The sequence below is a fragment of the Anomaloglossus baeobatrachus genome, chromosome 12 (assembly GCF_048569485.1).
Source record: "Anomaloglossus baeobatrachus isolate aAnoBae1 chromosome 12, aAnoBae1.hap1, whole genome shotgun sequence".
NCBI classification, from domain to species: Eukaryota; Metazoa; Chordata; class Amphibia; order Anura; family Aromobatidae; genus Anomaloglossus; species Anomaloglossus baeobatrachus.
The window spans coordinates 127,442,898-127,514,598 of record NC_134364.1 but is presented as its reverse complement, the minus strand read 5'-3'; the positions used below and the strand labels follow the sequence as shown (position 1 = coordinate 127,514,598).

The 71,701-nt window shown below is 52.8% G+C and overlaps 2 protein-coding genes across 2 annotated transcripts; one reads left to right on the top strand and one right to left on the bottom strand.

Annotated features, from left to right (window-relative positions):
- Window positions 1-23,743: 23,743 nt before the first annotated feature.
- TMEM79 (transmembrane protein 79) lies at window positions 23,744-34,614 on the bottom strand. The gene is made up of 4 exons (XM_075330772.1): window positions 34,557-34,614; window positions 29,813-30,940; window positions 29,367-29,580; window positions 23,744-24,444 (listed from the first exon to the last, which is right to left on the bottom strand). Exons 2-4 carry the CDS (start codon window positions 30,831-30,833, stop codon window positions 24,276-24,278), a joined length of 1,404 nt encoding a protein of 467 aa, XP_075186887.1. The 5' UTR covers window positions 30,834-30,940; window positions 34,557-34,614; the 3' UTR covers window positions 23,744-24,275.
- An 11,919-nt stretch (window positions 34,615-46,533) lies between these two features.
- Window positions 46,534-62,546, top strand: SMG5 (SMG5 nonsense mediated mRNA decay factor). The gene is made up of 22 exons (XM_075330771.1): window positions 46,534-46,683; window positions 53,761-53,859; window positions 54,217-54,340; window positions 54,438-54,594; window positions 54,716-54,805; window positions 54,885-54,974; window positions 55,064-55,142; window positions 55,220-55,345; window positions 55,535-55,603; window positions 57,006-57,214; window positions 57,334-57,465; window positions 57,537-58,190; window positions 58,274-58,443; window positions 58,992-59,067; window positions 59,158-59,333; window positions 59,413-59,571; window positions 59,788-59,847; window positions 59,925-60,084; window positions 60,168-60,258; window positions 60,346-60,420; window positions 60,579-60,717; window positions 61,839-62,546. The coding sequence occupies exons 1-22, from the start codon at window positions 46,616-46,618 to the stop codon at window positions 61,920-61,922; spliced, it is 3,087 nt and encodes a 1,028-aa protein (XP_075186886.1). The 5' UTR covers window positions 46,534-46,615; the 3' UTR covers window positions 61,923-62,546.
- Window positions 62,547-71,701: the final 9,155 nt, after the last annotated feature.

Sequence of the window (71,701 nt, the reverse complement as noted above, 5' to 3'; positions counted from 1 at the left end):
CCATGCTGGATATGCTGGGGGATGGAGGAGATATTGTCACATGACGCTGATGTTCCTCACGGTAGGACACAGAAGAATAAGCAGAATCTGCGTCAGGTTGTTGTAGGTCTGCATGAATCTGTATAGAGTCTATGACGTGATGAGGGAGAGGAAGATCTGGAGACAGTGGCAGGTCAGAGACGGGATGGATGGATGGCACTGGTTCTAGCACTACGCCGTCCTCATGTCCACTGCTGAAAACATTGGCATGTGCCATCTGGGACTCATTGCTCCCTGTTCGTTCCACTACATTATTTGTGGAAATGGTGGAGTAGGAGGGCGACCATTTTTCCTTGGTTTTCGATGGTGACACTTCATCATTGCGGACATCTAGAAGACAAAAGTCATTGATCAGACTGATTCTCAAGTATTCTTGAAGGATTATTTAGAATTTGAAAGACAGCTACTTTCCTCCTAAAATAGCGCCACGCCTTGCCATAGGCTGTATCTGGTACTGCAGCTCAATACCTATGATGGGATATAATGGAAGGGGGACACAAGATGACCCCCTACTGAAGTCACACAATGATGGCCCAATGTTTTAGCTGTGGCCATTCATGGAAATCTTTTGTGTCTGTGATCACTGCTGGAAAAACTGGTCCAGCAACTTCTACCTCAGAGGCAGGAATCAGGACTGAGAGTCTCAGCGATTAACTGTTTATTGCCCTGAATCCATCCGTTTAGTGTCGATAGGTAGGATTCCATATACTCTGTACAGGAGCCCACGTTACTCCACCTACTGGCTGGCAGCGGGTAATGCAATCTGCTATTCATACCCCCCCTTCACCACTGCAATCCTGCAATTCATACCCCCCCCCGTTACCACTGCAATCCTGCAATTCATACCCCCCCTTTACCACTGCAATCCTGCTATTCATACCCTCCCTTTACCACTGCAATCCTGCTATTCATACCCCCCACGTTACCACTGCAATACTGCAATTCATACCCCCCCTTTACCACTGCAATCCTGCTATTCATACCCCCCCCCCGTTACCACTGCAATCCTGCAATTCATACCCCCCTTTACCACTGCAATCCTGCTATTCTTACCCCCCCCCCCCCGTTACCACTGCAATCCTGCAATTCATACCCCCCCCCTTTACCACTGCAATCCTGCTATTCATACCCCCCCCCGTTACCACTGCAATCCTGCAATTCATACCCCCCCTTTACCACTGCAATCCTGCTATTCATACCCCCCCCCCGTTACCACTGCAATCCTGCAATTCATACCCCCCTTTACCACTGCAATCCTGCTATTCATACCCCCCTTTACCACTGCAATCCTGCTATTCATACCCCCCCTTTACCACTGCAATCCTGCTATTCATACCCCCCCCCCCCCCCCCGTTACCACTGCAATCCTGCAATTCATACCCCCCCTTTACCACTGCAATCCTGCTATTCATACCGTCCTCCCTGCACCACTGCAATCCTGCTATTCATACCGTCCTCCCTGCACCACTGCAATCCTGCAATTCATACCCCCCTTTACCACTGCAATCCTGCAATTCATACCCCCCTTTACCACTGCAATCCTGCTATTCATACCCCCCCCCCCGTTACCACTGCAATCCTGCAATTCATTCCCCCCTTTACCACTGCAATCCTGCTATTCATACCCCCCTTTACCACTGCAATCCTGCAATTCATACCCGCCTTTACCACTGCAATCCTGCTATTCATACCCGCCTTTACCACTGCAATCCTGCTATTCATACCGTCCTCCCTGCACCACTGCAATCCTGCTATTCATACCGTCCTCCCTGCACCACTGCAATCCTGCAATTCATACCCCCCCCCCCCCCGTTACCACTGCAATTCTGCAATTCATACCCCCCTTTACCACTGCAATCCTGCTATTCATACCGTCCCCCTTGCACCACTGCAATCCTGCTATTCATACCCCCTTTACCACTGCAATCCTGCTATTCATACCCGCCTTTACCACTGCAATCCTGCTATTCATACCGTCCTCCCTGCACCACTGCAATCCTGCTATTCATACCGTCCCCCTGTACCACAGCAATCCTGCAATTCATACCCCCCCCCGTTACCACTGCAATTCTGCAATTCATACCCCCCTTTACCACTGCAATCCTGCTATTCATACCGTTCCCCTTGCACCACTGCAATCCTGCTATTCATACCCCCTTTACCACTGCAATCCTCCAATTCATACCCCCCTTTACCACTGCAATCCTGCAATTCATACCCCCCTTTACCACTGCAATCCTCCAATTCATACCCCCCTTTACCACTGCAATCCTGCTATTCATACCCCCCTTTACCACTGCAATCCTCCAATTCATACCCCCTTTACCACTGCAATCCTGCAATTCATACCCCCCTTTACCACTGCAATCCTGCAATTCATACCCCCCTTTACCACTGCAATCCTGCTATTCATACCCCCCCTTTACCACTGCAATCCTCCAATTCATACCCCCCTTTACCACTGCAATCCTGCTATTCATAACCCCCTTTACCACTGCAATCCTCCAATTCATACCCCCCTTTACCACTGCAATCCTGCAATTCATACCCCCCTTTACCACTGCAATCCTGCTATTCATACCCCCTTTACCACTGCAATCCTGCTATTCATACCCCCCTTTACCACTGCAATCCTGCTATTCATACCCCCCTTTACCACTGCAATCCTGCTATTCATAGCCCCCTTACACTGCAATCCTGCTATTCATACCCCCCTTTACCACTGCAATCCTGCTATTCATACCCCCCTTTACCACTGCAATCCTGCTATTCATACCCCCCTTTACCACTGCAATCCTGCTATTCATACCCCCCTTTACCACTGCAATCCTGCAATTCATACCCCCCTTTACCACTGCAATTCATACCCCCCTTTACCACTGAAATCCTGCAATTCATACCCCCCCCTTTACCACTGCAATCCTGCATTTCATAACCCCCTTTACCACTGCAATACTGCATTTCATAACCCCCTTTACCACTGCAATACTGCATTTCATAACCCCCTTTACCACTGCAATACTGCTATTCATACCGTCCCCCCTTTACCACTGCAATCCTGCTATTCATACCCCCCCTTTACCACTGCAGTCCTGCAATTCATACCCCCCTTTACCACTGCAGTCCTCCAATTCATACCTCCCTTTACCACTGCAGTCCTCCAATTCATACCTCCCTTTACCACTGCAATCCTACAATTCATAGCCCTCTTACCATGCATTCACATAATCCTATTGAACCCTGTCTCAGTAAAACCCACTCCTGAGCCTCCCACAGCCCGGCCTGTACGCCATCCTCTGTGAGGACCCACCACATACCACACCTGATAGGTGCGGCTCACAGCGGACACATGGCACCTCCTAGATTTATCCGGAGGTGAAGCAGTTTTATAGTGTTATATCTGCCCCAACCTGTCTGACTAATGAGTACAATATAATGGTATGCAACCGATCTCTGCAAATATTAGACCAAAAACTGGCCCGAGATACAGAGACAAAGTGGGGCCCAAATGTGTGACTGGTAAATCTGCGTCACTGTGCTGCCGAGAACCATCAGCTTTGTTCTCACATATAATATACATCACCCGATGGATCAGCGTTTTGCTCGTTTTTTGGGCAATTGCAGACAAGTTTACACCTACAAAGGTTCGCCTGTACTTTTATATTTGGAGGTTTCACACGCACGCCGCATGTTACGCACGACGCATGTTTCGCACGCCGCATGTTACGCACGCCGCATTTTAGATACGCCACATGGTGTGCACGCCGCATACTACGCACGCCACATGTTAGATACGCTGTGCTAAACATGCTGTATCTCACATACACGTCACGCATTGTATGTTACACGCGGTTTTCACTCATGTACAGCACACGTGTTTCTGATTCACCGTCTCCTGGCAGCAGCTCTGTGTTGTATCCAAGGGGGATTCCAGATGGATAAAGTTATCTAAAAGTGTAAAAACTAAAACACTGTTAGGCTATGTGCGCACGTGTGCGTAATTCATGCAGTTACGCTGCGTTCTGCAGCGCAGCGTAACTGCATGCGTCCTGCGTCCCCTGCACAGTCTATGTAGATTGTGCAGGGGCTGTGCGCACGTGGCGTCTTAGAGCGCAGCGCGTCGGCTGCTGCCTGGAGCGCGCGTTCTAAGAAGTGACATGTCACTTCTTCCGTGCGCTTTGCCGGCAGCCCCTGCTCTGTCTATGGCAGGAGCTGCATGCAGAGCGCACGTTCTCTGCCGGCACCATGCGCTTCAGAACGGAGCTTTTCAGCTGCTCTCTGAAGCGCACCTTTTAGGTGCGGTGCAGAGCGCACACGTGCGCATGTAGCCTTACAACCGGAGCAAAGGTAAAAAGATAGAATTATAAACTAAATCTTGATAATTGGAGCAGAAAACATTAATACCTGATATAGAAATAACTCTATACACTGGAGATGAGCACTACACAACAATGTACAATCAGTTGCTTTTATTTCAGGAATAATGTCATCTCCATTGATGAACATATAAAGGATTTATGTAAGGGGCGCACTATGCCACTAGGACAGGATAAGGGGCGCACTATGCCACTAGGACAGGATAAGGGGCGCACTATGCCACTAGGACAGGATAAGGGGCGCACTATGCCACTAGGACAGGATAAGGGGCGCACTATGCCACTAGGACAGGATAAGGGGCGCACTATGCCACTAGGACAGGATAAGGGGCGCACTATGCCACTAGGACAGGATAAGGGGCGCACTATGCCACTAGGACAGGATAAGGGGCGCACCATGCCACTAGGACAGGATAAGGGGCGCACCATGCCACTAGAGCAGGGTAAGGGGAGCACCATGCCACTAGGACAGGATAAGGGGCGCACTATGCCACTAGGACAGGATAAGGGGCGCACTATGCCACTAGGACAGGATAAGGGGCGCACCATGCCACTAGAGCAGGGTAAGGGGCGCACCGTGCCACTAGGACAGGATAAGGGGTGCACCATGCCACTAGGACAGGATAAGGGGCGCACCATGCCACTAGGACAGGATAAGGGGCGCACCATGCCACTAGAGCAGGGTAAGGGGGGCACCATGCCACTAGAGCAGGGTAAGGGGCGCACCGTGCCACTAGAGCAGGGTAAGGGGCGCACCACGCCACTAGAGCAGGGTAAGGGGTGCACCACGCCACTAGGACAGGATAAGGGGCGCACTATGCCACTAGGACAGGATAAGGGGCGCACTATGCCACTAGGACAGGATAAGGGGCGCACCATGCCACTAGGACAGGATAAGGGGCGCACCATGCCACTAGGACAGGATAAGGGGCGCACCATGCCACTAGGACAGGATAAGGGGCGCACCATGCCACTAGGACAGGATAAGGGGCGCACCATGCCACTAGGACAGGATAAGGGGCGCACCATGCCACTAGGACAGGATAAGGGGCGCACCATGCCACTAGGACAGGATAAGGGGCGCACCATGCCACTAGAGCAGGGTAAGGGGGCACCATGCCACTAGGACAGGATAAGGGGCGCACTATGCCAATAGAGCAGGGTAAGGGGTGCACCGTGCCACTAGGACAGGATAAGGGGTGCACCATGCCACTAGAACAGGGTAAGGGGCGCACCGTGCCACTAGAGCAGGGTAAGGGGAGCACCATGCCACTAGAGCAGGGTAAGGGGCGCACCGTGCCACTAGGACAGGATAAGGGGTGCATCATGCCACTAGGAAAGGATAAGGGGCGCACCATGCCACTAGGACAGGATAAGGGGCGCACCATGCCACTAGGACAGGATAAGGGGCGCACCATGCCACTAGGACAGGATAAGGGGCGCACCATGCCACTAGGACAGGATAAGGGGCGCACCATGCCACTAGAGCAGGGTAAGGGGCGCACTATGCCACTAGGACAGGATAAGGGGCGCACCATGCCACTAGAGCAGGGTAAGGGGCGCACCATGCCACTAGGACAGGATAAGGGGCGCACCATGCCACTAGAGCAGGGTAAGGGGAGCACCATGCCACTAGGACAGGATAAGGGGCGCACTATGCCACTAGGACAGGATAAGGGGCGCACTATGCCACTAGGACAGGATAAGGGGCGCACCATGCCACTAGAGCAGGGTAAGGGGCGCACCGTGCCACTAGGACAGGATAAGGGGTGCACCATGCCACTAGGACAGGATAAGGGGCGCACTATGCCACTAGGACAGGATAAGGGGCGCACCATGCCACTAGAGCAGGGTAAGGGGGCACCATGCCACTAGGACAGGATAAGGGGCGCACTATGCCAATAGAGCAGGGTAAGGGGTGCACCGTGCCACTAGGACAGGATAAGGGGTGCACCATGCCACTAGAACAGGGTAAGGGGCGCACCGTGCCACTAGAGCAGGGTAAGGGGAGCACCATGCCACTAGAGCAGGGTAAGGGGCGCACCGTGCCACTAGGACAGGATAAGGGGTGCATCATGCCACTAGGAAAGGATAAGGGGCGCACCATGCCACTAGGACAGGATAAGGGGCGCACCATGCCACTAGGACAGGATAAGGGGCGCACCATGCCACTAGGACAGGATAAGGGGCGCACCATGCCACTAGGACAGGATAAGGGGCGCACCATGCCACTAGAGCAGGGTAAGGGGTGCACCATGCCACTAGGAAAGGATAAGGGGCGCACTATGCCACTAGAGCAGGGTAAGGGGTGCACCGTGCCACTAGAACAGGGTAAGGGGCGCACTATGCCACTAGAGCAGGGTAAGGGGTGCACCGTGCCACTAGAACAGGGTAAGGGGCGCACCATGCCACTAGGACAGGGTAAGGGGAGCACCATGCCACTAGGACAGGGTAAGGGGAGCACCATGCCACTAGAGCAGGGTAAGGGGCGCACCATACCACTAGAGCAGGGTAAGGGGTGCACCATACCACTAGAGCAGGGTAAGGGGCGCACCATACCACTAGAGCAGGTTAAGGGGAGCACCGTGCCACTAGAGCAGGGTAAGGGGCGCGCCATGCCACTAGAACAGGGTAAGGGGCGCACCGTGCCACTAGAGCAGGGTAAGGGGAGCACCATGCCACTAGAGCAGGGTAAGGGGAGTACCATGCCACTAGAACAGGGTAAGGGGAGCACCATGCCACTAGAGCAGGGTAAGGGGAGCACCATGCCACTAGAGCAGGGTAAGGGGTGCACTGTGCCACTAGAGCAGGGTAAGGGGCGCACCATGCCACTAGAGCAGGGTAAGGGGAGCACCATGCCACTAGGACAGGGTAAGGGGAGCACCATGCCACTAGAGCAGGGTAAGGGGCGCACCATACCACTAGAGCAGGGTAAGGGGAGCACCGTGCCACTAGAGCAGGGTAAGGGGCGCACCATGCCACTAGAACAGGGTAAGGGGCGCACCATACCACTAGAACAGGGTAAGGGGAGCACCATGCCACCAGAACAGGGTAAGGGGAGCACCGTGCCACTAGAGCAGGGTAAGGGGTACACCATGCCACTAGAACAGGGTAAGGGGCGCACCATGCCACTAGAGCAGGGTAAGGGGCGCACCATGCCACTAGAGCAGGGTAAGGAGCGCACCATGCCACTAGAACAGGGTAAGGGGAGCACCATGCCACTAGAACGGGGTAAGGGGAGCACCGTGCCACTAGAACAGGGTAAGGGGAGCACCATGCCACTAGAGCAGGGTAAGGGGCGCACCATGCCACTAGAACAGGGTAAGGGGCGCACCATACCACTAGAGCAGGATAAGGGGCGCACTATGCCACTAGAGCAGGGTAAGGGGTGCACCGTGCCACTAGGACAGGATAAGGGGTGCATCATGCCACTAGAGCAGGGTAAGGGGCGCACCATGCCACTAGGACAGGATAAGGGGTGCACCATGCCACTAGAACAGGATAAGGGGTGCATCATGCCACTAGAGCAGGGTAAGGGGCGCACCATGCCACTAGGACAGGATAAGGGGTGCACCGTGCCACTAGGACAGGATAAGGGGTGCATCATGCCACTAGAGCAGGGTAAGGGGCGCACCATGCCACTAGGACAGGGTAAGGGGTGCACCATGCCACTAGAGCAGGGTAAGGGGTGCACCATACCACTAGAACAGGGTAAGGGGTGCACCATGCCACTAGAGCAGGGTAAGGGGCGCACCGTGCCACTAGAGCAGGGTAAGGGGCGCACCATGCCACTAGAGCAGGGTAAAAGGAGCACCGTGCCACTAGAACAGGGTAAGGGGTGCACCATGCCACTAGAACAGGGTAAGGGGCGCACCGTGCCACTAGAGCAGGGTAAAAGGAGCACCGTGCCACTAGAGCAGGGTAAGGGGTGCACCATGCCACTAGAACAGGGTAAGGGGCGCACCGTGCCACTAGAACAGGGTAAGGGGCGCACCGTGCCACTAGAACAGGGTAAAAGGAGCACCGTGCCACTAGAACAGGGTAAGGGGTGCACCATGCCACTAGAACAGGGTAAGGGGCGCACCGTGCCACTAGAGCAGGGTAAAAGGAGCACCGTGCCACTAGAGCAGGGTAAGGGGTGCACCGTGCCACTAGAGCAGGGTAAGGGGTGCACCATGCCACTAGAGCAGGGTAAGGGGGCACCATGCCACTAGAGCAGGGTAAGGGGGCACCATGCCACTAGAGCAGGGTAAAAGGAGCACCGTGCCACTAGAACAGGGTAAGGGGTGCACCGTGCCACTAGAACAGGGTAAGGGGCGCACAGTGCCACTAGAGCAGGGTAAGGGGTGCACCGTGCCACTAGAGCAGGGTAAGGGGTGCACCATGCCACTAGAACAGGGTAAGGGGGCACCATGCCACTAGAACAGGGTAAGGGGGCACCATGCCACTAGAGCAGGGTAAAAGGAGCACCGTGCCACTAGAACAGGGTAAGGGGTGCACCGTGCCACTAGAACAGGGTAAGGGGTGCACCGTGCCACTAGAGCAGGGTAAAAGGAGCACCATGCCACTAGAACAGGGTAAGGGGTGTACCATGCCACTAGAACAGGGTAAGGGGCGCACCGTGCCACTAGAGCAGGGTAAAAGGAGCACCATGCCACTAGAACAGGGTAAGGGGCGCACCGTGCCACTAGAGCAGGGTAAGGGGTGCACCGTGCCACTAGAGCAGGGTAAGGGGCGCACCATGCCACTAGAGCAGGGTAAAGGGCGCACCATGCCACTAGAACAGGGTAAGGGGGCACCATGCCACTAGAACAGGGTAAGGGGGCACCATGCCACTAGAGCAGGGTAAGGGGCGCACCATGCCACTAGAGCAGGGTAAAAGGAGCACCGTGCCACTAGAACAGGGTAAGGGGCGCACCGTGCCACTAGAGCAGGGTAAGGGGTGCACCGTGCCACTAGAGCAGGGTAAGGGGCGCACCATGCCACTAGAGCAGGGTAAGGGGCGCACCATGCCACTAGAGCAGGGTAAGGGGCGCACCGTGCCACTAGAGCAGGGTAAGGGGCGCACCATGCCACTAGAGCAGGGTAAGGGGCCCACCGTGCCACTAGAGCAGGGTAAGGGGCGCACCGTGCCACTAGAGCAGGGTAAGGGGTGCACCGTGCCACTAGAGCAGGGTAAGGGGCGCACCGTGCCACTAGAGCAGGGTAAGGGGCGCACCGTGCCACTAGAGCAGGGTAAGGGGGGCACCGTGCCACTAGAGCAGGGTAAGGGGGGCACCATGCCACTAGAGCAGAGTAAGGGGTGCACCATGCCACTAGAGCAGGGTAAGGGGTACACCATGCCACTAGGACAGGGTAAGGGGAGCACCGTGCCACTAGAACAGGGTAAGGGGGGCACCGTGCCACTAGAACAGGGTAAGGGGAGCACCGTGCCACTAGGTCAGGGTAAGGGGAGCACCATGCCACTAGGTCAGGGTAAGGGGAGCACCATGCCACTAGGACAGTGTAAGGGGCACACCATGCCACTAGAACAGGGTAAGGGGGGCACCATGCCACTAGAACAGGGTAAGGGGCGCACCGTGCCACTAGAACAGGGTAAGGGGTGCACCGTGCCACTAGAGCAGGGTAAGGGGGGCACCATGCCACTAGAACAGGGTAAGGGGAGCACCATGCCACTAGAGCAGGGTAAGGGGGGCACCATGCCACTAGAGCAGGGTAAGGGGAGCATCTTGCCACTAGAACAGGGTTTTACAGAAGATCCAAAGTTTATCATGATAAAACCACAGGACATCACTAGTCTCTCACACGGCTCTGGGGGAATTTTGCTCCACTCTTCTTCCAGTCTCTTCCACAGTTCTTTGACTATTGTGGGTTTCTTGGTCAGCAAGGATTTTCCAGAGGTTTTCTCTTGGGTTTAGATCAGGCCTCTGGGCTGTGGCCATTACATTGTTTCTAGGATCTGCTTTCCCCGTTTTGCGGTGTGACAGGGGGCATCGTCCTGCATGAAAATTGCTGCTCATTGAGTGATGAACACAATTAAGGAGCCTCATGTTGTGAAGAAGGTTCTGATCCACACTTGCATTCACTCTGCTATGTAGATGTATGAGACGTCCAACTCCTGCCACAGAAAACATTCCCCAAACCATGACCCTTCCTCCACCGCCTGTCACCGACTTTTTAACACACTTTGGGTTCAGTCTTTCCCCAATGTGTCGATGAACATAATGTTTCCCATCAGAGCCAAATAAATTGCACTTGCTTTCATCAGTAAAATGACCTATGGACGACATCTCCTCTATCCACACAACATGCTCCTCACCAAAGGTGAGTCTAGCCTTGTGATTCTTTATGCTAATGAGGGGTTTGGTCACTGCAGAGTGGGCTTTCAGTCCAAATGCTCTTACACGTCGTGACACTGTATGATGAGACAGATCCTTATCCTGTTCAGTGCTGAACTGCCGAGCAATTCCAGCTGCAGTGTGAGACGATTACCCATGGAGATTCTCCGCATTATCCCGTCCTCTCTTGCATTTGTCTTTCGAAGGCGACCAGCCTTCTTGGGGACTTGAAAGAGTTTATGATGTTGTAAAAAAGCAATATTCTCGAAATCACAGACTTAGAACAACCAACTCCTCTTGCTATGGCTGATAGGGTCACCCCTTTGGCCTTCATCTGCACAACCTGCTGCCGGAGGGTTTTAGTCACTTTGGAACAGCAAAGTCAGTGCAAACTGGAAAGTTAGGCTGCCAATTACATAGGGATTGTCAGATAATGAAGAAAATTAGCGCCAGGTGCAGATTAACACCAATAACCTGCAGGGATCTGAAAGTGTTCTCTAATTGTGATCTGTGTCTTTTTCATTTATCTCATTTACATTTTTATTATTTGCTTTACAATAAATTCAATTTATGAAATAAGTGGAAAATCCTGCGAGTTTCCTCATGTGAGGAGATAATCACATAGAACGACACAACGACCGCAACATTTAGGAAATTGTGTTGTTCTCTAAATTTCATCTCCAGTATACAATCAATTACTATAATACTGCCCCTATGTACCAGAATATAACTACTATAATACTGCTCCTATGTACAAGAATATAACTACTATAATACTGCCCCTATGTACAAGAATATAACTACTATAATACTGCTCCTATGTACAAGAATATAACTACTATAATACTGCCCCCTATGTACAGGAATATAACTACTATAATACTGCCCCTATGTACAAGAATATAACTACTATAATACTGCCCCTATGTACAAGAATATAACTACTATAATACTGCCCCTATGTACCAGAATATAACTACTATAATACTGCTCCTATGTACAAGAATATAACTACTATAATACTGCCCCTATGTACTAGAATATAACTACTATAATACTGCCCCCTATATACAAGAATATAACTACTATAATACTGCCCCTATGTACAAGAATATAACTACTATAATACTGCTCCTATGTACAAGAATATAACTACTATAATACTGCCCCTATGTACAAGAATATAACTACTATAATACTGCTCCTATGTACAAGAATATAACTACTATAATACTGCACCCTATGTACAAGAATATAACTACTAGAATACTGCCCCCTATGTACAAGAATATAACTACTATAATACTGCCCCTATGTACAAGAATATAACTACTATAATACTGCCCCTATGTACAAGAATATAACTACTATAATACTGCTCCTATGTACAAGAATATAACTACTATAATACTGCCCCTATGTACAAGAATATAACTACTAGAATACTGCCCCCTATGTACAAGAATATAACTACTATAATACTGCCCCTATGTACAAGAATATAACTACTATAATACTGCCCCCTATGTACAAGAATATAACTACTATAATACTGCTCCTATGTACAAGAATATAACTACTATAATACTGCCCCTATGTACAAGAATATAACTACTATAATACTGCTCCTATGTACAAGAATATAACTACTATAATACTGCCCCCTATGTACAGGAATATAACTACTATAATACTGCCCCTATGTACAAGAATATAACTACTATAATACTGCCCCTATGTACAAGAATATAACTACTATAATACTGCCCCTATGTACCAGAATATAACTACTATAATACTGCTCCTATGTACAAGAATATAACTACTATAATACTGCCCCTATGTACTAGAATATAACTACTATAATACTGCCCCCTATATACAAGAATATAACTACTATAATACTGCCCCTATGTACAAGAATATAACTACTATAATACTGCTCCTATGTACAAGAATATAACTACTATAATACTGCCCCTATGTACAAGAATATAACTACTATAATACTGCTCCTATGTACAAGAATATAACTACTATAATACTGCACCCTATGTACAAGAATATAACTACTAGAATACTGCCCCCTATGTACAAGAATATAACTACTATAATACTGCCCCTATGTACAAGAATATAACTACTATAATACTGCCCCTATGTACAAGAATATAACTACTATAATACTGCTCCTATGTACAAGAATATAACTACTATAATACTGCCCCTATGTACAAGAATATAACTACTAGAATACTGCCCCCTATGTACAAGAATATAACTACTATAATACTGCCCCTATGTACAAGAATATAACTACTATAATACTGCCCCCTATGTACAAGAATATAACTACTATAATACTGCTCCTATGTACAAGAATATAACTACTATAATACTGCCCCCTATGTACAAGAATATAACTGCTATAATACTGCTCCTATGTACAATAATATAACTACTATAATACTGCCCCTATATACAGGAATATAACTACTATAATACTGCTCCTATGTACAAGAATATAACTACTATAATACTGCCCCCTATGTACAAGAATATAACTACTATAATACTGCCCCTATGTACAAGAATATAACTACTATAATACTGCTCCTATGTACAAGAATATAACTACTATAATACTGCTCCTATGTACAAGAATATAACTACTATAATACTGCTCCTATGTACAGGAATATAACTACTATAATACTGCTCCTATATACAATAATATAACTACTATAATACTGCTCCTATGTACAGGAATATAACTGCTATAATACTGCTCCTATGTAAAATAATATAACTACTATAATACTGCTCCTATGTAGAAGAATATAACTGCTATAATACTGCTCCTATGTACAAGAATATAACTACTAAAATACTGCTCCTATGTACAAGAATATAACTACTATAATACTGCTCCTATGTACAAGAATATAACTACTATAATACTACTCCTATATACAAGAATATAACTACTATAATACTGCCCCTATGTACAAGAATATAACTACTATAATACTGCTCCTATGTACAAGAATATAACTGCTATAATACTGCTCCTATGTACAAGAATATAACTACTATAATACTGCTCCTATGTACAAGAATATAACTACTATAATACTGCTCCTATGTACAAGAATATAACTACTATAATACTACTCCTATATACAAGAATATAACTACTATAATACTGCCCCTATGTACAAGAATATAACTACTATAATACTGCTCCTATGTACAAGAATATAACTACTATAATACTGCCCCTATGTACAAGAATATAACTATAATACTGCCCCCTATGTACAAGAATATAACTACTATAATACTGCCCCCTATGTACAAGAATATAACTACTATAATACTGCCCCCTATGTACAAGAATATAACTACTATAATACTGCTCCTATATACAATAATATAACTACTATAATACTGCTCCTATGTACAGGAATATAACTACTATAATACTGCCCCTATGTACAAGAATATAACTACTATAATACTGCCCCTATGTAGTAGAATATAACTACTATAATACTGCTCCCATATACAGGAATATAACTACTATAATACTGCCCCTATGTACAAGAATATAACTACTATAATACTGCCCCCTATGTACAAGAATATAACTACTATAATACTGCCCCCTATGTACAAGAATATAACTACTATAATACTGCCCCCTATGTACAAGAATATAACTACTATAATACTGCTCCTATATACAATAATATAACTACTATAATACTGCTCCTATGTACAGGAATATAACTACTATAATACTGCCCCTATGTACAAGAATATAACTACTATAATACTGCCCCTATGTACTAGAATATAACTACTATAATACTGCTCCCATATACAGGAATATAACTACTATAATACTGCCCCCTATATACAGGAATATAACTACTATAATACTGCCCCTATGTACAGGAATATAACTAATATAATACTGCTCCTATGTATAAGAATATAACTACTATAATACTGCACCCTATGTACAAGAATATAACTACTATAATACTGCACCCTATGTACAAGAATATAACTACTATAATACTGCCCCTATGTACAAGAATATAACTACTATACTACTGCCCCCTATGTACAAGAATATAACTATTATAATACTGCCCCCTATGTACAAGAATATAACTACTATAATACTGCCCCCTATGTACAAGAATATAACTATTATAATACTGCCCCCTATGTACAAGAATATAACTACTATAATACTGCCCCTATGTACAAGAATATAACTACTATAATACTGCACCCTATGTACAAGAATATAACTACTATAATACTGCACTCTCAAATGGAGATGGGGGGGGGGGAATCAGTACAATTGTTCACTCTCATAACCCTGAGGGTGCATGACAACAGTTAACACTAAGCTCCCATTCCACTGATGAACACAGTAAACCCTCCTCCGCCGCCCCCTGTACTGTAAAGGTGCCGCCACTTACCGTAACTGCTGCTGCTACGGGATCTGCGCTCACATTTCCCAAAGGGGAATCTCTGGAAAGTCCTTCTGAGAATACACTGCTTTCTCCTGCTGGGAGTCCGCTCTGCAGCCATCACTGAGCTATCAGGTCGCTCTGCTGTCGTCTCTTCCTGGATTACCAACTGGAAGGTGGAGTCACATGGCTGTGACAGCTGACAGGAACTACAACACCTGATTACCTGCTCTATTATTACAGAGAACAAGGTGTGGAGGAGACAGTGAGGGAGAGGCCGAGATCTGGGGTCCTGAAGAAGGAGATAGAAAAAACAGAGGAAGAGAGAAGCGGCACAGAGACAGCCCGAATCGCAGAAACATGGAGAATTGGGGCCATAAGTCAATAATGAGACACAGTATAAGGAGTGAAAGACAGCACAATATTGTAAGAGACTAGGCGGTGCAAAGTTAGAGAAAGAGTTAACGAGGATGACCGACAAAGACAGGGAAAATTATACATCCAGAAACTAGAAAAGAGAAGCACAGAAGAGGAAGGAAGAGACAGCGGAGAGCAGAGGAAATCAGAGTGAGCCACTCACTGTAAGTCTAAAAGGTGGCTTACATAGAGCAGAGGGGCAAATAGACCCCTGGTGAAACCTGCACCCCTGCCCTATAGTTAAAATTACCTCCAAATCATTATTATTTGAAGAATAAGGGTATAGACCAACCATGGCATGAAATAAAACGACACAGACCAAAGCAAAAGGAACATCATGAAAACCCAAATGCGTCAACAACTGACTACATAGCACAAGAGAAGACAAGAGCCTAATAATCTACATAAAATGTAGTACCGGAAGTGCATGGATGAACATTGCACAATCAGAAATAGTCTGGGGTGGTTGTGGGGCCCATAGCGGTCCCATCGGCAGTGATAGTTTATTGGTTGAATACTTGATGTGTATTCACATTCAGTGAAGAAGTGAGAACAACTTCTTACTTTCATATGAATTGTCAGCACCCCTTTACTAAAACGCCACCTCACTTCAAACGAACCTTACAGAAATGACAAGACAAGGGAATCTGGGGAAAATCAGGCAAATAATAAGATTTACAATATGGCAAATATAGAGAAATGTACATTCATGGCTGCTAAATAATCCCTGATAAACACACAGAAGACCATAGGATGAGCCAACCATAAATATTATGTGTGTGGAAATCCTGGTTTGTCAAGATTCAACATGTAAAAATCCATATTGTCATTGGTATCTGGAGCTCATACACACAACATGACCTTGTGAGGCATTCACCAGTCTTAAAGGGGTTTTGTCATGTTGCACCTTTAAGAGCGCCCCACATCTCTGCCTCGTGGCTTCCTTGTTTCCACCGCCAGTGTGATCCTGAAGATTCATTCCCTAAGTTTATTAAATCTTTTGTCTCGACATTTATGACAAACGTTCAATTGGAAGACAAAAACCTGGGTATATGGATAAGCCCTAGATGCAAACAGTCCCTAGTCCAGTGGGACTGTCCAAATGTCCTGTAAAGTCAGATGTCCCGCTGTCCCAACAAGTTAGGGATGTGTCCCTTCTGGCACTCACTCTCTCCATGTGATGTCTTCATCGCGCTTTCTCCTCGGAGGGTCCTATCGATATCTCTTCTCTGTTTACACTTACATTAATTAAGTAGATAATTCTCTTCTTTTCTTCTTTTACATAGTTACATAGTTACATGGAGTGAAAAAAGCCCCCGGTCCATCTAGTTCACCCTTCCTCCACCAATTCTACATTTTGTCATTAAATCACTTATAACCAACAATGTTGTATAGTGAGGAAATCATCCGCCCTGATATAAAGCTGTTATAGTATCTGCCATTACTACCTCTTGTGGTAGTGTATTCCACAGTCTGACTGCTCGAACTGTAAAGAACCCTTTCCTGTTTAGCTGCTGGAATCGCTTTTCTTCCACTCGCAGTGAGTGCCCCCTGGTCCTTAGTATTGTCTTTGGAAGAAATGAGTCATGTGACAGTCCTTTATATTGACCACACATGTATTTATACATATAGATGAGATCTCCTCTGAGACGTCTTTTCCAACCTCTCATCATACGGGCGGCCTCTAATCCTTGTAATAATCTAGTTGCCGCCTTTGAACTGACTCTACCGTCTGAATGTCCTTCTCCTGTTCTGTAGTCCCGAGGTTACTTCCATTTAATGTTGTCACGCTCCCCAGATCCGCCTGTCACTCACCGCTCCGGTCCCCGGTCCTTCCGCCCGCGGCTGTCCCTCTCACTCCCCCTCCTGTGCGTCCTCCGTGCCTCCCGTCCGCCGGCCACGGCGTCCCACTGCAACCCAGGACTCTCTGCCTGGCTCCCCTGCATCTCCTTCACCTTCTTGCACTGGTCTCTGGCACTCAGGCCTCGCGCATGCACATTAGGGCGCGCACGCTCACTCACCTCTTCTTAAAGGGCCAGCGTCCCGGGAACAGGATATGGGTGATTTCAGGTACAGGGTATATAAGACTTCCTTTTTCATGAGGGCGGTGCCTGTTCAACGTGTTCCCATAGCTAGGTGTTCAGGTCCCTCTGTGCCTTGTCTCCAGACTAACACGGTCTCTTCCGCAGAGCCCGTCTGCCGCCCTGACCTCGTCTAGATTGCTGATTTCCCAGGAGTTGCCCCGGTGACTGTCTGCTGAGGACCCCGCCATCTTTCGTCAGCCTGAACCCGTCACAGATCCTGAATTTCACCTGGATACTTCAGCCTGCACGTCCCGCTGGATCCGGACCCTGTCTGCTTTTACTACTCGGTACCTGAACCCGGTTCCAGTCTTCCGTCCTGCCTCCGGTTCCCTTCGGACTAATACTCATCTCCTGTGCAGACCTCTGAAGGACCCGTACTCTGTACCCCTAGTGTTCCGGCTACCGTGCATGTAGGCCCTCTGGTGGGGTGATCGGACAGTCCCTGTATAGGGGTTAGCTCTGGGTTGCCTCTCTGGGGGAGTCCGGTGCACGGACCCGTGAATCCAACTCTAGGACGTTACAAATGTATACGCAGCTATAGGATTACTCCGTCCTAGGTGCATTACTTTGCATTTATCAACATTTAATCTCATTTGACAAGTATCTGCCCATTTTGACATCTTATCCAGATCTTTTTGTAATATTGTGCTAGCAAGGTCAGTTTTTAATATTCTACATAGTTTAGCTGGTGTCACACTAAACGACAGCGACAACGACGTCGCTGTTACGTCACCATTTTCGGTGACGTAACAGCGACCTTGTAAGTCGCTCTTATGATCGCTGCTTAGCTGTCAAACACAGCAGAAGCAGCGATCATAAGGTCGCTGTGCTACATGTTCAGAGAGCAGGGAGCCGCGCTTAGCGCTGGCTCCTTGCTCTCCTGCAGCACACATCGGGTTAATTACCCGATGCGTACTGCAGCCACATGTCACAGTGCAGGAGCCGGCGCTGGCAGCAAGAGCGGAGGCTGGTAACCAGCGTAAACATCGGGTAACCAGGGAAAGGTCTTCCCTTGGTTACCCGATGTTTACGCTGGTTACAGCTTACCGCAGCTGCCAGTGCCGGCTCCTGATCGCTTCATTTCGTCGCTCTCTCGCTGTCACACACAGCTTTGTGTGTGTCACAGCGGGAGAGTGACGACCAAAAAATGAAGCTGGACATTCAGCAACGACCGGCGACCTCACAGCAGGGGCCAGGTCGTTGCTGGATGTCACACACAGCAACAGCGACGGGACGTCGCTGCAACGTCACAGAAAATGGTGACGTAGCAGCGACGTCGTTGTCGTCGTCGTTATGTGTGACACCAGCTTTTGGTGTCATCAGGAAAGACTGACCATTTATTAATGACCTTGTGGATGGGATTGATAGTAAAGAGATTAAAAAAAATTGGTCCTAGCACAGATCCCTACGGTTCCCACTGCTCACAGTACAGATCCCTGCGGCCCCCACTGCTCCCAGTACAGAGCCCTGCGGTCCCCACTGCTCCCAGTACAGAGCCCTGCGGTCCCCACTGCTCCCAGTACAGAGCCCTGCGGTCCCCACTGCTCCCAGTACAGATCCCTGCGCTCCCCACTGCTCCCAGTACAGATCCCTGCGGTCCCCACTGCTCCCAGTACAGATCCCTGCTGTCCCCACTGCTCCCAGTACAGATCCCTGCTGTCCCCACTGCTCCCAGTACAGATCCCTGCGCTCCCCACTGCTCCCAGTACAGATCCCTGCGGTCCCCACTGCTCCCAGTACAGATCCCTGCTGTCCCCACTGCTCCCAGTACAGATCCCTGCTGTCCCCACTGCTCCCAGTACAGATCCCTGCGCTCCCCACTGCTCACAGTACAGATCCCTGCGGCCCCCACTGCTCCCGGTACAGAGCCCTGCGGTCCCCACTGCTCCCAGTACAGAGCCCTGCGGTCCCCACTGCTCCCAGTACAGATCCCTGCGCTCCCCACTGCTCACAGTACAGATCCCTGCGGCCCCCACTGCTCCCAGTACAGAGCCCTGCGGTCCCCACTGCTCCCAGTACAGAGCCCTGCGGTCCCCACTGCTCCCAGTACAGAGCCCTGCGGTCCCCACTGCTCCCAGTACAGAGCCCTGCGGTCCCCACTGCTTCCAGTACAGAGCCCTGCTGTCCCCACTGCTTCCAGTACAGACCCCTGCGGTCCCCACTGCTCCCAGTACAGAGCCCTGCGGTCCCCACTGCTCCCAGTACAGAGCCCTGCGGTCCCCACTGCTTCCAGTACAGAGCCCTGCGGCCCCCACTGCTTCCAGTACAGAGCCCTGCTGTCCCCACTGCTTCCAGTACAGAGCCCTGCGGTCCCCACTGCCGACTATAGCCCATTTAGAGAATGTACCATTTATGACTACTCTTTGTTTCCTATCTTTTAGCCAATTCCTTACCCAGTTGCATATAGTGTCCCCCAGTCCTTGCTTCTGGAGCTTTAGTATCAGGCTATTGTGTGGTACAGGATCAAATGCCTTTGAAAAGTCCAAATAAATCCCATCAGCTGCATTATCAATATCCAGATTTGTACTTACTCCCTCATAGAACCCCACAGGTTGGTTAGACACGACTTATCTTTCATGAATCCATGCTGTCAGTTATATTATTTTCTGCAATATATTTTTGCATGTCATCCCTTAAAATGCCCTCAAAATCTTTGCATACTACTGATGTCAGGCTTACTGGACGGTAGTTAGCTGGATCCACCCTCTTTCCTTTCTTAAATATGGGTACCACATCAGCAATCCTCCAATCCTGGAGGCACCAAACCTGTCACAAGCGAGTCTAAAAAGATGAGATACAGCGGCCTGTTGATTACAGAGCTCAATTCCCTCAATATTCGTGGATGAATGCCATCTGGCCCGGGGGATTTGTCAATGTTTAATTTACTCAGTCACAGGCGTACTTCATCTTGTGTTAAATTAATTATATCGGGTGGTGAACTTTGATTTTTGACTTGTTGAATGATCGCTGGAACAGTCAGTTCCTTGGTGAACACTGATGAGAAGTGCCTGTTTAATATCTCAGTCTTTGCTTTGTCCTCTATAATTAACTTATTATATTTTGACTCTGTCTCTACGGTAATCAAACCCAAAACCTGTACCACAGCAGGCAGCAGCAGCTACTAAAGCTCTGAGCCACAGTTTGCGCTTGACAGAAAAGAGGCAAACTTTCTATACTTGAATCTGTGGTGCAGGCTCTGAAGCCAAAAGCAGATTATCCTGATCTGTGCTACACAACACAAGAACCAAAACCACACAGTTTGGCAGAATCTAATAATCAGAGACTGGTATTGTGTCGTGTAGTGTGAACAGCAGTATTAATACATAGACCCCCTCACAGCACTTCAGTATGGATCACTGTTTGCCAATGGTATTATCACTGATCTGATAATTAGTAACCGGTCCTAACGAGTTGGCTATTGTACATTCCCTGCCTGTATACAATCGATCAGCAGGTTAATGAACAAACCTGAACCTCCTATTTACTTTGGAATTAGACTGGGTTCAGACGGAGTTTACCCGACAAGGGAATTAACAAGACAAAGAATGTCGTGATTGTAAGACGAGGCGAGGCTTTCTGTATATTATCCGATACAACAATATAACGGCAATTACCTGAGCTTCTTGATTCAAATCCAAAATTTCATTAGTGGAATACAAAATTAATTTTTTATATTTTGACCCTAAAAATATTAAATTCACTTAAAACAAACTCGTGCTCCCTCCTCGATGCACAGATATGCACAATCAGCCACGGCAATGCATTAAATAAAAGAATCACTGCTCCTCCTGGTGGCCATTCACACTACTGCACTATAGTAACTGGATACACAAAGTAGGGGCCAAAATGCTGGCGTAAGGAGACTTATAGGCCATGCAATGCTATTCTGGGAAATTATATATGTAACTCATCTCTTACAACAGAAAGACTTTTGTTGGGGTTGCAATCCTAAAAATCAACAACAACCCTTTACGGAGACGCATACTCCATTCGCAAACACCTCAACCACCAGGAACATGTCTTACTTGGCAGGATGAGGCCTCCGACTGGGGTCTAAGAGGCAACATCTCTCCTTATGGAGAAAGCCAAGCTGGCGTAAGGAGACTGATTGGCCATGCAATGTTCCTCTGGGAAATTAAGTATGCATATTGTCTCTTCAGAAAGGAAGAAGGTTGGAATTGTAGCGCCATCTATCTGAAGAATCAATTCTAAAAACCAAAACATCCGATTCATCAAGATCGGCGTGATTCACTGAGGAGCGTCAGATGAGTGGTGCGCACAAACACTGCAGCTCATCGGGAATTCTACAAGCGGCAGTCACCACACACACTTTCCACTCACTGTGTCAGCTGGGAAATAATGGCCTGGTTAGGCGGTGTTCTCAGTGATGTCACCGCTGATCTCTGGTGATGGATAGGAGGTGTTCTCAGTGATGTCACCGCTGATCTCTGGTGATGGATAGGAGGTGTTCTCAGTGATGTCACCGCTGATCTCTGGTGATGGATAGGAGGTGTTCTCAGTGATGTCACCGCTGATCTCTGGTGATGGATAGGCGGTGTTCTCAGTGATGTCACCGCTGATCTCTGGTGATGGATAGGAGGTGTTCTCAGTGATGTCACTGCTGATCTCTAGTGATGGATAGGAGGTGTTCTCAGTGATGTCACTGCTGATCTCTAGTGATGGATAGGAGGTGTTCTCAGTGATGTCACCGCTGATCTCTGATGATGGATAGGCGGTGTTCTCAGTGATGTCACCGCTGATCTCTGGTGATGGATAGGAGGTGTTCTCAGTGATGTCACCGCTGATCTCTGGTGATGGATAGGAGGTGTTCTCAGTGATGTCACTGCTGATCTCTAGTGATGGATAGGCGGTGTTCTCAGTGATGTCACTGCTGATCTCTGGTGATGGATAGGAGGTGTTCTCAGTGATGTCACTGCTGATCTCTGGTGATGGATAGGAGGTGTTCTCAGTGATGTCACCGCTGATCTCTGGTGATGGATAGGAGGTGTTCTCAGTGATGTCACCGCTGATCTCTGATGATGGATAAGCGTCGCTCTCAGTGATGTCACTGCTGATCTCTGGTGATGGATAGGCGGTGTTCTCAGTGATGTCACCGCTGATCTCTGGTGATGGATAGGAGGTGTTCTCAGTGATGTCACCGCTGATCTCTGGTGATGGATAGGAGGTGTTCTCAGTGATGTCACTGCTGATCTCTGATGATGGATAGGAGGTGTTCTCAGTGATGTCACCGCTGATCTCTGGTGATGGATAGGAGGTGTTCTCAGTGATGTCACCGCTGATCTCTGGTGATGGATAGGAGGTGTTCTCAGTGATGTCACCGCTGATCTCTGGTGATGGATAGGCGGTGTTCTCAGTGATGTCACCGCTGATCTCTGGTGATGGATAGGAGGTGTTCTCAGTGATGTCACCGCTGATCTCTGGTGATGGATAGGAGGTGTTCTCAGTGATGTCACTTCTGATCTCTGGTGATGGATAGGAGGTGTTCTCAGTGATGTCACTGCTGATCTCTGGTGATGGATAGGAGGTGTTCTCAGTGATGTCACCTCTGATCTCTGGTGATGGATAGGAGGTGTTCTCAGTGATGTCACTGCTGATCTCTGGTGATGGATAGGAGGTGTTCTCAGTGATGTCACTGCTGATCTCTGGTGATGGATAGGAGGTGTTCTCAGTGATGTCACCTCTGATCTCTGGTGATGGATAGGAGGTGTTCTCAGTGATGTCACCGCTGATCTCTGGTGATGGATAGGATGTGTTCTCAGTGATGTCACTGCTGATCTCTAGTGATGAATAGGCGGTGTTCTCAGTGATATCACCTCTGATCTCTAGTGATGGATAGGCGGTGTTCTCAGTGATGTCACTGCTGATCTCTGGTGATGGATAGGAGGTGTTCTCAGTGATGTCACCGCTGATCTCTGGTGATGTCACTAATGAACTCTTCCATTTCCAGTTTATTGGTTAATAATAACACTCAGCCATGATGAATATTACAATACTTTTTATTTACAACTGATCAGAAGGCTCCTAATAAATAGAGATGAACAGAATTTTATCTTCATTTATAGAAAATTAAAGATATCTGCTACAGAAAGTAATAAAACCCACCACAAACCTTGCATTTAAAAGTATCAAGACCCCCACAGCACAGAGTGGGAGGCAGAACCCCCATTCACTGCAGGGACAGTGTTAAATGCTGTTGTGACCGGTTATTTATTATCCTTCACACAATGCCATCGCTTGATTGTGTGAATGAGCTGATGTCGGCACAGACCAGGTAGCTCTAGATGACGGTGCATTTTGCTTTTTTCTAGTCATTAGATGGAGCCATTTTGCTTTGTTGGAAGACTGTGGGTGTTTATAGGCAGTGACTAAGAAAACTTTCCAAATATCCCTAAACCTGCATTAATGTTCTTTAGTCATAATGTTACTGTCCCCAACTCTACTCGCCCTGTGCGGTGAGGAAGCCGCAGAGATGACTGTGGCTGCCATGGAGTGGTCCTCGGGGGTCTGCCATCAATGCTGGGGTACAACTCTGCTTCCCAGAAAGACCATTTTTTCTGGCTCCACGACAAACATGAAGTAGAGATTGCAGATCATCATGCTGAGCAGCGGCAGGAACGTCAGGCCGTAACCAAAACCGCGGAAGGATCGCCCGACGGCGAAGGAGAGCCAGTAAATAAGCCTGTAACGGGGAAAAAGGTGAAAGATTAAGCTTCACTGCGCACACACACAGGCGTCATTTTGACAAAAGAAAAAAAGTTTGTAGCAACAATGTAGCAAAAACCATGCAGATGTGAAGAAAACACAAAGTCATCACATTAGAGGCCCAGGATCAGGACAACGGATCCACGGGAAATAAATATATCATGTAAAAAGATGAACGCGTCCCAAAGAAGAAACCGATCAGTCCATATTTTACTCCACCAAGGTCATACAGCGACATCTCAACTACAAAGTCTATCAATAGTGCCCAGAACAGGGTATTTATGGTCCAAAATCCCCTGACCACCAATCATTACTGATGCCTCCAAGAACTGTATCTATTAGACCATACCAACGTAAACCTCAATACAAGAAACACCCCATTAAGATGTCCCCAAAAGGCAAAAAAAGTCATCAATTCTACCATGCCAAAGTGTAAAGATGTCGTCAATGTAGCGCCACCAGCTCCCGACATGGTATGCTCTAATAAAGAGATGCAAATCTTGTCTTGGATACATCGGTGTATAAGGTGGGCTTTATTTTTATGAAGGTGACTGATGGGAACAGTGTTTTGCAATTCAATGGCTGCTATCCGCATAGAGCGGTGGAGTCCTGACCCTGGGTGAGAAGGATAGTCTCTGAGGACTTAGTGCCTGACGGACATTTCTGAAACGAGGATACCCGAAATGTGATCTTCATACATTTAGATCTAGGGCTCTAGATTTACAATAAACCGATCTACTGGGCGACTACCAAAGAAAGAAGGAGGAGGATTCCTTTTGTCTCCTATAATTTCATGAGTGGATGAATAACGGCCGCGGCTAGGAGGAAACCGGGCCCCGCGCGGCTAGGAGGAAACCGGGCCCCGCGCGGCTAGGAGGAAACCGGGCCCCGCGCGGCTAGGAGGAAACCGGGCCCCGCGCGGCTAGGAGGAAACCGGGCCCCGCGCGGCTAGGAGGAAACCGGGCCCCGCGCGGCTAGGAGGAAACCGGGCCCCGCGCGGCTAGGAGGAAACCGGGCCCCGCGCGGCTAGGAGGAAACCGGGCCCCGCGCGGCTAGGAGGAAACCGGGCCCCGCGCGGCTAGGAGGAAACCGGGCCCCGCGCGGCTAGGAGGAAACCGGGCCCCGCGCGGCTAGGAGGAAACCGGGCCCCGCGCGGCTAGGAGGAAACCGGGCCCCGCGCGGCTAGGAGGAAACCGGGCCCCGCGCGGCTAGGAGGAAACCGGGCCCCGCGCGGCTAGGAGGAAACCGGGCCCCGCGCGGCTAGGAGGAAACCGGGCCCCGCGCGGCTAGGAGGAAACCGGGCCCCGCGCGGCTAGGAGGAAACCGGGCCCCGCGCGGCTAGGAGGAAACCGGGCCCCGCGCGGCTAGGAGGAAACCGGGCCCCGCGCGGCTAGGAGGAAACCGGGCCCCGCGCGGCTAGGAGGAAACCGGGCCCACACAGCAAGGAAACCCTCGCCATTGCTCTCTAAAGGACAGCCGGGGATCGAGGACGCGGCTCTATTCTTAACCTTTTCACGACACATGATGTACTGGGTTATATCAAGGATTGTGTCAGGTTAATCCCCGCCGGCAGCTGACGTGCGGCTATCAGGCACGAGTGGATCTGCTCTGCACTCGTGCCTGTTAACTCCTTACATCTTGTCTAAGTGTGAGTGAGATGAAACCACGCGCCGCAGTAAGCATTCACTTACCAGCTCCATTGGAAGTCACGTGATGTGATCACGTGGATCTGATGGTTGCTATGGTAGCACAGGGTCATGTGATGACTCCTGTAGCCATCATGAGTCACTTCCTCTTACGCCCAGCAGAGCACCGTCTGTGAGAGGAGAGCAGCCTTTCTGCAGATCAGAGCTGTAATCTACAGAAAGGAACAAGCGATCAGACTGCTGATCCTCAGTCCCCTAGGGTAACTAGTAAAATAAAAAAAAAAATATAAAAAAAAGTTTTAAAAAGTTAAAAAACCTAAAAGTTCAAAATCACCCCCCGTTGAAAATTAAAGGGTTATAAAAAAAAATTTAAAAAAAAAAATACACATTTGGTATCACCGGGTTCAGAAATGCCTGATCTATCAAAATATAAAGTCAATTAATCTGATCGGTAAACGGCGCAGCGGCAAAAAATTGCAAACGTCAAAATTACATTTTGGTCGCCACATATTTTGCGCAAAATGCAATAACATGCGATCGAAACGTAGCATCTGCTCAAAAATGGTACCAATAAAAACGTCAGTTCAAGACGCAAAAACTAGCCACAACTGAGCCTCATATCCCAAAAAACCAGAATGCTGCAGGTCGTGGAAATGGCACAAAAAGTGCTCAATTTTTGTAACCCCGGATAGGGGAAAGTATCATTTGAATTGTTTGTATTGTATTGCTGAAAAATCAATAAAATATGTGAAACTAAAAAATAGTGCATTATTTTTTGGACAAACTTGTGAATATTTTTAACCCCTTAGATAACAGTAAACCTATACATATTTGGTGTCTATGAACTCGTACCGACCTGAGCCATCACACCGACACATCAGGTTTACCATATAGAGGACACTGTGAATAAAATATCCCAAAAACAAAATCGGGTAGTCGCACTTTTTTTTGCAATTTTCCCACACTTGGAATGTTTTGCCATTTTCCAGTACACTATATGGTAAAACCGATGGTTACATTCAAAAGTACAACTTGTCCCGCAAAAAAACAAGCCCTGATATGGCAAGATTGATGGAAAAATTAAAAAAAAAAATAAAGTTATGGCTCTCTGAAGAAGGGGAGGAAAAAAAAAAAAAAAAAAAAAAAAAAAAAAGATGGAAAATCACTCGATGGTGAAGAAATTAAGGATCTTTTGGCTAGGTCTGATGTAGGTTCTTCTAAAAAGGACACAGACTACCTTTAGTCAGCCCAGTAGACTTCATCTTTTGAAAGAAAAAAGAAAAAAAAAAAAAGCTGTGCTGGATCCTTGTACTGGATAGTCTTTATCCAAATAGGTTAAATATTGAGTATGGCCGGGGAGGGTTTGTCTCTTGGGCTAGGTTCTCTTTGGTTATTGGCTGGTAATGGTCTTATTGAGGTTTGTTTTTTGTTTTTTTTTTATATTATGCCCCTAATGTGTTTTTTTATTCTTTTCGCAGTAGTTTGGGAACAGTGACCGAAGAACGGAGACGTTTTGATATGTTAGTGATCCCTTGGAGGCGTCAGTAATGATTGGTGGTCAGGTGTGATTTTGGACCGTAAATACGCTGTTCTCTGCACTATCTGTTACACTTGATAAAGACTTTGTAGTTGAAGCGTTGCTGTGCAGTATGGCCTGGATGGAGTAAAATATGGACGATATCTTCACCCATCGGGACGCGGCCATCTCTTTACAAGGCATCATTTACATCACACAATGGACTGAAAAGCTGGGCTATATGTGCAAGAGCAGCAAAACAGCGCATTGACAGCATTAATTATATAGCAGCAATGACCTGGAAACCTAAACTTGAGAACGGCAGAATGTGACTGCATCTTTGCAGCAGGTTATCACCCATAGAAAGGAATGAGGGCAAAGGATAGCCACTGAAAGGGGAGGGGGGGGGGGGGGGATATCCCAAAAAACCCCATGTTGGGCAGCATAAACGCTGCAGTGCTTTTGAAGCATTACTTGTTCTTAGCAGCTAAGTCACCTGGATATTGTCAGTGATTTTTTTCTCTTTTTAGTAGCCAAAACACCAGTTTTTTTCCACCTCCCCATAGTTTCTAAGCGTTATTTACAGTGTTTTGGTTGAAAAAGAAAAAAAATTGTCACAATGCTTCAAAAGACCCATTTTTCAACATACGGGGAGAGCAGGGGGTGCAGCCAATCCAGGATCTCATAACATGGCCAAAACAGTCCAGTCCAAAGAGCTGCTCCTGTCTTATCTCCCTGTGGCCATTATGAGGGGTTTATTTAGTAAACACCAGGGTCTTTGGAGATCCGGCGGTTTGTCCCCATTGAGTGATCCGCTGACGTGTACACGATCTGGTAATCTGCAGCGAGCGCGATCACAAATGCCCATTTGCCAAGGTTCGGTAGGACTCAGCAGACAGTGACCGGAGCCCCTGTCAGTCATATAGTCAGAGCAGGTGCGGAGCGCGGGATCAACCGACGTTCTGCTGGAAACCTTTACATTTTCACACTTTAACAGTCACGGCTGCGGGTGGTCGTCTGATCAGGAGGATGCGATTAATATATTAATAGTGGTGCTAGAATAATATCTAACCCCTTACTGACATCTCAAGTGCTGGTGTGTGTATAGAGGGGGCTCACGGGGCGATCTCACCCCATACCCAGTGTGTATTACCGCCAAGAGCTGACAGTCGCGGGGGGGCTCCAAACTCTCCACTCTTCTATGTATGGCGCTGCTGGGGGGGTCTTCCGGTATTAATGTGGAAAAAGGAGGGGGCAATTTGAACTTTATTTTTTAATTTTTTCCTACACATTACGGTGGATGTCGTGAAGGCATCAATACATTAGTGAAACCCTAACCCATTCGTGTAACTCTGCCCTGTAGACCCCTCCTGATCACAGCTGTTTGCCCGCTCACGCAGCCGTGACTGTTACAAAGTCTGAAAATTTTTATTTTTCCGCCAGAGCGTCAGCTGACCCCGCGCTCAGCGCCTGCTCTAAATACGGACCTGACGAAGGTTCCGAATTGTGTCTGATGCATGAAGTGACTTTTTTGCGATTACTTGAGCGGAGGTCCGGCCAGCCCCGGGCGGAGGTCCGGCCAGCCCCGGGCGGAGGTCCGGCCAGCCCCGGGCGGAGGTCAGGTCCGGGCCAGCCCTGGGCGGAGGTCAGGTCCGGGCCAGCCCCGGGCGGAGGTCCAGGCCAGGAACAATCGAGTACAGCAGTCCCAAAAAAGAGGTAAGGAGGGAAAGGACTTACTGGGATAGAGCGAAGAGACAGGTGAGGAGCGGGATGAACTTCAGCTGCTGCTGGGGCAGGTAGGTGGCCAGAACCGAGAGGTTGAAGAAGAACAAGACGAAGAGGAAGGTGCCCTGCTTCACAAACCGCCTGTGTATTGTAACTTCTCGCTCCTGAGGCTTAAACGGATCATAGGAAGAAGTGCAGAGACGCGAGATCCCGTGGATCATAACACCTGGGGAGAGAAGACAAAAATTAAGAGGAAAAAGGGTTTGGCATGTTAACATCTACCCGATCCTTCTGGTCTAACATGGCATAGGCTGTGGCCAAAGGTAGCTTATTCCTATCTAGATAGTAACAACATATGCACGCTCCTCAACACAGAGCGTGAACATGTATGGACAGTGATGTCATAGACAGCAATGGTATAAGATGAGCTGGAGGAGATTATTTTAGAGCATCCTTACCCAGAATGATGGGGAATGAGGCGAAGGTCGAGCACCGTAAAGTGTACACGAGTCTGGACGGCACATCTGGTATGAGCGGAGCATCGAAGGGAAGCCAAGCGTACGCCGCATAGAGCAAGGCTGGGAACATAACCATGGAGAGGATGAAGGAGCCCACGATTTTCAGGCAGGGCAGGTGACACATACAGAGCTCGGGATACTCTGGCTCTCTCTCCACAGACCTCCGGGTCAGACGAATTAAAGGCTGGCTCTCAGGATCTCCTTTTTCCACATCCATATTGTCACACGTATCCATGTGGACATTCTTCTTCTGATCCTCAAAAGGAGGGTGTTCAACAAAGAAAGCAGCTCTGATGACCACCTGCGAGGCATTATCCTCCTCTTCCTTCCCCTTGTGGTCGTCACTGGGGTCGTACAAGCCGGCATTGCTCAGCCTCGTAATGCTCTCCGGTGCCCGCTTGTCATTGGGATAGGGCAGGGTAACTTGGGCATCTTCATACTTTGTGCCCACAAAGTCGTCCTCAGAGGAGTTTGTGCGTCTTGAAGTCTCCGAGCCACTTCTGCTTCTCAGGGACTTTTCATCCACACTTGTGACCTCGTCCTTGTCATCAGGGGCCGGCTCCGCACCGTTCTCACACATGTTCATGTAGTTCTCCACACATTCCTTGCACAGACACGTCGGATTGCTCTGTTTTCGGCAGCGTTTGGGTGATGAGGGCAGAGTTTGGTCAAAGTAGTTGGGAGGAGGGTCGTTATGCTCTTGAGGTTGACCGTCCTGAGCAGCGTCCTCGCCACCTTTATCAGCGTCCTCGCCACCTTTATCATCATCTTCTGTAACTTCACACTTTACAAGGTTGGTGGTCTCGGTGTCTTCCGACGTGTTCCTCAGGACGTCCAGCTCATAGAAGCCGACGCTCCGGACCTTTTTCTCTGGAGTCTTTTGCAAAGCGAGAAAGTCAACGGTATCAATCCCCTTCTCTATGGGGTCCGGATTTGGGATAACAGTCTGAGTTTCTGCCATTTTTATTATTTATTGTTTGCTGAAGTCATTACACATCTGAGAGGTCAGAGATAATTCACTAACTCTGATTAGACCCAATTTTCAATGACTTCTCCACAGCAGCTGGACTGGAATAAAACAAGAGGAATAATCAGAACTTCATAAATGACAGGCACCAACACACAGCACATCACCACGTACCATCGCAAGTCACCACAGATATCCGCACGGGCATTAATGAGAGTCCATTGCATGACACTCGGCTGCCGCTCTGCTGGAGTGTAAGCCGAGTGTCACACGACTGCCATGCCACTGTGGTCCGACCCTGGGATCACAGCACAGCCGCGGAGGACAGGGCGGGCGCTGCGAGGGAAACGGAGGGCGTAATCTCCCTATCTCCTCCATTGTAAACCGATGCCATTCTCGTACTGCACTCGCACTGCACCGGAGTAATGAGAGAGCAATACAATGTTTCTCGCACCCACAGACTTGTATGGGAGTAAGAAAATAAATCGGATTCCACCCGCAGCATGCTGCCATTGTCTTCTTGGTCCGATTAGGACTGAGAAAAAAAAAATTGCTCATGAGAGCGGCTCCATAGAGAAACATGGGCGCGGGTGGAGTGCAATGCTTTATTGCATTCCACTCACTATTTTTTTTCACCATGTATGCTCAGCCTTATCAAACCACCAGCAGCTATAGAGGCTACAATACTGTACAAGAATATAACTACTATAATACTGCCCCCATGTACAAGAATATAACTACTATAATACTGCCCCCATGTACAAGAATATAACTACTATAATACTGCCCCTATGTACAAGAATATAACTACTATAATACTGCCGCTATGTACAAGAATATAACTACTATAATACTGACTCTATGTACAAGAATATAACTACTATAATACTGCCCCCTATGTACAAGAATATAACTACTATAATACTGCCCCTATATACAAGAATATAACTACTATAATACTGCCCCCTATGTACAAGAATATAACTACTATAATACTGACCCTATGTACAAGAATATAACTACTATAATACTGCCCCCTATGTACAAGAATATAACTACTATAATACTGCCCCTATATAAAAGAATATAACTACTATAATACTGCCCCTATGTACAAGAATATAACTACTATAATACTGCCCCTATGTACAAGAATATAACTACTATAATACTGCCCCCTATGTACAAGAATATAACTACTATAATACTGCCCCTATGTACAAGAATATAACTACTATAATACTGCCCCTATGTACAAGAATATAACTACTATAATACTGCCCCTATGTACAAGAATATAACTACTATAATACTGCCGCTATGTACAAGAATATAACTACTATAATACTGCCCCTATATACAAGAATATAACTACTATAATACTGACCCTATGTACAAGAATATAACTACTATAATACTGCCCCCTATGTACAAGAATATAACTACTATAATACTGCCCCATATGTACAAGAATATAACTACTATAATACTGCCCCTATGTACAAGAATATAACTACTATAATACTGCCCCCTATGTACAAGAATATAACTACTATAATACTGCCCCTATGTACAAGAATATAACTACTATAATACTGCCCCCATGTACAAGAATATAACTACTATAATACTGCCCCCATGTACAATATAACTACTATAATACTGCCCCCTATATACAAGAATATAACTACTATAATACTGCCCCCATGTACAAGAATATAACTACTATAATACTGCCCCCATGTACAAGAATATAACTACTATAATACTGCCCCTATGTACAAGAATATAACTACTATAATACTGCCCCTATGTACAAGAATATAACTACTATAATACTGCCCCCTATGTACAAGAATATAACTACTATAATACTGCCCCCATGTACAAGAATATAACTACTATAATACTGCCCCCATGTACAAGAATATAACTACTATAATACTGCCCCCATGTACAAGAATATAACTACTATAATACTGCCCCCATGTACAAGAATATAACTACTATAATACTGCCCCCATGTACAAGAATATAACTACTATAATACTGCCCCCATTTACAAGAATATAACTACTATAATACTGCTCCTATGTACAAGAATATAACTACTATAATACTGCCCCCATGTACAAGAATATAACTACTATAATACTGCCCCCATGTACAAGAATATAACTACTATAATACTGCCCCTATGTACAAGAATATAACTACTATAATACTGCCCCTATGTACAAGAATATAACTACTATAATACTGCCCCCATGTACAAGAATATAACTACTATAATACTGCCCCTATGTACAAGAATATAACTACTATAATACTGCCCTTATGTACAAGAATATAACTACTATAATACTGCCCCCATGTACAAGAATATAACTACTATAATACTGCCCCCATGTACAATATAACTACTATAATACTGCCCCCTATATACAAGAATATAACTACTATAATACTGCCCCCATGTACAAGAATATAACTACTATAATACTGCCCCCATGTACAAGAATATAACTACTATAATACTGCCCCTATGTACAAGAATATAACTACTATAATACTGCCTCTATGTACAAGAATATAACTACTATTATACTGTTCCTATATACAAGAATATAACTACTATAATACTGCCCCTATGTACAAGAATATAACTACTATAAAACTGCCCCCTATGTACAAGAAAATAACTACTATAATACTGCTCCTATGCATGAGTATATAACTACTATAATACTGCTCCTATATACAAGAATATAACTACTATAATACTACCCCCTATGTACAAGAATAAAATTACTATAATACTGCTCCTATGTACAAGAAAATAACTACTATAATACTGCTCCTATGTACAAGAAAATAACTACTATAATACTGCTCCTATGCATGAGTATATAACTACTATAATACTGCTCCTATGCATGAGTATATAACTACTATAATACTGCTCCTATGCATGAGTATATAACTACTATAATACTGCTCCTATGCATGAGTATATAACTGCTACATAGCTTACGTGTATACGCTTTCCTCCCTAACTCGTATCCTCGTACTTATATGTAATTATCTTGATGTTACAAGCCTAATTAAGAGCTGGAAATTGCCGCCTGTCATAGGGATAGCATCTGGCTTCTCGTACCGGTCTGAGTCAGACAGAAGCAGAGCTAGTCTCCTTCCTGCTGCAATCTGAACTGAGGAAAGGCATCATTATGCCGCAGAAAACCACCACACCTTAATACCGAGACCGGGCAGCATTAATTAAAGATTTCCTGTCAATCTTAATGTGAGGATGTGGGGTAAGTGGGGGCTGCACAGGGGACCCTCCACAAACCCCACACCTGTTGATTGATTGATACATCAGTAGGACTTTACATTTAGTCTGGCACTGTTATAGGAGACCACCTTTTTTGGGGAACAATGTCCTGCTGTAATTGAGAAGTATTAGTTAATGCTAATATTTGCAGCTCATTATTAGCAAAAACATTAAGTGAGTGAGGTCTGAAGACACAGCACAGGTGACTGCGGTACTGGTGTGACCAGAGGCTTACCACACTGGGGAAAAAACACTATAAGATCAACCGACTATCAATAATCAGACTGTGGACGTAGCCCCCTCACCGTCACAGGTGGTGAGATCGAGGCCGTCACCTGCGCGGTGAACGCTTGCATTTCACAGATATATAGTTTCAGGTGACATACCTCATACTCCGCAGTCGCCAGCCAGGTCCTCCTCCGATATCCCAACACTTCCGCCTTAAGGCCTGTTTACCTGGCAGAGGTGTGTGCAAAGGGGGACGGGCCATTCGTTTTAACCCTTCCTTACCTGCAGGAGTGTAGACATCTAATCATGGACTCGCTGACTGTCCTAATTGTGAGGTGTGATACAAGCAGTCATCCTGGAGTGCAGCAAAAGGCAGCAGCGATCGGAGTACCCAATACCGAGTGTTTACTTACCCCAAATTCTGTGATGTATAGACTCGGCCAGGACCACCCCACCTGAACTCAGACCAGCCATAGCAAAACATCCCTACCTGACATCACAAACAACCCAAACTGGCTGGACACAAAAGCTCATACAAGTGCAGCCGCCTCCCCCCAGAGACAATGGCAAAAGCAAACAAGTGCCATCAATGAGGGGAGGTCCCCTGCTGAGGAGCCAGTAACCCCCAGATCTCACCTGCCCTCATGTCTTGCTGAAAGTCTTGATCCATTGTTTGAGGATTGTCCCAGATGATGGCAGTAACATTATCATCCGCGGTGACAGGAGCAGCTTTATCAGAGGTAGTTGTATGTGGTGATCTAATCATACGGTATAAGGTAGAGCGGTGTCAGTGCCACAAGCGGGAACCTGCAGGGGTTAATGATCAAACCTGGAGCTATCACTCAAGACGCTCACTATGTACTTATATTATACGATTCCTGCGCAACCAGCGGCGTCAGGGGCCGCACTGCAACCAGCGGCGTCAGGGGCCGCACCGCAAACAGCGGCGTCAGGGGGCCGCACCGCAACCAGCGGCGTCAGGGGGCAGCACCGCAACCAGCGGCGTCAGGGGGCCGCACCGCAACCAGCGGCGTCAGGGGACCGCACCGCAACCAGGGGCGTCAGGGGACCGCACCGCAACCAGCGGCGTCAGGGGCCGCACCGCAACCAGCGGCATCAGGGGGCCCCACCACAACCAGCGGCGTCAGGGGGCGACACAGCAACCAGCGGCGTCAGGGGGCCGCACCGCAACCAGCGGCGTCAGGGGGCAGCACCGCAACCAGCGGCGTCAGGGGGCCGCACCGCAACCAGCGGCGTCAGGGGGCCCCACCGCAACCAGCGGCGTCAGGGGGCGACACAGCAACCAGCGGCGTCAGGGGGCCGCACCGCAACCAGCGGCGTCAGGTGGCCGCACCGCAACCAGCAGCGTCAGGGGGCGACACAGCAACCAGCGGCGTCAGGGGGCCCCACCACAACCAGCGGCGTCAGGGGGCGACACAGCAACCAGCGGCGTCAGGGGGCCGCACCGCAACCAGCGGCGTCAGGTGGCCGCACCGCAACCAGCAGCGTCAGGGGGCGACACAGCAACCAGCGGCGTCAGGGGGCCCCACCACAACCAGCGGCGTCAGGGGCCGCACCGCAAACAGCGGCGTCAGGGGGCCGCACCGCAACCAGCGGCGTCAGGTGGCCGCACCGCAACCAGCAGCGTCAGGGGGCGACACAGCAAACAGCGGCGACAGGGGGCCACACCGCAACCAACGGCGTCAGGGGGCCGCATCGCAAACAGCGGCGACAGGGGGCCACACCGCAACCAGCGGCGTCAGGGGGCCGCATCGCAAACAGCAGCGACAAGGGGCTGCACCACAACATAGGGGAGCAAGAAAAGATGGGACCGAGTAACAGAACTCACTACCCCAGGAACAATATACTCCCCCCGATACACATTCTACCCCCACACTAAACTCTGCCCAATGGTAGACATTATATACTGCAAGGTACACGTTGTAACCCTACACTATACACCGCCCCAGTACACATTATACCTCTGCATTATAACCCCCCCTGCACACATGGCCCCCCACACTATACCACCCCACTGTACACGTTCTACCATAGCGGTACACCACCTGGTACATATTCAGCCTCCCCACTATATAACCCGGTACACTTATACCCCGGCACTATACACACACCCACAGCAAACACCCCCTGCTACATGTTATTCTCCTGCACTATACACCCTCTGGTACACATTATACCACCCCAGTAAATGTTACATCCCACACTATACTCCCAGGTACAATATATTATACACACACACACATCCGTCAGAACACATTATACCCCTGCACAATATACGTTCCCCCGGTACACATTCTACCCCTGATCTATACACCACACACACACAAATACACCCCCCTGGTACATGTTCAACTCCTGCATAAACGCCACTTTATACATATTACACCCCCACACTATACAACCCGGTACACTGTATACCCCTGCACTAAACATCCCCGATACATGATATACCACTGCACTATATGTTGCAGACAAGGGCCACTGCCGCTTCTGGGGCCGCTGAGATCCAGGTTCGTTGCTGCGGCTCACGTGGTGACCAGACCCGGGCTGGCACGGCCGTCCTCACAACCGTAGGAAAGGAGTATTTACAGGGGGTTGATGTGTCTGTGACGCCACCTGTGGGTTGCGGTGAGGTATTGGTAGCACTGCCGCTGCCTGGTGATGGGGCCCCCGAGGCTGATGGAGCGGGGCAGCAATATGGGATCCCCTCCACAGGTAGGAGAGGAGTAGTCCCGGGGCCCAAGTACGCGGGAGTAATGGCTGCTGGAGGTGGCGTGTCGGTTTGGACCGGGGATCAATGGTGTACTCAAGTTCAAAGAATCACACACAAGTCCAGTGGTAAACCAAGTTGCCGGTGACCGGTCGCCTTTGGTGGGTGTATTCAGGTCCCACACCCGGGTGTAGCAAACAGGGGTCCCTTCCTCCTGCACTCAGTGTTTGTGTCTTCGCTCGGACAACTCCGCTTGGAACGGGGAAGTCCACTCCCGGTACTGTGTATGTTTGGGAGTTGTGGCCCACGAAACCTGACCCTTGGGATCTCTGTGGTTTCTGATGGACACCCTATCCCCCGCGTTGGGCTTCAGTTTTGCTCTCTGGGCTTCTGTGGAACAAGGCCTGAAACCTTGTCCCAGGCTGGTCAATTAACAAGGGGGCATGCAACCTTCCTCGTCCTAGGGTCCAGGTACCCCGACTGTGCACGGCCTCCGGACCGGATTCCCGCTGTCAGCACCGGCAGACTACAATCCTGCCCCGGTCCACTTAAGGTCTTCCGCAACCGGATCTCCGTCGCCTATGGTCCTGCTTGCCGTCTGCCACCTAGTCCGGTAGTCCAGGGGCCCCTACCCCTAACTACACTGTCAAACGGTCAACTCTCCACTTCAACTGTCAGTGCTTGACTACAGTGTCCACTGTTCTACTGTGTTCCCGCCCCTGATACCTCAGGACGTTCTCATCCGCCTGATCCCGCCCACTGGTGTGTCCCTATTGTCATGAGGGGGTGGCTAGGCTTTAATGGCTGTGTATTGTACCAGGGTGTGGGTTTTTGTGTTGGAATCAAGGACCGTGGACTACTTCTGTGACTACCTGGTTTTGCCAGGGCGTCACACTATACAACCCCAGATCAAGTTATACCCTCGCACTACACCTCCAATACATGTTACATCCCTGCACTACACCCCTAGGTACCCTTACACTATACCACTCGCTGGTACACGTTATACATCCCCAGTACATGTTCCACTCACGCACTATATACTACTTGGTACATATTACACCCCAGCACCCAACATCCTCTGCTACACATTATACCCCCACACTATACACCTCCTGGTTCATGTTATACTCCCGCAATATACACCCCCCGGTACGCATTATAGCCCCTAAACTATACCCCTGGTACACATTAAAACCTGCACTATACACCACCTGGTACACATTACACCACCATAACCCATCACTATGCCCTACTGTACACATACCATCACACTATACACCTCATAGTACATGTTACACCCCTGAAATATACACCCTACAGTACACATACTACCCCCCAGTAAAGACCCCCCCCATATGTCCCCACACTATACCTGCAGTACATGTTATACCACACGCTATACACCCCTGGTAAACGCTATAGCCCCGCACTATACCCTAAATACTCGTTATATCCCCACACTATAAATCCCCTTGCTCCCCCATACACCACCTGGTACACATTACACAAGCACACTGCACAACTCTGTATACTATACAACACAGACATTACACCCCCCCGCTACACATCATACACTGCACTATAGATCCCCCAGGTGCACACTACTCCCCCGCACTATACACCCCCAGATTCACATTATACCTCCACACTATACACCCCAAGGTGTACATTATACCTCTGCACTATACACACCCCCAGGTGCACATTATACCTCCGCACTATACACCCCCAGGTGCACATTATACCTCCGCAAAATACCCCTGGTATACTTTATGCCCCCGCACTATACGCCCCAGGTATACGTTATACCCCTGGACAATATAAGTTATACCACCCCACTATCCACACTCACATTCCACCCCTGCACTGTACACACTCCGGTACAGCTTATGTTATACCTTGTGGTATACATTATATCCCCACACTACAGCACACAGTACACCCACTCCTCAGTACACGTTACACCCGCACTATACCCACACTCTTCAGTACACGTTACACCCTGCACTACACTGTGTGCAGAATTATTAGGCAAATTAGTATTTTGCTCACATGATACTTGTTATACATGTCGTCCTACTCCAAGCTGTATACGCTGAGAGCCAACTACCAACTAAGTAAATCAGGTGATGTGCCTCTCTGTAATGAGGAGGGGTGCGGTGTAATGACATCAACACCCCATATAAGGTGTGCTTAATTATTAGGCAACTTTCTTTCCTTTGGCAAAATGGGTCAGAAGAGAGATTTGACGGGCTCTGAAAAGTCCAAAATTGTGAGATGTCTTGCAGAGGTCTTGAAATTGCCAAATGTTTGAAGCGTGATCACCGAACAATCAAGCGTTTCATGGCAAATAGCCAACAGGGTCGCAAGAAGCGTGTTGGGCAAAAAAAGGCGCAAAATAACTGCCCATGAATTGAGGAAAATCAAGCGTGAAGCTGCCAAGATGCCATTTGCCACCAGTTTGGCCATATTTCAGAGCTGCAACGTTACTGGAGTATCAAAAAGCACAAGGTGTGCCATACTCAGGGACATGGCCAAGGTAAGGAAGGCTGAAAACCACCACCTCTGACCAAGAAACATGAGATAAAAGGTCAAGACTGGGCCAAGAAAGATCTTAAGACTGATTTTCAAAGGTTTTATGGACTGATGAAATGAGAGTGACTCTTGATGGGCAGATGGATGGGCCGGAGGCTGGATCAGTAAAGGGCAGAGAGCTCCACTCCGACGCCAGCAAGGTGGAGGTGGGGTCTGATATGGGCTGGGATCATCAAAGATTAACTTGTGGGACTTTTCGGGTTGAGGATGGAGTAAAGCACAACTCCCAGACCTACTGCCAGTTTCTGGAAGACAACTTCTTCAAGCAGTGCTACAGGAAGAAGTCGGTATCGTTCCAGAAAAACATGATTTTCATACATGACAATGCTCCATCACATGCATCCAACTACTCCACAGCATGGCTGGCCAGTGAAGGTCTAAAAGATCAAAAAATAATGACATGGCCTCCTTTTTTACCTGATCTGAACCCCATAGAGAACCTGTGGTCCCTAATACAACGTGAGATCTACAGGGAGGGAAAACAGTAGACCTCTGGGAGCAGTGTCTGGAGGCTGTGGTGGCTGCTGCACGCAATGTAAACAGATCAAGCAGTGACAGAATCTATGGATGGTGGCTGCTGAGTGTCATCAGAAAGAAAGGTGGTTATATTGGGCACTCATTTTTTCCTTTCGTCACGACAGCACCCACGAGAGAGGGATCCGCCCCCTTCAGGACAGGAAACCTACAGATAAAAAGGGGCGGTCCCCCTCCCTCATCAGTTGGTTTCCTGTCCTGCTGGGATCGGAACCTACAGTGCCTGGGTCCTGTTGAGTCCGTGCGGTCTCCAAGGGAACGGCGGAGCTCTGGATCTGGAAGCACGGTCGGTGGAGCTCCCCTCGTGGACTCCGTCCTCCGGTGCACCTCGTCCTCTTTCTCCTGGTCCGGCTTTGCCTCCGGGGATATGACGCCTGCTTCAGGGTGTGCTTCTACCGGATCGATGTGCGCGGCGGGGGGGGCCCTGCCGCGTCGACAGTGCACGCTTCCCTGCTGCAGTGACCCGGAAGTATGCAGGAGCGCTTCCGGGGGAGCGGCCGGGAAGGTTCCTAGTGAAGCCCGTGGTCCCCTCCATCCTGGCCGGACGCTGCGGTGCTGGTGAGTCTGTGGCGGTCGGGCCGGAGCCTCTCCCTGACGCGTGCCTGCGTCTTCGCCGCTGCACGGCGTGTGCACGTGGGGGGGGTGTCCTGGGCCTGCCGCGTCCGCGGTCTGTCTCAGCGTCGGTGGCCCGAAAGCTGTGCTCCTGCGGTTCAGGGGGGGCTCGGCTGTCGATCTCTGCCAGCCCTTCTGTCCGGGGTTGCTCCCCTTCTAGGTCAGTCCCTCTGCCGGCAGCGTCCCTCCTGCTGTGCTGTGGCCGGCGTCCTGGTGGTGTCTGCCCTGGGGTGTGAGCCGGGGTGCCCTCTTGGTCTGTGCTCGGTGGCCTCTGTGCCTCCTGCCTCTGAGCTCCTGGGCCCCTGTGGCCTCCTGGCCCCTATGACCTCCTGGCCTCGGTGGAACCTGGCCCCTGTGGCCTCCTGACCTCTGTGGCCTCCTGGCCCCTGTATCCTCCTGGCCTATGTGGACTTCTGGCCTTGTGGCCTCCTGCCCTCTGTGGCCTCCTGTGTCCTCTGTGGTCGTCTGTGGTCTCCTGGCCCCGGTGGCCTCCTGGCCCCTGTGTCCGCCGGGCCTCTGTGTCCTCCGGGGTCTCTGTGTCCTCCTGACCTCTGTGGCCTCCGGGCCTGTGTGGCCTCCAGGACTCTTGGATTCTGTGGCTCCGGGCCTCTTGGCTTCTGTGGCCTCTGGGCTTCTGTGGCCTCGGGCCTCCTGGCTTCTGTGGCCTCCGGGCCTCCTGGCTTCTGTGGCCTCCGGGCCTCCTGGCTTCTGTGGCCTCCTGGCTTTTGTGGCCTCGGGGCCTCCTGGCTTCTGTGGCCCTTATGCCTGTTGGCCTCGGTGCCGGTTGGCCTCCTGTGCCGGTTTGGCCTCCTGTGCCGGTTTGGCCTTCTGTGCCGGTTTGGCCTCTGTGCCGGTTTGGCCTCTGCGCCTGTGTGGGCCTCTGCGCCTGTTTGGGCCTCTGCGCCTGTTTGGGCCTCTGTGTCTGTGTGGGCCTCTGCGCCTGTGTGGGCCTCTGCGCCTGTGTGGGCCTCTGCGCCTGTGTGGGCCTCTGCGTCTGTGTGGGCCTCTGCGTCTGTGTGGCCTCTGGGCCTCCGGGCTTCTGTGCTTCGGGGCCTCGGTCTTCGGTGCCTCCGGGTCTCGTGCTCCTTGACTTCGTGCTTCCTGGCCTCGTGCTCCGGCCCTCGTGATTCTTGGCCTCGTACTTCCTGTCCTCGTGCCTCTGTCCCTCTTGGCCTTGGGCCTCTGTGCCTCCTGGCCTTGGGCCTCTGTGCCTCCTGGCCTCTGTACCTCCTGGCCTCGGGCCTCTGTACCTCCTGGCCTCTGTACCTCCTGGCCTCGGGTTTCTCTGCCTTCTGGCCTCGGGTTTCTCTGCCTCCTGGCCTCGGTGCCTTGTGCTTCCTGGCCGCATGCCTCTGTTGCCTCCTGGCCTCTGTGCTTCCTTGCCTCCTGGCCTCCGGCCTTCCCGGTCTCTGGGCCCCCTGGCCTTTGTGGCTTGTGGGCCTCTGTGGCTTCCTGGCCTCTGGCCCTCCCGGCCTTGGGCCCCGGGGCCCCGTGCCTCTGTGCATCCTGGCCTCCTGCTTCTGGGCCTCCTGGCCTCGGGCCTCTGTGTCTCCTGCCCTCTATGTCTACTGGCCTCCTGCCCTCTGTGCCTCTTGGCCTCTGTGTCTCTTGGCCTCTGTGCCTCTGTGTCTCCTGCCTCGGGGCCTCTTGGCCTCTGTGCCTCTGTGTTTCTGTGCCTCTGGGCTTCTGTGCCTCTGGGCTTCTGTGCATCTGAGCTTCTGTGCCTCTGGACTTCTGTGCCTCTGGGCTTCTGTGCCTCTGGGCTTGTGGCCTCTGGGCTTGTGGCCTCTGGCCCTCTGTGTCTCTGGCCCTCTGTGCCTCTTGGCCTCTGTGCCTCTTGGCCTCTGTGCCTCTTGGCCTCTGTGCCTCTTGGCATCTGTGTCTCTTGGCCTCTGTGCCTTGGTGGCCTTTGGACCGCAGGGGCCTGTGTTCTGGCTTACGCCTCTGCCGCCTTGCGCCGGCCCTGACGCCTCGGGCTTCGTGCTTCGCTTCTGGTGTTCCTTTCTGCTCCCTTCCAGCCCTGCCGTCCCTGGTTCTCCCTCCTGGTGGCGCGCTTATTCGGGGCCCCTGGGTTCTTCCGTCCCGGCCAGCCCTCCTGTCGCGGAGTCCCTTCCTCCCCCCCCCGCGTCGTAGGACTCCCCTTGCTGGTGTGTTTTTGTCGGGGCGTTGCTGATGCTGCACTCGACCTTGTGGTCGGCTGTGGTTGCTCTTCCTGGCCTCTCTTCCTACCTCCTCGTCTGCTGTATTCCGTTGTCCTCTGTTCTGCCATTCTCCTGTCGGGTGGGGTTTTGGGTCTCTCGGTCGGTCCCCTCCGGGTGACAGTTTCTGCCCTGGGTGCCCTGTTTACATCCCGTCTTGCGGGTTCTGTGGGGTTATGCGCTTCCTTCCGACTGGGGGCCACTGCCAGCCAGTCCGTCTACCGGCTCTCCTCCCGGGGGTCTTGCTCTGGGGTTGGGCGCCCTCCCCTTTGCGCTCTTCTTGCCCCTCTCTGTCGTGTGCTCTTTCTCCCTTCCTTCCTTTCGCGTCCTTGCTTGGGGGGTGGCGCTGTCCCCTCCCCCCCCCGGGTCACTCGGCGGCCCCTTGGCGGCTGGATGCGTCTTTTGTTTTTTGTCTTTCAGGGTTCCGGCTGTGCTCCTCTGGTGTCGTGCCGTCCTTTGCCCCGGTGGCTGTGGGCTTCGGTTTCCCTCGCGTCGGTGGTGCAGCCTGTTCTCCTGTCCTCCCCGGTGACGGATCGTCTCCTGCGAGGTGGCCTCCTACTTGGTGGCTGTGGCGGATGTCTCAACGGTTTGGTAGGACAGTGACCTGGTCTTCTCCTTCCGCTTTCCGGGCTCTGCCGGCTGACCTTTGGTTCTTCCACTGGCCTTCCGTTTGGCAGCTTGGCTCTTCCCGTGGTTGTCCCGCCCTCAGTGTGTCTTCTCTCTAAGTCTCTCGTGGGTGCTGTCGTGACGAAAGGAAAAGACTATATTACTTACCGGTAATGGGATTTTCCTGAGTCGACGACAGCACCCTTTACACCCCTGCCCTTTCTTTGTTTGTTTTTTCTCACGCTTCGGATGTCCTGGGCTTCATCTGTGTTATTTACTAATTCTTTGGCGGTTCCTCTCCCGGTCTCTGCAACCAACTGACGAGGGAGGGGGACCGCCCCTTTTTATCTGTAGGTTTCCTGTCCTGAAGGGGGCGGATCCCTCTCTCGTGGGTGCTGTCGTCGACTCAGGAAAATCCCATTACCGGTAAGTAATATAGTCTTTTAGGGTTTTGTTTTTGCATGTCAGAAATGTTTATTTCTGCATTTTGTGCAGTTATATTGGATTACCTGGTGAAAATAAACAAGTGAGATGGGAATAGATTTGGTTTTTATTAAGTTGCCTAATAATTCTGCACAGTAATAGTCACCTGCAAAACAGATCCTCCTAAGACAGACAAATCTGAAAACCGCTCCAACTGCCAAAAATATTAAGCTTTGATATTTGAGTCTTTTGGGTTGATTGAGAACATAGTTGTTGATCAATGATAAAAAAAATCCTCTAAAAAAACAACTTGCCTAATAATTCTGCACACAGTGTATATACACACACTCCTCTGTACACGTTACACCCCGCACTATACACGCTCCTCTGTACACGTTACACCCCGCACTATACACACGCTCCTCTGTACACGTTACACCCCGCACTACACACGCTCCTCTGTACACGTTACACCCCGCACTATACACGCTCCTCTGTACACGTTACACCCCGCACTATACGCGCTCCTCTGTACACGTTACACCCCGCACTATACACACGCTCCTCTGTACACGTTACACCCCGCACTATACACGCTCCTCTGTACACGTTACACCCCGCACTATACACGCTCCTCTGTACACGTTACACCCCGCACTACACACGCTCCTCTGTACACGTTACACCCCGCACTACACACGCTCCTCTGTACACGTTACACCCCGCACTACACACGCTCCTCTGTACACGTTACACCCCGCACTATACACACGCTCCTCTGTACACGTTACACCCCGCACTATACACACGCTCCTCTGTACACGTTACACCCCGCACTATACACACTCCTCTGTACACGTTACACCCCGCACTATACACACGCTCCTCTGTACACGTTACACCCCGCACTATACACACTCCTCTGTACACGTTACACCCCGCACTATACACACGCTCCTCTGTACACGTTACACCCCGCACTATACACACTCCTCTGTACACGTTACACCCAGCACTATACACACTCCTCTGTACACGTTACACCCCGCACTATACACACACTCCTCTGTACACGTTACACCCCGCACTATACACACGCTCCTCTGTACACGTTACACCCCGCACTATACACGCTCCTCTGTACACGTTACACCCCGCGCTATACACGCTCCTCTGTACACGTTACACCCCGCACTATACACACTCCTCTGTACACGTTACACCCCGCGCTATACACACGCTCCTCTGTACACGTTACACCCCGCACTACACACGCTCCTCTGTACACGTTACACCCCGCGCTATACACGCTCCTCTGTACACGTTACACCCCGCGCTATACACGCTCCTCTGTACACGTTACACCCCGCACTATACACACGCTCCTCTGTACACGTTACACCCCGCACTACACACGCTCCTCTGTACACGTTACACCCCGCACTACACACGCTCCTCTGTACACGTTACACCCCGCACTACACACGCTCCTCTGTACACGTTACACCCCGCGCTATACACGCTCCTCTGTACACGTTACACCCCGCGCTATACACGCTCCTCTGTACACGTTACACCCCGCGCTATACACGCTCCTCTGTACACGTTACACCCCGCGCTATACACGCTCCTCTGTACACGTTACACCCCGCGCTATACACACGCTCCTCTGTACACGTTACACCCCGCGCTATACACACGCTCCTCTGTACACGTTACACCCCGCACTACACACGCTCCTCTGTACACGTTACACCCCGCACTACACACGCTCCTCTGTACACGTTACACCCCGCACTATACACGCTCCTCTGTACACGTTACACCCCGCGCTATACACACGCTCCTCTGTACACGTTACACCCCGCGCTATACACGCTCCTCTGTACACGTTACACCCCGCACTATACACGCTCCTCTGTACACGTTACACCCCGCACTACACACGCTCCTCTGTACACGTTACACCCCGCACTACACACGCTCCTCTGTGCACGTTACACCCCGCACTACACACGCTCCTCTGTACACGTTACACCCCGCACTGCACGCGCTCCTCTGTGCACGCGCTCCTCTGTGCACGCGCTCCTCTGTGCACGCGCTCCTCTGTGCACGCGCTCCTCTGTGCACGCGCTCCTCTGTGCACGTTACACCCTGCACTATGCACACGCTCCTCTGTGCACGCGCTCCTCTGTGCACGCGCTCCTCTGTGCACGCGCTCCTCTGTGCACGCGCTCCTCTGTGCACGTTACACCCTGCACTATGCACGCGCTCCTCTGTGCACGCGCTCCTCTGTGCACGCGCTCCTCTGTGCACACTGCACGGACTCCCCCCCGCGCCGATTCTCTCGGAGGTAAATCTGCTTAACACGATTCCCGCGCGCTGCCGCTGACGTCATTCCCGTTAGCTCCGCCCCGTTGGTGCCGCCCTCTCTCGCCTGTCGCCTTGCTCTCGCGATGATTTGCCGGTGACAGACAGATATGGTGGACGCGGTGTCTCCGTACAGACTGCAATCATGAGCCAGGGAGCCGCCGACAGCAGCGAGCCCGAGGCCAAGGTGCTGCACACCAAGCGGCTGTACAGGTGAGGGGCCGGAGAGGGGGCACATGGGAGAAGGCGTATAGAAGGGGTGGGACATCGGGGGACGGTGGGACATAGGGGGAGACAAGTGGGTTGAAGGTGTACAGAAGGGGATGATGCTGGGAGGGGGGCGTATAGGTGGGAGATGCGTGGAGGGAAACGGCGTACAGGAGAGGGGCATACAGGAGGGGCAGACGGCATACAGGAGGGGGGGACGCGGGGGGAGACGGCGTACAGGAGGGGGGGACGCGGGGAGAGACGGCGTACAGGAGGGGGGGACGCGGGGAGAGACGGCGTACAGGAGGGGGGGGGACGCGGGGAGAGACGGCGTACAGGAGGGGGGGGGACGCGGGGAGAGACGGCGTACAGGAGGGGGGGGGACGCGGGGAGAGACGGCGTACAGGAGGGGGGGGGACGCGGGGAGAGACGGCGTACAGGAGGGGGGGGGGACGCGGGGAGAGACGGCGTACAGGAGGGGGGGGGACGCGGGGAGAGACGGCGTACAGGAGGGGGGGGGACGCGGGGAGAGACGGCGTACAGGAGGGGGGGGACGCGGGGAGAGACGGCGTACAGGAGGGGGGGGACGCGGGGAGAGGTGGCGTACAGGAGGGGGGTCGCGGGGAGAGGCGGCGTACAGGAGGGGGGTCGCGGGGAGAGGCGGCGTACAGGAGGGGGGTCGCGGGGAGAGGCGGCGTACAGGAGGGGGGTCGCGGGGAGAGGCGGCGTACAGGGGGGGGACGCGGGGGGAGATGGCGTACAGGAGGGGGGTCGCGGGGAGAGACGGCGTACAGGAGGGGGGGGACGCGGGGAGAGACGGCGTACAGGAGGGGGGGACGCGGGGAGAGACGGCGTACAGGAGGGGGGGACGCGGGGAGAGACGGCATACAGGAGGGGGGGGACACGGGGAGAGGCGGCGTACAGGAGGGGGGGGACGCGGGGAGAGGCGGCGTACAGGAGGGGGGGACGCGGGGAGAGGCGGCGTACAGGAGGGGGGACGCGGGGGGAGACGGCGTACAGGATGGGGGGACGTGGGGAGAGGCGGCGTACAGGAGGGGGGACGCGGGGAGAGACGGCGTACAGGAGGGGGGATATGGCTGGGGAGAATTATTATAGTAGGAGCCAGGGCTGTGGAGTCGGTAAGCCAAACCTGCAACTCCGACTCCTCAATTTCCCTTGCATCGACTCTTGACTCCCACATATGTTGCTTATATTGAAGTGAAAAATGTATTGTACAATGTGAACATCAGACATTTAATCATTTTTATGATACAATAATCAAGATATTTGTTTAGAACATAAAATATATTTATTGGATACAACTTTAGATCACAAAAAACTAATAAATTGTAAATATGTAATACACTATGGAAGTGGCAAAAAATCAGTTTTCAACAAAAACCATAGTAAATAACATTTGTGCAGTCTATGAATTTGTTGTAAGAAATAGAATTGCCTCCATCAGATCGTCCTTCACAGATGACCTCAAATCTGACCTCATAATGTTAATAAGGCTGGAGAACAACCTCTCTACAGTAACTTGGGTTGGAGCAAAGCCGTAACCACATGGGAGCATCTCTAACAATTTCCGGGTATAAAGGAATGGCCTCCTGCACAATCAGTTTTGATGAACAGTTGAATTTTTCTATTTGGGAGCAAGTGAAGAATTTTGCTGAAATCGGGTCAATCTGCTGCTCTGCTGCTATAGGAGATGAAGTGAAATCTTTTTCCTTGCGGCAACGCTCTGCCTGCTCCATGTCATCCAAATACTTGTCAAAGTTAAACTCCTCATCTGATGAGGATGAAGATATGGCAGCAGTAGCACTGTCAGCACCCAAGTCCCCTTGCGCCTGGCAGTCCTGTAGCTGCTCTTCCTAAGGCCTAAAACACACTTCCGCAAAAAAAACGTGCGTGTGACACGGTCCGTTTTTCGGGTCCGTGTTCCGTTTTTTTGGGGCGTTTCTCCGGTATGTATGGCATCCGTGTGATGGCGTATGCGAGCTGTGTGTACGTCTAAAATGTCCGTGTTTGTGTGTAAAATGCCCGTGTATGTGTACGTGGAATGTCCGTGTGAAATGTCCGTTTGTGTGTTGCACAATGTCGTTGATACATGTCGGCTGACAGCAGACAGAGTTGTGCGATGAGAATGAACTCGGGTGAACTTCACCCGACTTCATTGTCATGCTGCGGCTCTGTCTGTGTGCCGCGTACTGATTAGCGGTCACCTGTGAAGGATTCACCAGTGACCGTTAATCCCCCGAGTGACTGAAGTGAGCAGCCCTCTCTCATACTTACCGCTCCCCGATCACCAGCGCGGCGAGGAACAGCTGTGCAGAGAATACGCGGCAACAATTACTCTGAAAAAGCCGGCCGCTCATTAATCAATCTCGTATTCCCTGCTTTCCCCACCCACCGGCGCCTATGATTGGTTGCAGTCAGACACGCCCCCCACACTGAGTGACAGCTGTCTCACTGCACCCAATCACAGCAGTCGGTGGGCGTGTCTATACTGTGCAGTAAAATAAATAAATAATTAAAAGAAACTGCGTGCGGTCCCCCCCCATTTTAATACCAGCCAGATAAAGCCATACGGCTGAAGGCTGGTATTCTCAGAATGGGGAGCGCCACGTTATGGGGAGCCCCCCAGCCTAACAATATCAGTCAGCAGCCGCCCAGAATTGCCGCATACATTAGATGCGACAGTTCTGGGACTGTACCCGGCTCTTCCCGATTTACCCTGGTGCGTTGGCAAATCGGGGTAATAAGGAGTTAATGGCAGCCCATAGCTGCCAATAAGTCCTAGATTAATCATGTCAGGCGTCTATGAGACACCCTCCATGATTAATCTGTAAATTACAGTAAATAAACACACACACCCGAAAAATCCTTTATTAGAAATAAAAAACACAACCATATACCCTGGTTCACCACTTTAATAAGCCCGAAAAAGCCCTCCATGTCCTGCGTACTCCAGGATGGTCCAGCGTCGCATCCAGCTCTGCTGCATGGAGGTGACCGGAGCTGCAGAAGACACCGCCGCTCCTGTCACTTCCACGCAGCTAATGAAGGCAATAGCGCGATCTGCTATATTCAGCGTTGGCCGCGAGTAACCTCAGTGACAGCTCAGCTGATCACGCTATTGCCTTCATTAGCTGCGTGGAGATGACAGGAGCGGCGGTGTCTTCTGCAGCTCCGGTCACCTCCATGCAGCAGAGCTGGATGCGACGCTGGACCATCCTGGAGTACGCCGGACATGGAGGGCTTTTTCGGGCTTATTAAAGTGGTGAACCAGGGTATATGTTTGTGTTTTTTATTTCTAATAAATGATTTTTTCAGGTGTGTGTGTGTGTGTGTGTGTGTGTGTGTGTGTATTTACTGTCACTTACAGATTAATCATGGAAGGTATCTCGGGGAGACACCTGACATGATTAATCTAGGATTTAGTGGCAGCTATGGGCTGCCAATAACTCCTTATTACCCCGATTTGCCAACGCACCAGGGTAAATCGCGAAGAGCCGGGTACAGTCCCAGAACTGTCGCATATAATGTATGCGGCAATTCCGGGCGGCTGCTGACTGATATTGTTAGGCTGGGGGGCTCCCCATAACGTGGAGCTCCCCATCCTGAGAATACCAGCCTGCAGCCGTATGGCTTTATCTGGCTGGTATTAAAATGGGGGGGACCGCACGTCGTTTTTTTTTAATTATTTATTTATTTTGCTGCACAGTATAGACACGCCCACCGGCTGCTGTGATTGGGTGCAGTGAGACAGCTGTCACTCAGCGTGGGGGGCGTGTCTGACTGCAACCAATCACAGGCGTCTGTTGGTGGGGAAAGCAGGGAATACGAGATTGATTAATGAGCGGCCGGCTTTTTCAAAGTAATTGTTGCCGCGTATTCTCTGCACAGCTGTTCCTCGCCGCGCTGGTGATTGGGGAGCGGTATGAGCCGGGGGAAGAAAAAAACCGAGCGCCAATGTAAGTATGATTGAGAACAGCAGAAAAAAAGGTAAGTATACTGAATTTAATTAAAAAAAAAAAATAAGATCGCTAGTGTAAAAACGCACACGCACGAAACGTGCTGAACACGGACATACTCCGTGTGCGGTACGTGCAGGCACGGACCCATAGACTATAGCGGGTCCGTGCCTGCGTGCTGCCGGCCAAAAATGGACATGTTGTCCGTGTAGAAAAGCACACACACGTACTTACCACACGGACACACGTTCCGTGTGATTTTACGTGTGTGTGTGCGCCATCTACCATTGAATAACATGGGTCTCCTTGTGTACGTGTCTCCGGTACGTGCAAATACGTACCACACACGTACAAATTAACGGATGTGTGTTGCGGGTCTAACTGCTACCTTAGACAGAGCTTCTTTTCCTTTAGTAAGCTGTTGATCATCAAGCAGTAGACGATGACTTGGGTCCACATTAACAGCTGCCAGAAGACTTTTATTTTCCAATAGCTGCGTCTCTCTCTGTTTCATTGAAACAGAAATGCCATCTGCGATTAAACCTCCTCTCTGGGACAGGCAAAATAGCACGTTCTTTTACTCCCTTATGAAAATGCCAGGAGTTAAATCCTCAGCTTGTAATTTTTTTAGTCACGGTAAATGGGTGATTAAGCAATTCCTTCAATTCAGCCACCTGTGTCCATTAACCTTCATTTAGGGTTACCTGAGAGTTCGCCATATCTATAAGAAGTTTTAGTTCACGCAATCGCTCAATCGATAAATAAGTGCTGCCCCATCGAGTGGCTTGATCAACAATTGCCCCTTTCCCAGCACGTCTCTTCAAGATGGAATCAATTTTAGGGGTTCTAGCCGCACTAACCAAATTCCTCTCTTTTCCAATTAGATTTCCAGCATGTCCCTCTTGCAGACTATCTCTTAGGCCTCTTTCACACGTCCGTGTCTCCGGTACGTGTTTGGTCTGTTTCCTCACGTACCAGAGACACGGGCACGCGTAGACCCATTGAAATCAATGGGTCTGCGCTCACATGCGCGTTCTGCCATGGACCGTGTGTACGTGTAGAGCATACGTGTGCTCCACACATAGACATGTCCATTTTTCTCCGGCATCACGGGTGTCACACAGAACCCAAACGGATCACACGGAGGTGATCCGTGTGACACTCACTGGAGAAAACACACGTGTCTGAGAAAAAAAATAACAAAACTTTACTCACCTTCTCCAGCCCTGCTGTCTCTGCCGCTGCTATCACTTGCTTCCCACCGCCGCTCATTATGCTCATTGCATATTCACTTCACTGCGGATCGGAAGCAGCAGCAGCGGAGAGTCTGCAGGACCGGAGATCGAAGATCAGCACCACGGACAGCAACGCCAGGGACAGGTGAGCAGAAAGTTCTCGTTCTCTGTGTTATCACGGATAACACACGTGTGCCATAAACACGGCCACGGAGGGCAATACGCACCTTTGACACGTCTGTGAAAAGCGTGCGTGATTTTCACGGACGTGTGAAAGGGGCCTTATTGGCAGCTGCAGCGTGTGCACAACACAGCATATGCGATGAATGGGAAAGTGTTTAGAAGCAGCTTCAACAAGATCCTCTAATCCTAAAGTATCACTTTGCTGTTCTCCTGCTGTAATATCTGTGTGTTCCTCCGTTACACGAGCAGCGCTGCGGCCCCATCTCACACACACTGAATGCTACATTCTCTTCTCGCTGCTGCTCATTCCTCTCATTCATCAGTGGAATTGCACTTATGTGTGAAGCATCGTCCGGTATTTCCCTAATCTGCTTTTCCTATTGAAAACATTATCTATCAGCTCAGAAACCTTTCAGGGGATGCGGTTTTATAAAAAGCTGATCTGCTTTTGCAGCTGAAAAAGTATCCTCAAAAAACGCAGCAAAAACGCTGAGTGTGAATGTAGCCTTAGATCAGGAATAGAACGGACATTTATAGGACATTTCAGAACTTTCATAAATTCCTATGAAACAATATTCAGCACATTCTGCACTGACCGCTGGAGCCAATTTATTATAGATTTTAGGAGTCGGTCCATTTTATACCGACTCCACGACTCCGACTCCCCAGCCCTGGTAGGAGGAGACCCAGGGGGAGAAGGCGTACTGAAGTCGGGTATCGGGGGGAAGAAGGCTTATAGAAGGGGGAACGCGGGGGAACATGGCTTATAGATGGAGATGCGGGGAAAGAAGGCATATAGAAGGGGAGACGTGGGGGGAGAAAGCTTATAGAAGAGAGACACCACGAGGGAAGAAGGCGCATAGAAGGGGGGATGCGGGGTAAGAAGACTTATAGAAAGAGGGATGTGAGGGGGGAGAAGGCATAAAGAAGAGGCAAGAAGGCGTATAGAGGGGGACGCAGGGAAAGAATGCTTATAGAAGAGGGGAGAAGGCGTATAGAAGGGAGGGACGCGGGGGGGGGGAGAAGGCGTATAGAAGGGGGTGACGCGGGGGAAAGAAGACGTATAGAAGGGAAGATGCCGGTGGAGAATGCATAAAGAGGGGACGGCAGGGGAAGAAGGCTTTTAGAAGGGGAGGATGTGAGGGGAGAAGGCTTTTAGAAAGGGGGAACGCGGGAGGAGAAGGCGTACAGAAGGGAGAGACGCCGGGGGGAGAAGGTGTGCAGAACGGGGCGAGACGCCGGGGGGAGAAGGTGTGCAGAACGGGGCGAGACGCCGGGGGGAGAAGGTGTGCAGAACGGGGCGAGACGCCGGGGGGAGAAGGTGTGCAGAACGGGGCGAGACGCCGGGGGGAGAAGGTGTGCAGAACGGGGCAAGACGCCGGGGGGAGAAGGTGTGCAGAACAGGGCGAGACGAGGGGGGAGAAGGTGTGCAGAAGGGGGCGAGACGCGCGGGGGAGGAGGTGTGCAGAAGGGGGCGAGACGCGGGGGGAGAAGGTGTGCAGAAGGGGGCGAGACGCGGGGGGAGGAGGTGTGCAGAAGGGGGCGAGACGCAGGGGAAGCATATAGCAGGGAGAGTCGTCCCCCCCCATCCTTTTTCTGGTACGCATGCCCCCCCTTCCTTCCTGATACGCATCGCCTTCTATAGTTGCCAGCAGTGGCCATGACTCTTGCGGTCCTTGGTCTTACAGGGCCGTGGTGGAGACGGTGCACCGTCTGGACCTCATCATTTCCAATAAGACGGCCTATCAAGATGTGTTCAAGCCGGAGAATATCAGTCTGCGGAACAAGTGAGCCCCCAGTACTACTGGTGACAGTGCCCCCTAAATTTTCTTACCCATGACATAGTAACCTTCCTTCTCACATCTCAGGCGGGCATCTCGGTGCCCCAGTGCCATCCTCTGGTGGCTCCCTTCTCCACCCCCCCTCCCCCCCAGTGCCATCCTCTGGTGCCCTCCCCCCCCCAGTGACATCCTCTGGAGGGTCGTCCATCACCCCCCACCCCCCGGTGTCATCCTCTGACGGGTCGTCCATCATGCCCCACCCTACCAGTGTCACCCTCTGGTTCCTCCTCTCGTCCCCCCCCCATCCCAGTGTCACCCTCTGGTGCCTCTCTGGTGCCAATGTTGTGTTCCCCTCCCCCGTAGGCTGCGGGAGCTGTGTGTGAAGCTTATGTTCCTTCACCCCGTGGAATATGGCAGGAAAGCTGAGGAAGTTCTGTGGAGGAAAGTCTACTATGAAGTCATCCAGCTCATCAAGACTAACAAGAAGGTGAGCCCTCTTTGTGCCCGGGACTAGATTGTGAGCTCCGTAGGTCAGGGAGTAATGTGGGGTGCACCAGTAATACCGCCTGGTCTCTCCCGCACAGCACATCCACAGCCGCAGCGCCCTGGAGTGCGCCTACCGCACCCACCTGATCGCCGGGGTGGGCTTCTACCAGCACCTCCTGCTCTACGTCCAGTCCCACTACCAGCTGGAGCTGCAGTGCTGCATCGACTGGACCCACGTCTCCGACCCTCTCATCGGTCAGTCCGCAGATTGGCTTCTCTGTCACCGCCAAAAAGTTATGGGTCTTGGGAGAAGGGAAGGGGTGTAGTTCTGGGAGGTGCAGCCGTCCCTCGGCCTCAGCTTTCTTTCCCCTCACAGGCTGCAAAAAGCCGGTGTCAGCCTCCGCAAAGGAGATGGAGTGGGCGCAGATGGCGTGCCACAGGTGTCTGGTGTACCTGGGAGACCTTGGTAAGGTTATCATTGACAGGTGTCACAGCTGAGGGTTTCTTACTTTGTGTCACAATCACTTATGTTCTTATCTTTCCAGCCCGATATCAGAATGAGCTGGCGCTCGTGGACACCGAGAAGTTAGCGGAGCGATTTTATTACCAGGCTCTGACTGTGGTGCCTCAGATGGGTGAGCGGTGTGATATCCGGTGCCAGCGCCCAACCCCACTGCCCTTATTTTAGGGACACTTGTGTTTCAGTCTTACCTCCTATTCTCAGGGATGCCATTTAACCAGCTGGGTACGTTAGCCGGGAGCAGATTCTACCACGTGGAGGCCACGTACTGCTACCTGCGCTGGTGAGTGACGTCTCCACTCCCTCACACTCGGCGTCGCTCTCCTGTCCTTACATTTTCCCGTTGCGTCCCCCGCTCAGTATACAGTCCGAGGTCTCCTTCGAAGGCGCGTATGGAAACTTGAAGAGACTGTACGACAAGGCGGCCAAGATGTATCACCAGCTGAAGAAAAGCGAGAACCGGAAATTGTCCCCCAGCAAGAAGAGGTGAGGACGGGAGGGCGTGACACGTGGGTACTGTAATAATGAACCCAGTTATGTGAGGGGCTTTCTTTAGAATAATCAATATCAATGAGACCCCCATAGGGAGAATAGCAAAAGGATTTTGTCACCATTGGCAGCTGTGCGGGATTGATGCTGAGGTCCTGTAATCAGACTGTTTCTCCCTCCCTGCAGGTGTAAGGACATCAAGAGATTACTGGTCAGCTTCATGTATCTCCAGAGACTCCTGCAGCCCAAGAGCAGGTCAGTGGCTTCATCCCCCTATACAGCATGGTCAGTGGCTTCATCCCCCTATAAGGCATGCTGTAAAGAAGTGTTCCCCCAACCTCTGGCTGGGGCAAAACTGCAACTACCAGCATACCCTGACTGCCCACATTAGTGCGGGGGCCGCGGAGAGAGAGAGCAGGGCTGCGAGTGCGGGGGCCGCGGAGAGAGGGAGCGGGTGCTGCGAGTGCGGGGGCCGCGGAGAGAGGGAGCGGGGCTGCGAGTGCGGGGGCCGCGGAGAGAGGGAGCGGGGCTGCGAGTGCGGGGGCCGCGGAGAGAGGGAGCGGGGCTGCGAGTGCGGGGGCCGCGGAGAGAGGGAGCGGGGCTGCGAGTGCGGGGGCCGCGGAGAGAGGGAGCGGGGCTGCGAGTGCGGGGGCCGCGGAGAGAGGGAGCGGGGCTGCGAGTGCGGGGGCCGCGGAGAGAGGGAGCGGGGCTGCGAGTGCGGGGGCCGCGGAGAGAGGGAGCGGGGCTGCGAGTGCGGGGGCCGCGGAGAGAGGGAGCGGGGCTGCGAGTGCGGGGGCCGCGGAGAGAGGGAGCGGGGCTGCGAGTGCGGGGGCCGCGGAGAGAGGGAGCGGGGCTGCGAGTGCGGGGGCCGCGGAGAGAGGGAGCGGGGCTGCGAGTGCGGGGGCCGCGGAGAGAGGGAGCGGGGCTGCGAGTGCGGGGGCCGCGGAGAGAGGGAGCGGGGCGGCGAGTGCGGGGGCCGCGGAGAGAGGGAGCGGGGCGGCCAGTGCGGGGGCCGCGGAGAGAGGGAGCGGGGCGGCGAGTGCGGGGGCCGCGGAGAGAGGGAGCGGGGCGGCGAGTGCGGGGGCCGCGGAGAGAGGGAGCGGGGCTGCGAGTGCGGGGGCCGCGGAGAGAGGGAGCGGGGCGGCGAGTGCGGGGGCCGCGGAGAGAGGGAGCGGGGCGGCGAGTGCGGGGGCCGCGGAGAGAGGGAGCGGGGCGGCGAGTGCGGGGGGCCGCGGAGAGAGGGAGCGGGGCGGCGAGTGCGGGGGCCGCGGAGAGAGGGAGCGGGGCTGCGAGTGCGGGGGCCGCGGAGAGAGGGAGCGGGGCGGCGAGTGTGGGGGCCGCGGACGGAGACGGATAGAGCGAGGTGGCGGGGGCTGTGGAGAGGGGGGGGAGTGAGGCAGCGAGTGTGGGGGCCGCGGGGACGGATAGAGCGAGGTGGCGGGAGCTGCGGAGAGGGGGGGGAGTGAGGCAGCGAGTGTGGGGGCCGCGGAGACGGATAGAGCGAGGTGGCGGGGGCTGCGGAGAGGTGTGGAGTGAGGCAGTGAGTGCGGGGGCTGCGGAGCAGAAGGCAGCGAGTACAGAACTGCCCGTGGCATAGCCAGGCTATCGGTTAAGCTCTTTCTCGGTGCTGTGTAGTCACTTGTCCCCCCTCCTCCAGCTCGGTGGATTCGGAGCTCACCTCGCTCTGTCAGTCAGTCCTGGAGGATTTCAATCTGTGCATGTTCTACCTGCCCTCCTCCATCAACCTGAGCTCGGCCAGTGAGGATGAGGAGGAGTATGACGGGGGCTATTCCTTCCTGCCCGATCTGCTGATCTTCAGGATGGTGGTCATCTGTCTGATGTGCGTCCACAGCCTGAAGAGGGCCGGTACGTGTCCTTACACCCTCGTCGCGGAGCATCGACTGACGGGGCTTTCTTGGGTGTAAATTATTTCCTTTATACAAACCAGTGATCTCCAGTTGTCTTTGCCCGGTCTCTCCCTCCAGATTCCAAGCAGTACAGTGCCGCCATAGCGTTCACACTTGCTCTGTTCTCCCATCTGGTGAACCATGTGAATATCCGACTTCAGGCGGAGCTGGAGGAAAGTTCGGTCCCTGCCTTCCAGAACGACAGCCCCGGTGGGTGCTCTGGTCATGTCTCGTGGTCGTCCTCCATTAGGACCCACCTAATTTGTGTGTTCCATCTACAGATGACCCAGAATCTAGAGAGGTCTCGGACGTAATGGAGAAAGACGCAGAACCAGAGATGAACCAGATTAACAAGCCAACACGAGCCAAACCTCACAGCAAGAAGAGCCACAAGTACTCGAGGCTCTCCCGTCTACGGAGGAGGAGACCCGTGAGGAAGGTGGACGAGAGCGACTTGAGCGAAGGGTTTGACTCTGACTCCAGCCACGGATCGGCCAAGGGCAGCGACATTTCTGAGAGCGCGTCAGAAAAGAGCGATGAAGAAGCTGCCTTTGACGTAGAGTCGGACTCTGACATGAACAGTCAAGAGTCGCGGTCCGACCTGGAAGACATGGAGGACGAGTCCGGGGAGGAGGCAAAGAATCAGACGGAAAGCAAGGAGGTTTCCAGGACCTCAGAGGAGACCAAACCTGTGAGCTCTGCCAAGGCCGATGCGCAGGAGTCTGTGAATGGTCCTGGTCCCACCACCAGCGAAGCGAGCATTGCCAGCAACCTGCAAGCCATGTCCACCCAAATGTTCCAGACCAAGCGCTGCTTCCGGCTGGCCCCCACCTTCACCAACGTGTTTGTGAAGCCTGAACCTGTCCCCCCTATTGCCAAAGAACCAGAACCACTTGTGAACGGAGAGGCGGAGAAGACTACTCTGATGGAACAAGGTAAGAGGGCCACTGGGTGCTCACCCCACACTCCTACGTGGCCACTGCCCAGGTTTGCTGATGGATCCTCTTCATCTTCCCAGGAGACGCCTCGGAGTCTGAAGAAAGCGTGGAGAGCGACAAAGCCGGTCCCAGTGAGAGGAGCCTCCAGGAGAGGCTGGAGGTGATCACCAGCGAGGGGCTTCTGGCCAGCGTCAAGGTCTTCCTGGACTGGCTGAGGACCAACACAGATATTATCATCATGTGTGCACAGGTACCAGGCTGGGAAATATCTCTGATCGGCACCACAACTCGCCCCATGACCTCTATCTCGGGTCATATTCTGCACCACAATAGATACTGTATATAAGCCACACGGTTACTACGGGCACTGCCAACTAATGAGCCCAATGCTCAGTCTCTCCTCACAGCAACGTCTCTGCCCTGCTTGTCAGGAGTACAGCTGCCAGAGGGGGCTGTAGCCTGACTGCCAGAGCTTGACTGCCAGAGAAAGGAGGTGACTGACTGGGCAACTCAATGGGATTATATGTACAGATGGCTGAGGAGACGGACTAGAGAAATTATTGAATGTTAAGTTTAGCTGCCAGAAGGGGGTGAAGACTGATTGTTGAACTTTCTGGGGATTATATAATCTGCCAGAAAAGGAAGAAGACTGCTTAGGAAATATATGTACCGCTCTCCAAGAGGGAGCACACTGGCGGTGCTGTGGATGTATAGAGTCCATATAAAGGGATTTTGGGAGCTATAGACAGTATATGAAGAAGTGGGTGATGGGTCGTTTTGTCATCTCTCCCCTCTCAGAGCTCGCAGAGTTTATGGAACAGATTGTCGGTGCTCCTGAACCTGTTTCCGTCTGCGGCCAAGATCCAGGAGTCTGGTAAGAGCCCGATGGGGGTGGCAGGGTCTTCAGAGCAGGGCGTCTTCAGCCTGTGTGCGGGGACTGACGGTAACCTGCTCATTTCTGCAGGGATTCCTCTATGCAGCGAGGTGCAGACCCTGCTGCAGGAGTCGGAGCAGGCAGACATGAGCCATCATATATTACTCCCCGAGGACGCCGCGCTGAGGAACCTGCCGCCGCTCAAGGCTGCACATCGCAGGTTCAACTTTGAGAAGGAGCGGCCGCTGCTCACCGTCCTGGAGGAGGTACGTCCCGGCTCCGCAGCTTGGCTGCCTCCTCCACTTGATTTGCTCCTTCCTCCTCGTACTGATTTTTCTCTTTCAGTCCATCGCTCGCAGCGGTTACATCCGAAGTTTCGGTCACTTCCTCGGTCATCTGCAGGGCAGCGTCCTACAATACAACCCAGAGCTGGGGATCTTCACCAGCATTGCCGAGGCCCAGCAAGACAATATCCTGCACCAGGCTCAGGCCCAGTTCCGCATGGTGAGCGCTTCTTGTCACAAGAGTCCATGTACAGGACCCTGCAGCAAATAATACGGGCGCAGTACCCAGAAGAGACCAGGTGATGGCGACCTACTCATACACCAGGGTTAGTTTAGACTCTGCTGTATCAATAGGATGCTGCATCGCAGGTTGGGGACCGGTGGGAAAGAAGATGTTGCCCTCGGTCCATAGTGACTACCATGTGTCTCTTTCCAGGCTCAGGAGGAGGCTCGGAGGAACCGTCTGATGAGGGACATGGCGCAGCTCCGACTCCAGGTAACCCCCACCTTACCTGAGGACACGCGGCTGACGTGGCACTCACAGCTGAGACCCCCCATATTCTTTGTCCGCAGCTGGAGGTGTCACAGCTAGAGGGCACTCTACAGCAGCCCAAGTCTCAGTCCGCCATGTCTCCGTACCTCATACCGGACACTCAGGCCCTGTGCCAACACCTGAACGTCATCCGGCAGCTCGCCACCAGCGGGCGCTTCATCATCATCATCCCACAGACAGGTGAGTCCGGGAGCTCGGTCAGTGTCCTGCCGGTCAACGCTTCATCTCCTGAATAACCCCCATCATCCGCTCTCCCGCTCCAGTCATAGACGGCTTGGACTTTCTGAAGAAGGAGAACGCCGGCGCTCGGGACGGCATCCGATACTTGGAGACTGAGTTTAAGAAGGGGAATAGGTAAGGGTGAGGTATGGCGGAGCGGCACCATGGAAAGGTGGGGGGTAAGGGGTAATAAGTCTTAGCGCCCCTTCTCCTGCGTTTTAGGTATATTCGTTGCCAGAAGGAGGCCGGGAAGAGCTTTGAGAGGAACAAGCTGAAGCGGCAGGATACGGACGCCTGGTAAGGGTCTCCCCCAGCCCCCCCCCCTCACACACAGGGGTCCGGTGAGCTTCGGCTGTAGCTGACACCCGTCATTAGTCAGCCTGGTTAAGTAATCTGCCCCAGTGCACAGCTCGGACGTCAGGGAAGGTGCTGACCGCCATCTCCTCCACCCACAGGCACCTGTACAAGATTCTGGACAGCTGCAAACAGCTGACGGTGACCCAGGGCAGCAACGAGGAGGAGACGGCCGGCATGGTCACCATTATAACCGGCTTCCACCTCGACGACCCCGAATGTTTCTCTCCCGCCGTGCAGGTAGGACCTCACACATCACAAATAGGAGGTGGGGAGATACATCACAGAGGTCTCTGGCTCCTGTGCCCCCCCCCCCCTCCGGCTCTACCAGGGATGTGCAGAGTTTCCATGTTTAGGTTGTGACTAGAAAGCTCAGGAAATGTCTGCACTTCTGTATCTGCTCCGGCTGCATGGAGATTTCTGTAGAAACACCAAGAACCGCAGGTTCCTCATTCTGAATAAATATTGGTTTCCTAAGACGTTGGAAATCACGGAAGGAACCTGCAGTCACTGTGTACATGCATTACAGTACTGATCCTGAGTGACTTCCTGTATTATACTCCAGAGCTGCACTCACTATTCTGCTGGTGCAGTCACTGTGTACATGCATTACAGTACTGATCCTGAGTGACTTCCTGTATTATACTCCAGAGCTGCACTCACTATTCTGCTGGTGCAGTCACTGTGTACATGCATTACATTACTGATCATGAGTTACCTCCTGTATTATACTCCAGAGCTGCACTCACTATTCTGCTGGTGCAGTCACTGTGTACATGCATTACAGTACTGATCCTGAGTGACTTCCTGTATTATACTCCAGAGCTGCACTCACTATTCTGCTGGTGCAGTCACTGTGTACATGCATTACATTACTGATCCTGAGTTACCTCCTGTATTATACTCCAGAGCTGCACTCACTATTCTGCTGGTGCAGTCACTGTGTACATGCATTACAGTACTGATCCTGAGTGACTTCCTGTATTATACTCCAGAGCTGCACTCACTATTGTGCTGGTGCAGTCACTGTGTACATGCATTACATTACTGATCCTGAGTTACCTCCTGTATTATACTCCAGAGCTGCACTCACTATTCTGCTGGTGCAGTCACTGTGTACATGCATTACATTACTGATCCTGAGTTACCTCCTGTATTATACTCCAGAGCTGCACTCACTATTCTGCTGGTGCAGTCACTGTGTACATGCATTACATTACTGATCCTGAGTGACTTCCTGTATTATACTCCAGAGCTGCACTCACTATTCTGCTGGTGCAGTCACTGTGTACATGCATTACATTACTGATCCTGTATTGTACCTCGGAGCTGCGCTCACTGTTCTGCTGTTTTCTCGTCAGTCTGCTTTACAGGCCATTTCCAGCTCCAACATTGAGATGAAGAACATTCTAGATTTCTACAAGCAGTGGAAGGAGATGGGCTGAGGGTTCCGGTTCTCGGCTCCGGTGATGTCAGAACATAAAACCTTCACGCTTCCTTCTTAAGCCGCCGTGGCTTAAAATACAAAACACAAAAATGGTGATGATTTGGAAAATGAACTCTAAAACAGCAGAAGATCAACACAATGTAATTTCAAGAAAAAACAAAGTCCTATTCAGAGTCTGTGGCGTCATGTGGTGGGCGTGGCTCGGTAGGAGGGGCGGAGCTTGCCCTCCATTGGCTCTCAGTGACCTCCATCCATGGGGTTGCGGGCGTCCATCTTTCAGACCTTCCGGCTGATCGGGCCGTGACAAAACTTCTCTCTGGTGTAGTGTGGTGACTGGACGTTGTACAATGCTCCTCCCCCTTGGTCCATCGTTGCCCCCCCTCGTTTTCTTTTCCCGTCCCCCCCCATTCCCTTGTCCTGTCGTCCCCCCATTCCCTTGTCCCGTCGTTCCCGTCCCCCCCCCCCCCTTCCCTCTCGTCCCATCATCCCCCCCCTCTCTTGTCCCGTCATCCTCCCCCCCCCCCCCCATTCCCTTGTCCCGTCGTCCCCGTCCCCCCCTTCCCTCTTGTCCCGTCATCCTCCTCTCCCCCCCATTCCGTCTTCCCCCCCCCCTTCCCTCTTGTCCCATCCCCCCCCTCTTGTCCCGTCATCCTCCTCCCCCCCCCATTCTGTCGTCCCCGTCCCCCCCCCCTTCCCTCTTGTCCCATTCCCCCCCCTCTTGTCCCGTCGTCTCCCCCCCCCCCCCCCCCATTCCCTTGTCCCATCCCCCCTCTTGTCCCATCGTCGCCCCCCCCCCCTCCCTTGTCCCATCATCCCGTTTTCTTTCTTTATATACTTGACTTCCAGAGAATGTCAAATAAAGAAAGCTGCAGTTTTATTTACTTGGCGTCTGCTGCTCGTTGTGTCCATTTGTCGCGGAGAGCACATGAAATAAAGTTGGTTGTGTTTTTTGCTTTGCTGGATTTTATAGGCCGGAGACCTTCCTTGTGGTGCTTGGACACGCCCACTGATGATGTCACTACTTCCTGGTCATTCAATTGGTCCCTCTAAAATGTGAGAGCAGCCAATTAAATCATCAGGAAATGGTGACATTATTGAGAGATAATGATGACATCATCAAGAGCTAGGAATGTATTCCAGAAAGCCTGAGTGTACAGGAGCATACCCGCTTTATACTCCAGTCACATCCAGAGCTGCGCTCAGTTTGGTTTTGGATGTGGCTGGAGTAGGAGACCTGAGCTGCCTTTCCTCCCTTGTTTCCCTGCACTGAGTGTGGAGAGCTCTGCGGAGCTGGGAGGGTGGAGCCACTATTTTGTATACGGGGGAGGGAAGTGTTGTCTTCCCCCCCCCCCCCCCACATATGGTTGGAGCCCTCTCATATTTGGGGTCCACTGGTGGCATCAGCACTGGCAGGGTCCGGCACTGGCGGCAGGGGCAGTCTGGATTTCCCTGGCAAGGTGTTGCAGCAGGAACAATGAATTTTAAGAAGATTGATGAGTGGAGAAGCAGGACGTCGCGGGCCAGAGGCTTAAAAGGACAGTTAAGCACTTCCCTGCCGGCATGTGCGGCTCTGGCAGTGCAGAGGTTAATGCCGCCTGTAGATCCGCTGAGGGATAGAATCGCGTTGTTTCTAGGCGCGTGAAAGACACTGGTTCTGTCCAAGCAGAATCTCATACCAGGATCACCTCCTGCTGCTCCTCCTTTGGGTCCTCCTGCCGCTCCTTCCCTAGGTGTCCCTGCCGCTCCTTCCCTAGGTGTCCCTGCCGCTCTTCCCCTTCTTATCCCTGCCGCTCTTCCCCTTCTTATCCCTGCCGCTCCTCCCCTTCTTATCCCTGCCGCTCTTCCCCTTCTTATCCCTGCCGCTCCTCCCCTGGGTCTCCCTGCCGCTCTTCCCCTTCTTATCCCTGCCGCTCTTCCCCTTCTTATCCCTGCCGCTCTTCCCCTTCTTATCCCTGCCGCTCTTCCCCTTCTTATCCCTGCCGCTCTTCCCCTTCTTATCCCTGCCGCTCTTCCCCTTCTTATCCCTGCCGCTCTTCCCCTTCTTATCCCTGCCGCTCCTTCCCTAGGTGTCCCTGCCGCTCTTCCCCTTCTTATCCCTGCCGCTCCTCCCCTGGTTCTCCCTGCCGCTCTTCCCCTTCTTCTCCCTGCCGCTCCTTCCCTAGGTGTCCCTGCCGCTCTTCCCCTTCTTATCCCTGCCGCTCTTCCCCTTCTTATCCCTGCCGCTCCTCCCCTTCTTATCCCTGCCGCTCTTCCCCTTCTTATCCCTGCCGCTCCTCCCCTGGGTCTCCCTGCCGCTCTTCCCCTTCTTATCCCTGCCGCTCTTCCCCTTCTTATCCCTGCCGCTCTTCCCCTTCTTATCCCTGCCGCTCTTCCCCTGGGTCTCTCTGCCGCTCCTCCCCTGATTCTCCCTGCCGCTCCTCCCCTGGGTCTCCCTGCCGCTCTTCCCCTGGGTCTCCCTGCCGCTCTTCCCCTGGGTCTCCCTGCCGCTCCTCCCCTGGGTCTCCCTGCCGCTCTTCCCCTGGGTCTCCCTGCCGCTCCTCCCCTGGGTCTCCCTGCCGCTCCTCCCCTGGGTCTCTCTGCCGCTCCTCCCCTGGGTCTCCCTGCCGCTCCTCCCCTGGGTCTCCCTGCCGCTCCTCCCCTGGGTCTCCCTGCCGCTCCTCCCCTGGGTCTCCCTGCCGCTCCTCCCCTTCTTCTCCCTGCCGCTCCACCCCTGGGTCTCTCTGCCGCTCCTTCCCCTGGGTCTCTCTGCCGCTCCTTCCCCTGGGTCTCTCTGCCGCTCCTTCCCCTGGGTCTCTCTGCCGCTCCTCCCCTGGGTCTCCCTGCCGCTCCTCCCCTGGGTCTCCCTGCCGCTCCTCCCCTGGGTCTCCCTGCCGCTCCTCCCCTGGGTCTCCCTGCCGCTCCTCCCCTTCTTCTCTCTGCCGCTCTTCCCCTGGGTCTCCCTGCCGCTCTTCCCCTGGGTCTCCCTGCCGCTCCTCCCCTTCTTATCCCTGCCTCTCCTCCCCTGGGTCTCCCTGCCCTCTCCTCCCCTGGGTCTCCCTGCCCTTGTGACGCCCTGGGCAAGCCAGGGGTCACAGGTCACAACACACACACACCCCACATTCCCTGCAGGTACACCAGCTAACCAGAAATCCTTGTTGCCTTCCTCCAGGTGCTAGTGTCCACACCAGGGGGTGGAGCCAGGCGGTTGGTGTCCACCCACCAAGGAGTTCATAGCCCTGGAGGCAGGAAGGAGCAGGCAGTTCAGCCAGGGAGGAGGAAGTGGAAGGAAGTGAAGTGTAGTGGAGCTGAAGAAGAAAGCTGAAGTGACAGAGAAAGTGCAAAGTGGCAGTTTAGTACAGCCTGAAGTGGTCTGAGGCTGTGTGCCTGGACAGAGACAGCAAGGTCAGCAGACGGCGGAGATCGTCTGGAGTGGGACTGTTTGGAGGTTCCTGGAAGGACCGCGGACGGGTGGTGACCCGGCGGTCTGGAGCAGCGTGCAAAGGACAGTCAGTACCAGGGCAGGGGCCTCTCGGACCCCGGCAAGGCTAGGAGTCGCCATAATTTGCCGAATCCGTCAGTGAAGGGGACGTAGATCCCCCAACAACCAAGTCCCGATTGAAGGCAACAGCTCAACCATTACAGGGGAGACACCGCCACCGTCAGGGCACCAGTTTCCCCAGCGCCTGCGGGCAAAGTGTGGAGCTCCTCCGGCCCAGATTGTAGTCGGGGAGCGGGTAACCGGTGGGAACCCATCGCTACCAATAGATGTAACATAGGTGCAGGGAAGAGTGACCATCACCGCCAACTGCAGGGAACCGCAGCACCGTGAACCGTCCGAGGGACCCGTCCAACCAGCCGTTTGTTTACCAAAAACTGTGTCAACGTCTCAGGCTGAGTGAGTACCACAGTGCCGCAAGGCACAGCGCTGCCCCCGCGTCCCTGCGCCCACCAGGCCCTGCATCTCCCATCTCATCACCGGGCCCCGGGATCACCAACCCTTACCCACGGAGGGGCAACACAACACCTGGCTGCTCCGCATCACCATCCCCAGGATCCCCATATTGAGCAGCGGTGGTGAAATCACCACAACCGTGGGTGGCGTCACGGACAATAAACTATCCCCACACCCAACAAACCCCTTTCACTCACGGGCGAGGAGTGCCGCTCGAGAACCCCCGGGATCCGGCCCACAGCTCGAGCCACCACTGAGCGGCAGCCGCCGGACCCGAGCAGAAGGGGTGAGCGTAGTGTGCTGACACCCTCCTCCCCGCCCGCGACAACTTGGCGTCACGAACAGGATCCTACCGCTCTGCCGTTTGGTAGCGGTGCGCCTTGTTACCGCCGGAGGTATCCGGCTGAAAAATTTCAGAAGCCGCCATCTTTGGCGCAAAAAGTTCCTGCTCGAGCGTCTTCTCGAGTAGCAGAGGCGCGAAGGCCAAAACCCCGCCCCGAGAGAGGAGGGGCCGGAAAGAGCTAAGGGGGACGCAGATGGAGAGATGGCGGCGTCCTCGAATTGGAGTGCGGGAATACCCGCCACCGGAGTACCTAAGCTCTGGGGGAAACGAGGCGGAGTAGCTTTTGAGGACTGCGGCCCGGGTGAACTCCCCGCCGGGACCGCTGCGTGGCTGGAGCGGGAGTTGGGCCGATTCTGCGTGAAGGTGAGGGCGCAGAGCCTGCAGCAGTTGATGGATTGGAAGGCAGAGATGCGAAGGATGGTTGCCGTAGTGGGGGCCCGTGAGCAAGGGGCTGCTGCAGCCGTGCCGCGTCGCGATCAGTCCACCCAAACCCCAGAACCGGCCCTGATTGAGTGGGAGACGGACATCAGCACCGCGGCTGGGGGTCCGGTGAGAATGTCGTTGATGGAGGAAGAGGTCCCAAGCATGCCGCCTCCGCCACCATTCTTAACGGCTGTTAGCGGTTCAGGGTTGAACTGCCAGTGGGAAGAAAACCCCATGTACCGCTCGGTCCCGGAGTGGGCCGACCCCCTGCGGTGGTAGCCGCCTCAAGGGCAGCGGATGCCCGCTGCAGCAGTCCCCGTTGGGACCACCACAGTTTGTTTGTTTAAAAGTTGAAAATGAAAGATGATGAAAAATGATGATACCGAGTACTTAACCTGATTGACAAAAGTGATTTGCAACCGGCCGGAGCCGGCACCGTTGTCCCTGTGGGGACCGTTTAAAAGTTTTGCATGGGAACTATCCATGGACAAGCCCGTGAACTTGCATGGCACCCACAAACGTTAAGTGGCTTGTAAATATGTTGTTTTACCGTCCCGTTTTCCGCAGTTGCCGCCTCCGGAGAGGCAGGTTGGAGGGAGGGCCCTCAGCAGAGCAGGCTGGGGCCCAGCCACCACAGGAACCGGTGGCTACCCTCTGGAGGGGAAGGACAGATCCCGCTCGGGTAACGTGTGCTGGACTGTGGGTCAAGGGGTGCTGCCTGGGCTTTAGGGGCAGCATCAGGGCCAGGTTGCTTGGGTGGGAGAGAGCGGAAACCGTACCCGTAAAACCGTTTTGCAACGTTTAAGAATGTGCCTCCCGATGTGGGATGATGTTATAATATATATGTGTTTATTCTTTTTACCTTTACAGAAAACAAAAAGGAAAATAAAACCGGTGTTGGACGGGCAGCCCGAGGACGGTCTGCGTTTTGCTAAGGGGGAATGTGACGCCCTGGGCAAGCCAGGGGTCACAGGTCACAACACACACACACCCCACATTCCCTGCAGGTACACCAGCTAACCAGAAATCCTTGTTGCCTTCCTCCAGGGGCTAGTGTCCACACCAGGGGGTGGAGCCAGGCGGTTGGTGTCCACCCACCAAGGAGTTCATAGCCCTGGAGGCAGGAAGGAGCAGGCAGTTCAGCCAGGGAGGAGGAAGTGGAAGGAAGTGAAGTGTAGTGGAGCTGAAGAAGAAAGCTGAAGTGACAGAGAAAGTGCAAAGTGGCAGTTTAGTACAGCCTGAAGTGGTCTGAGGCTGTGTGCCTGGACAGAGACAGCAAGGTCAGCAGACGGCGGAGATTGTCTGGAGTGGGACTGTTTGGAGGTTCCTGGAAGGACCGCGGACGGGTGGTGACCCGGCGGTCTGGAGCAGCGTGCAAAGGACAGTCAGCACCAGGGCAGGGGCCTCTCGGACCCCGGCAAGGCTAGGAGTCGCCATAATTTGCCGAATCCGTCAGTGAAGGGGACGTAGATCCCCCAACAACCAAGTACCGACTGAAGGCAACAGCTCAACCATTACAGGGGAGACACCGCCACCGCCAGGGCACCAGTTTCCCCAGGGCCAGCGCCTGCGGGCAAAGTGTGGAGCTCCTCCGGCCCAGATTGTAGTCGGGGAGCGGGTAACCGGTGGGAACCCATCGCTACCAATAGATGTAACATAGGTGCAGGGAAGAGTGACCATCACCGCCAACTGCAGGGAACCGCAGCACCGTGAACCGTCCAAGGGACCCGCCCAACCAGCCGTTTGTTTACCAAAAACTGTGTCAACGTCTCAGGCTGAGTGAGTACCACAGTGCCGCAAGGCACAGCGCTGCCCCCGCGTCCCTGCGCCCACCAGGCCCTGCATCTCCCATCTCATCACCGGGCCCCGGGATCACCAACCCCTACCCACGGAGGGGCAACACAACACCTGGCTGCTCCGCATCACCATCCCCGGGATCCCCATATTGAGCAGCGGTGGTGAAATCACCACAACCGTGGGTGGCGTCACGGACAATAAACTATCCCCACACCCAACAACCCCCCTTTCACTCACGGGCGAGGAGTGCCGCTCGAGAACTCCCGGGATCCGGCCCACAGCTCGAGCCACCACTGAGCGGCAGCCACCGGACCCGAGCAGAAGGGGTGAGCGTAGTGTGCTGACACCCTCCTCCCCGCCCGCGACACCCTCTCCTCCCCTGGGTCTCCCTGCCGCTCCTCCCCTGGGTCTTCCTGCCGCTCCTCCCCTTCTTATCCCTGCCGCTCCTCCCCTGGGTCACCCTGCCGCTCCTCCCCTGGGTCTTCCTGCCGCTCCTCCCCTCCTTATCCCTGCCGCTCCTCCCCTGGGTCTCCCTGCCGCTCCTCCCCTGGGTCTCCCTGCCGCTCTTCCCCTGGGTCTGCCTGCCGCTCTTCCCCTGGGTCTCCCTGCCGCTCCTCCCCTTCTTATCCCTGCCTCTCCTCCCCTGGGTCTCCCTGCCGCTCTTCCCCTGGGTCTCCCTGCCGCTCTTCCCCTGGGTCTCCCTGCCGCTCCTCCCCTGGGTCTTCCTGCCGCTCCTCCCCTTCTTATCCCTGCCGCTCCTCCCCTGGGTCTTCCTGCCGCTCCTCCCCTTCTTATCCCTGCCGCTCCTCCCCTTCTAATCCCTGCCACTCCTCCTCTGGGTCTTCCTGCCGCTCTTCCCCTGGGTCTCCCTGCCGCTCCTCCCCTGGGTCTCTCTGCCGCTCCTCCCCTGGGTCTCCCTGCCGCTCTTCTCCTTCTTCTCTCTGCCGCTCCTCCCCTGGGTCTCCCTGCCTCTCCTCCCCTGGGTCTCTCTGCCGCTCCTCCCCTGGGTCTTCCTGCCGCTCCTCCCCTGGGTCTCCCTGCCGCTCTTCCCCTGGGTCTCCCTGCCACTCCTGCCCTGGGTCTCTCTGCCGCTCCTCCCTGGGTCTCCCTGCCGCTCCTCCCCTGGGTCTCCCTGCCGCTCCTCCCCTGGGTCTCCCTGCCGCTCCTCCCCTGGGTCTCCCTGCCGCTCCTCCCCTTCTTATCCCTGCCGCTCCTCCCCTTCTTATCCCTGCCACTCCTCCTCTGGGTCTTCCTGCTGCTCTTCCCCTGGGTCTCCCTGCCGCTCCTCCCCTGGGTCTCTCTGCCGCTCCTCCCCTGGGTCTCCCTGCCGCTCTTCCCCTTCTTCTCTCTGCCGCTCTTCCCCTGGGTCTCCCTGCCTCTCCTCCCCTGGGTCTCTCTGCCGCTCCTCCCCTGGGTCTCCCTGCCGCTCCTCCCCTGGGTCTCCCTGCCGCTCTTCCCCTGGGTCTCCCTGCCGCTCCTGCCCTGGGTCTCTCTGCAACTCCTCCCCTGGGTCTCCCTGCCGCTCCTTCCTGAGTCTCCCTGCCGCTCCTCCCCTGGGTCTCCCTGCCGCTTCTCCCCTGGGTCTCCCTGCCGCTCCTCGCCTGGGTCTTCCTGCCGCTCCTCCCATTCTTATCCCTGCCGCTCCTCCCCTGGGTCTTCCTGCCGCTCCTCCCCTTCTTATCCCTGCCGCTCCTCCCCTTCTTATCCCTGCCACTCCTCCTCTGGGTCTTCCTGCCGCTCCTCCCCTGGGTCTCTCTGCCGCTCCTCCCCTGGGTCTCCCTGCCGCTCTTCCCCTTCTTCTCCCTGCCTCTCCTCCCCTTGGTCTCTCTGCCGCTCCTCCCCTGGGTCTCCCTGCCGCTCCTCCCCTGGGTCTCCCTGCCGCTCTTCCCCTGGGTCTCCCTGCCGCTCCTGCCCTGGGTCTCTCTGCCGCTCCTCCCTGGGTCTCCCTGCCGCTCCTCCCCTGGGTCTCCCTGCCGCTCCTCCCCTGGGTCTCCCTGCCGCTCCTCCCCTGGGTCTCCCTGCCGCTCCTCCCCTGGGTCTCCCTGCCGCTCCTCCCCTTCTTATCCCTGCCGCTCCTCCCCTTCTTATCCCTGCCACTCCTCCTCTGGGTCTTCCTGCTGCTCTTCCCCTGGGTCTCCCTGCCGCTCCTCCCCTGGGTCTCTCTGCCGCTCCTCCCCTGGGTCTCCCTGCCGCTCTTCCTCTTCTTCTCTCTGCCGCTCTTCCCCTGGGTCTCCCTGCCTCTCCTCCCCTGGGTCTCCCTGCCTCTCCTCCCCTGGGTCTCTCTGCCGCTCCTCCCCTGGGTCTCCCTGCCGCTCCTCCCCTGGGTCTCCCTGCCGCTCTTCCCCTGGGTCTCCCTGCCGCTCCTGCCCTGGGTCTCTCTGCAACTCCTCCCCTGGGTCTCCCTGCCGCTCCTCCCTGGGTCTCCCTGCCGCTCCTCCCCTGGGTCTCCCTGCCGCTCCTCCCCTGGGTCTCCCTGCCGCTCCTCGCCTGGGTCTTCCTGCCGCTCCTCCCATTCTTATCCCTGCCGCTCCTCCCCTGGGTCTTCCTGCCGCTCCTCCCCTTCTTATCCCTGCCGCTCCTCCCCTTCTTATCCCTGCCACTCCTCCTCTGGGTCTTCCTGCCGCTCCTCCCCTGGGTCTCTCTGCCGCTCCTCCCCTGGGTCTCCCTGCCGCTCTTCCCCTTCTTCTCCCTGCCTCTCCTCCCCTGGGTCTCTCTGCCGCTCCTCCCCTGGGTCTCCCTGCCGCTCCTCCCCTGGGTCTCCCTGCCGCTCTTCCCCTGGGTCTCCCTGCCGCTCCTGCCCTGGGTCTCTCTGCCGCTCCTCCCCTGGGTCTCCCTGCCTCTCCTCCCCTGGGTCTCCCTGCCGCTCCTCCCCTGGGTCTCCCTGCCGCTCCTCCCCTGGGTCTTCCTGCCGCTCCTCCCCTTCTTATCCCTGCCGCTCCTCCCCTTCTTATCCCTGCCACTCCTCCTCTGGGTCTTCCTGCCGCTCTTCCCCTGGGTCTCCCTGCCGCTCCTCCCCTGGGTCTCTGCCGCTCCTCCCCTGGGTCTCCCTGCCGCTCTTCCCCTTCTTCTCTCTGCCGCTCTTCCCCTGGGTCTCCCTGCCTCTCCTCCCCTGGGTCTCTCTGCCGCTCCTCCCCTGGGTCTCCCTGCCGCTCTTCCCCTTCTTCTCTCTGCCGCTCCTCCCCTGGGTCTCTCTGCCGCTCCTCCCCTGGGTCTCTCTGCCGCTCCTCCTCTGAGTCTCCCTGCCGCTCTTCCCCTGGGTCTCCCTGCCGCTCTTCCCCTGGGT

Coding starts and splice junctions, on each gene's coding strand:
- TMEM79 (XM_075330772.1), bottom strand. CDS start 30,833: ATGGCAGAAACTCAGACTGTTATCCCAAATCCGGACCCCATAGAGAAG. Junction 29,581..29,812: donor CTCATTCCCCATCATTCTGG/GTAAGGATGCTC, acceptor TTCTCTCCCCAG/GTGTTATGATCCACGGGATC. Junction 24,445..29,366: donor TGTCTCTTCGCTCTATCCCA/GTAAGTCCTTTC, acceptor TCCCCGTTACAG/GCTTATTTACTGGCTCTCCT.
- SMG5 (XM_075330771.1), top strand. CDS start 46,616: ATGAGCCAGGGAGCCGCCGACAGCAGCGAGCCCGAGGCCAAGGTGCTG. Junction 60,085..60,167: donor CATCATCATCCCACAGACAG/GTGAGTCCGGGA, acceptor CTCCCGCTCCAG/TCATAGACGGCTTGGACTTT. Junction 60,718..61,838: donor GTTTCTCTCCCGCCGTGCAG/GTAGGACCTCAC, acceptor TTTTCTCGTCAG/TCTGCTTTACAGGCCATTTC.